At 38.8% G+C, this 72,089-nt stretch overlaps 1 protein-coding gene and 1 long non-coding RNA gene across 4 annotated transcripts in view; both read left to right on the top strand.

Annotated features, from left to right (window-relative positions):
• The first annotated feature begins 22,756 nt into the window (after nt 1-22,756).
• MGST1 (microsomal glutathione S-transferase 1) lies at nt 22,757-43,286 on the top strand. Of its 3 annotated transcripts, none has more exons than XM_049882562.1 (4): nt 22,757-22,865; nt 29,284-29,433; nt 32,107-32,201; nt 42,669-43,286. In XM_049882562.1, exons 2-4 carry the CDS (start codon nt 29,308-29,310, stop codon nt 42,913-42,915), a joined length of 468 nt encoding a protein of 155 aa, XP_049738519.1. In that variant the 5' UTR covers nt 22,757-22,865; nt 29,284-29,307; the 3' UTR covers nt 42,916-43,286. The 3 variants fall into 3 exon arrangements, with proteins under 3 accessions (XP_049738519.1, XP_049738521.1, XP_049738522.1); XM_049882564.1 differs by having other exon boundaries at nt 22,780-22,879; XM_049882565.1 differs by lacking the exon at nt 22,757-22,865 and adding an exon at nt 23,459-23,555.
• A 22,382-nt stretch (nt 43,287-65,668) lies between these two features.
• The window catches only part of LOC126075234 (uncharacterized), a 10,807-nt gene continuing 4,386 nt past the window's right edge, over nt 65,669-72,089 (top strand). The window contains exons 1-2 of the long non-coding RNA XR_007517136.1: nt 65,669-65,725; nt 65,861-65,944. This is a non-coding gene — a long non-coding RNA (uncharacterized LOC126075234). The remainder of the gene's footprint in view (nt 65,726-65,860; nt 65,945-72,089) is intronic.

Genomic DNA, 72,089 nt, shown 5'->3' on the forward strand with positions numbered 1-72,089 from the left:
GGCCAGGGCTTTTTTTTGTTGGAAGTTTTAAAATTACTTTTTCATTCTCTTCTTATTTAGTTGTTCTACCTCTGTTTGTGTTAGTTTAGGAAGGTAGTGTGTTTCTAGAAATTTATTCATTTTCTCTAGGTTTTCATTTTTGTTAGAGTATAATTTTTCTAACATTCTGCTATGATCCTTTTAATTTCATTTGGGTCTTTCTGATATCGCCCATCTCATTTTTTATTCAGGTTGTTGGCTTCCTCTCCTGTTTTTCTTTTGTCAGTTTGGCTAGTGGTTTACAGATTTTGTTAATCTTTCCAAAGAACCAGCTTTTGGTCTTGTTAACTCTTTCTTTTTTTAATTGTACTTTAGATAAAGGCTTACAGAACAAACTAGTTTCTCATTAAACAGTACACATATTGTTTTATGACTTTGGTTAACAACCCCATGACATGTCAACACTCTCCCTTCTCAACCTTGGGTTCTCTGTTACCACCTTTCCTGTCCTCTCCTGCCTTCTAGACCTTGCCCCTGTGCTGGTTTGCCCCTTGAGTCTCATTTTGTTCTATGGGCCTGTCCACTCTTTGGCTGAAGTGTAAACCTCAGGAGTGACCTCATTACTGAGCTAAAAGAGTATCTGGGGGCCATACTCTCAGGGTTCCTTCAGTCTCTGTCAGGCCAGCAAATCTGGTCTTTCTTTTTGTATTAGAATTTTTTTCTACATTTTTCTTCATCTCTACATTGTGACCCCTGTCAGAGCAGTCAGTCGTGGTAGCTGGGCACCATCTAGTTACTGGACTCAGTCTGGTGGAAGCCATGGTAGACGTGGTCCATTAGTCCTTTGGACTAATCTTTCTCTCGTGTCATTAATTTTCTTCATTGTTCCTTACTTTTAAAGGGATGAGACCAGTGGAGTATCCTACATGGCCACTCACAGGCTTTTAAGACCCCAGACGCTATTCACCACAGCAGAATGTAGAACATTTTCTTTATAAACTATGTTATGCCAGTTGAGCTAGATGTTCCCCGAGACTGTGGTCTCCACAGCCCTCAGCCCAGCAATTCAGTCCCTCAGGGAGTTTGGATGTGTCTATGGAGCTTTTAAGACCTTGCCTTGTACAAGTTATGCTGGCTTCCCCAGTATTATGTATTGTCTTACCCTTCTCCCAAAGTTTCCCCTTTTCTATTGCCTATTTAGTGTTTTTCCATCCCCATCCCTCAGCTTCCTTGTAACCATCAAAGATTGTTTCTTTTTGTGTGTAAACCTTTTCATGAGTTTTTAGAGTAGTGGCCTCATACAATATTTGTCCTTTTGTGATTGACTTATTTCACTCAGCATGATGCCCTCCAGATTTATCCGTGTTATGAGGTACTTCACAGACTCATCGTTGTTCTTTAACGTTACATAATACTCCGTTGTGTGTATGTGCCACAGTTTGTTTATCCATTTATCTTTTGATGGGCATCTAGGTTGTTTCCATCTTTTTGCTATTGTGAACAATGCTGCCATGAACATCGGTGTGCATATGTCTATTTGTTTGACGACTCTTATTTCTCTTGGATATATTCCTAGGAGTGGGATTGCTGGATTATATGGTATTTCTATTTCTATCTTTCTAAGGAAGCACCGTATCGTTTTCCAAAATGGTTGTATCATTTTGCATTCCCACCAGCAGTGCATAAGAGTTCCTATCTCCCTGCAGCCTCTCCAGATTTGTTATCTCCTGGTGTTTTGAGATGATATCTTATTACGGTTTTGATTTGCATTTCTCTAATGGCTAGTGATTGTGAGCATTTCCTCATGTGGCAGCTTGAATGTCCTCTTTGGTGAAGTGTGTCTTCATGTCCTTTGCTCATTTTTTAATTGGACTATTTGTCTTTTTGTTGTAAAGATATCAAATTTTCTTGTGGATTTTAGAGATTAGACCTTTGTCTGATTTGCAATAGCCAAAAAAGTTTTCCCAGTCTGTAGGTTCTATTTTTACTCTTTGAGTGAAGTCTTTTGATGAGCATAAGTATTTAATTTTTAAAAGATCCCAGTTTTCTGGAGTCTGTGTGTTGTTGGTTGTGGTTTGTATCCTGTTAATGCCATGTATTAGGGCCTCTAGCATTGATCATTTTTTTTTTTCTTCTATGAATTTCATAATTTTTGAGTTTATATTTAAGTCTTTGATCCATTTTATGTGAGTTTTTGTATATGGTGTGAGGTATGGGTCCTGTTTAATTTTTTTTGGCAGGTGGACATCTAGATTTGCCAGCACCATTTGCTAAAAAGACTATCTTTTCCCCGTTTGATGGCCTTTGGGCCCTTGTCCAAGATCAGGTCACCATAGGTGAATGGATTTACATCTGGGTTCTCAATTCTGTTCCATTGGTCAATGTATCTGTCATTTTACCAGTACCAGGCTGTTTTGACTACTGTAGCTGTATAGTAGGTTCTGAGGTCAGATAGCGGGAGTCCTCCTCCTTTATTCTTCCTCTTCAATAGAGCTTTACTTATCCAGGGCTTCTTCCCTTTCCATATAAAGTTAATGATGAGTTTTTCCACCTCTTTAAAGAATGTTGCTGGTAGTTGGATCAGGATTGCATTGTACTTGTAAATTGCATTGGGTAGAATTGTCCTTTTCACAATGTAGAGTCTATCCATGAGCATAGTATGTCTTTCCATTTATGTAGATGTCTTTTGGTTTCTTGCAGTAGTGTTTTGTAATTTTCTTTGTACAGGTCTTTTACATCCCTGGTTGGATTTATTCCTAAGTATTTCATTTTTTTAGGGGCTATTATAAATGATGTTTTTTCCTGGTTCCCTTTCATCATTCTCTTTATTGGTGTATAGGAATCCAACTGATTTTTGTGTTTATCTTGTATCCTGCTATCTGCTGAATCTTTGTATTAGTTCCAGTAGTTTCCTCATGGAGTCTTTTCGGTTTTCTATGTATAGTATCATATCATCTGCAAATAGGGACACTTAAACTTCTTCATTACCAATTTGGATGCTCTTTATTTCTTTTTCTTGCCTTATTGTTCTAGCTAGGACTTCCAGGACAATGTTAAATAGGAGTGGTGATAAAGGGCATGCTTGTTTTGTTTCTGCTCTCAAGGGGAGTGGTTTCAGCCTCTCTCCATTAAGAATGATGCTGGCATTGGTTTTCCATGGATTTTGCTTATTATATTGAGATATTTCCCTTCTATATGTATTTTATTGACAGTTTTTTTTTTTTTTTTAAATCAGGAATGGATGTTGGACATTGTTGAATGCCTTTGCTGTGTCAATTGAGATGATCATGTGATTATTTTCTTTACTTTTATTTATGTGGTGGATTTCATTGATTGATTTTCTAATATGGAACCATCTTCGTATACCTGGTATGAACCCTACTTGGTCGTGGTGTATTATTTTTTTGATATGATGCTGAATTCTATTGGCTAGAGTTTTGTTGAGAATTTTTGCATCTATATTCATGAGAGACATTGGTCTGTAATTTTCTTTTTTTGTGGTGTCTTTCCCTGGTCTTGGTATCAGGGTTACGCTAGCTTCATAGAATGAATTCAGAAGTATTGGTTCCTCTTCTATGTTCTGAAAAAGTTCCGAGTAGTACTGGTGTACACTCTTCTCTGAATGTTTCACAGGATTCTCCAGTGAAGCCATCTGGTCTAGGTCTTTTTTTTGTTGGGATTTTTTTTATTACCTTTTTGATCTCTTCTTTTTTATGGTTCTGTTCATATTTTCAACATCAACTTGTGTTAGTTTAGGTAGATAGTATGTTTCTAAAAATTTGTCCACTTCATCTATGTTTTCAAATTTGTTGGAGTATAGTTTTTCAAAATACTCTGTTATGATCCTTTTTATTTCAGTTGGGTCTGTTGCAATGTCCCCCATTTCATTTCTTATTTGAGTTATTTGTATCCTCTCCTGTTTTTCTTTTGTCAGTTTGGCCAGTAGTTTGTCCATTTTGTTGATCCTTTCAAAGAACTTACTTTTGGTTTTGTTGATAGTTTCTATTGCTTTTCTATTCTCTATTTCATTTATTTCTGCTCAGATCTTTATCATTACCTTTCTTCCAGTGGCTGTGGGCTTCTTTTGCTGTTCTCTTTCTCTTCGTTCATGTTGTGTAACTAATGTTTTGATTTTGTCCCTTACTTCTTTTTTGATGTGTGAATCTATTGCTATAAATTGATCTCTGAGTACTGCCTTGGCTATGTCTCAAAGGTTTTGGTACGGTGGGTTTTCATTCTCATTTGATGCTAGGAATTTTTTAATTACATTTCTAATTTCTTCTATTACCCTGTGGTTTTTAAACAGGGTGTTTTTCAGTTTCCCTGTAATGGTTTTTTTTTTTCCCTTGCTCTTCATGTTGTTATTTTCTACTTTGATGGCATTGTAGTCAGAGAAGATACATTGTAATATTTCAATTGTTGGATTTTGTTGAGGGTTGCTCTGTGGCCTAAGGTGTGGTCCATTTTGGAGAATGTTCCATGTGCGTTGGAAAAGAATGTGTACTTTGCAGCTGTTGGGTGGAGTGTTCTATATATCTTTATGAGGTCAAGTTGACTGATTGTGCTCTTTAGCTCTTCCGTATCTTTGATGAGTTTCTTTCTAGGTGTTCTGTCCTTTACCAAGAGTGGTGTGTTGAAGTCTCCTACTATTATTGTGAAACCGTCGATTTCTCTTTTCAGTGCTGTTAGAGTTTATTTTATGTATTTTGTAGCCCTGTCATTGGGTGGGTAGATGTTTATTATGGTTAAGACTTCATGATGGATCGTTACTTTAATCATTATATAGTGCCCTTCTTTGTCTTTTATGGTGAATTTTGTTTCAAAGTCTATTTTATCTGAGATTAGTATTGCCATTCCTGCTGTTTTTTGGTAGTTATTTGCTTGGTATTTTTTTTCCATCTTTTGATTTTTAATAAATTTACATCTTTGTTCCTAAGGTGCATCTCTTGTAGACAACATATTGATGGACCCTGTTTTTTTATCCATTCTGTCACCCTCTGGCTCTTTATGGGAGCATTTAGGCCTTTTACATTCACTGTAATTATTGATAGGTGTGAGTTCATTGCTATCATTTTTTAGTGCTTTTTCTGTGGTGCTAACTTTTTCTTTTTTCCTCTTACTCTCCTGTGCTGAATTCCTTTTGTTTGTAGATTTAAAAAAAAAATTCTTTTGTTTTTGTAGATTTTGTTTTTGCTGAGACTTTATGTTTTTCTTCTTTATTTTGGTGGGTAGATTTGCTAACTTTCTGCATGGTTACCTTGAAATTTACCCTTATCTTCCTAGGTTTCAACTAGTCTATTATTACTTGGTATCGCCTTGCCTTCCTTTCCATTAGAAAGTTCTATACCTACACTGTTTATTCCCTCTTTTATTGTTTTGATGTTGTTGTCATTTACAGATTAACCTCTCTGGTTCCCTGTTGTAATTCTTTTGGTTTCAGATAGTCCTTTCTCAAGTTCATGTCCTAGATTTTTATCTGACTGGTACTATCTTGCATCCTAGATTCAGGCTGTGGTCTGATGTTGTTTGTTCTGAAACTGAAGGGCTCTCTTTAATAATTCTTGTAAGTTTGGCTTGGTTTTTGCGTATTCCCTTAATTTCTGTTTTTCTCTAAATGTCCTAATTTCACCATCATATTTGAATGAGAGTTTTGCAGGATATGTTATTCTTGGTTGGCAATTTTTTTCTTTCAAGGTTTTATATATGGCATTCCACTGCCTTCTTGCCTGCATGGTTTCTGCTGAATAATCAGAGCTTAGTCTTATCATTTCTCCTCTGTATTTGACTTTTTGTTTTTCTTGAGTTGCTCTCAGGATTTTTTCTTAGTCTTTTTTTTTTTTGGTTTTAGCAAGTGTGATTATGATATGCCTTGGTGTTTTTCTTTTGGGGTCTATTCTATATCAGGTTCATTGAGTTTCTTGGATGGTCAGCTTTCATGATATTAGGTAAGTTTTCTGTCAACAATTCAATGATTCTGTGTTTACCATTTTCTCTCCCTGTTCTGGAACCCTGATCACTCATGAATTTTTGTTTTTGATTATATCCCACATCATTCTCACAGTTTTTTAATTTTTCTTCATTCTTTTTCCTGATTTTCCCTCAAACAGAGTTGTCTCCAAGTGTTTGTCTTCAATTTCACTGATCCTGTCTTCCATCATTTCAAACCTGTTCCTCAGCCTTTCTATGACACTGCACATTTCTGAAATCTTGTTGTTTATCTTTTGGATTCCTTAATTGTTGTTTTTGTATGATTTCTACTTGTGAATTTATTTTGGCATTTTGTTCCTGTATTATTTTCTGAATTCTTCCATTTTTTGTCTGTATTTTCCATGAATTTGTCTGCCTTTTCCATAAATTTGTCTATTTTTTCCTCATTTTTGTCTGCTTTTTGCTTCAACTTTTGGATAGCTCTGAATATTAGAGATTTGAATTCTGTGTCATGTAGTTCTACTGCCTTTTCTTCTACTGGAAAGTCATTTGGTGTTTTATTTTGGACACCTACTGGAACCATCCTGTCCTGCTTTTTTATGTTTTTATAGTGTCTGCTGTCTTTGGGACATTCAGTAATTTTCTTTGTGTCTTGATTGTACAGCTGTTTGTTTCATCCTGCTTTTTTGTTTTGTTTCATCCTGCTTTTTTGTTTTGTTTCATTATGTCTGAGCAGGCACGCCATGCTTTCTTTGTTCTTTGCTCATCTGTGGTCATGTTACTTTTCATCTCTGTGTCCAAGTGCAGGGTCAGTCACTCAGCTATGGTGCAGCAAGGCAGGTCCAGCTGAAGGGGACAAGCTGGGATATGTTGTTGTGCTATGTACTAGGGCCAATAGGCTGGGCTGGGAATCAGTGCTGGGCAGGTTCTGGTAGGCTGTGCCTTTGCTGCTTGGGGGTGTGATGTTCTATGCATGGTGTAGGTAGGGAGGAAGGAGGGGGGAGGTTGTGATGTGTGGAGGTAATAGGGGTATGGGAAAGAGGAGAGAGAAACAGGAGCCAAAAAGAAACAAAAAAGAGTGTTAAGGGAACTTGCTGTTGGAGTGGAGAGATAAGAAATCCAGCAATGGAGAAAAACAAAAAGGAAAAGAAAGAAAGAAAAAAAAACTAGATAAAAATTTGTTAAAAAAAGAAAAGAAAAGCCCCCAGGGGTCCTAACAGTGTGGCTGCCAACACTGAGGAAGTGGCTCCCAGGCTGGACAGTATAGCCTGGCTAGAGGAAGTATAGATGTCACACAGTGCCAGTTATTCAGGAGACAGGAAAAGAAGGTGAGTATAGAGAGACGAGAAATGAGAATGAAGAAAAACAGATAGGAAACAAGAAAGAATAAAGAAATGCCCCCAGGGGCTGTGCAGATTACGGAACTGTCTCCTAATCTGTGCAGTGCAGCCTGGCTAGAAGGGCCTCCCAAACCATGAAAAGAAAAAGAAGACAAACAACCAAAAAAAGCAAAACGAAGAAAAAAAAAAAATCAATGGTGATCCCACCTGTGTGGTGTCGCAGGCTGGGAGAGTGATTTCCCAGTCAAGTGGTGCTTCACAGCCTTTGAAGAAGAAGCAAAGATGGTACGTGGAGCCAGGTGTCCAAGAGAAAGTAGGGAGAGGTTGTGGGAGGCATGGAGAAAGCCAAGAGAAATAGAAAAATGGAAAAAAGCAATACCTCCAAAAGACAAATGGCACTCAGGGAACTGACCTGTGTGACCAGGGTGAATCCAAGGGTCCCAGGGCTGGAGCAGTTGCCTCCCAGACAAGAAACTGTGGCCGGCAGGAAGGAGAGGAGGCTGAATGGGGGGCAGAAGAAGGGTGGGGTTTAGGAAAATGCGTATCGCTGGTTACTGGGTGATGTCTTCTGCTGGAAACTTTGTGAAGCTGGTTTCCTGTAGTCCCTGTCTGCCGATCTCTGATGTGGGCAGGGTGGATCCAAATGGCATGGATGCTGCTCTTCCAGGCCTGTCAAGCCACCCCAACCAGCCAGGAAGCATAGAGGTAGAGCAGTGGGGAGAGAATGCGGTGTAGGAAAGTATGTATCGCTGGTTACTGAGTGCTCTGTCTCCTGCTGGGAGCTTCGTGAAACGGCTTTCCCATGCTCCCTGTCTGCTGATCTCTAACAGGAGTCTAAGATGGCGAATCCATGCTGCATTATCTGATAGGGGACCTTGCCACATATCTCTCATCACTCTCTGTTCTCTGTCAGTTTCTTATTCTATATGGTGTTTGGCTGAGTTCTTTATCTCTTCATTTGACACTTTGGGCTACAGGAATGACGTTTGTCTCTGTTTTACTTAGTCTTTCGGGTCTTTGCTGTGGAGGGATGCTGTGGTGGTACTGTCTTTGGAGCCATGTTGGCCAGAAGTCATTGTTAACTTTTTCAATTGTTTTTCTATTCTCTATTTCATTTAATTCTGCTCTAATTTTTATTATTTGCTTTCTTCTGCTGCCTGAGGGCTTCTTTTGCTGCTCTATTTGTTTGAGTTGTAGGGTTAATGCTTAGATTTTGGTCCTTTCTTTTTGGATGTGTGTGTTTATTCCTATAAATTGACCTCTGAGCACTGCTTTTGCTGTGTGCCAAAGGTTCTGATAGGATGTGTTTTCACCCTCTTTTGATTCTATGAATTTCTTTATTCTGTCTTTAATTTCTTCTCTAACCCAGTAGTTTTTGAGCAAGGTGTTATTCAGTTTCCATGTGTTTGATTTTTTTCCTTGATTTTCTGCTATCAATTTCTATTTTTATGGCTTTATGGTCAGAAAAGGTGCTTTGTAATATTTTGATGTTCTGGGTTCTATTAAGGCTTGCTTTATGGCCTAATATGTGGTCTATTCTGGAGAAAGTTCCATGCACATTGGAAAAGAATGTATACTTGGCTGCTGTTGGCTGGAGTGTTCTATATATGTCTATGAGGTCAAGTTGGTTGATTGTGGCATTTAGATCCTCCGTGTCTTTATTGAGCTTCTTTCTGGATGTTCTGTCCTTCACTGAAAGTGGTGTGTTGAAGTCTCCTACTGTTAATGTGGAGCTGTCTATCTCTCTTTTCAATGCTGTTAGAGTTTGTTTTATGTATTTTAGAGCCCTGCTGTTGGGTGTATAAATATTTGTTATGGTTATGTCCTCCTGGTGTACGGCCCTTTAATCATTATATAGTGTCCTTCCTCAATGTTTGTGGTGGATTTTACTTTAAAGTCTATTCTGTCAGAAATTAATATTGCCTCTCTTGCTCTTTTTTAATTGTTGTTTGCTTGATATATTTTTTTCTATCCTCTGGGTTTTTGTTGTCTTTAAGTCTAAGGTGTGTTTTTTGTAGGTAGCATATAGATTGATCGTGTTTTTTAATTCATTCTGCTTCCTGTCTCTCTATGGATTCTTGTTGCCTATTTGTCATTATGCTCTTCTCTAATCTTCTTAAGTTCCTCTATTGCTGTGTCTGTGTGATTCTTGGCTTGTTCTGCTTTTTGCCTGATCTACTTCCTGAAGAGTTCTGTATATTAATCTGTTGTATTCTCCTTCCAGTAATTCCAGGAAATTCTCTTCATCTGGATGATTTCTTGATTCTTTGTTTTGGGAGCTTGCTGAAGTCATCATGGTCTGTTTCTTTATGTGATTTGGTATTGACTGTTTTCTCCAAGCCACCAATAAGTTATTGTATTTATTTATTTTATGTTTGCTTAGTGTGTCCTAGCTTCTTGTTTTGTTTTGATATGCCCAAATAGGCTCCTCGTGGGAGCTAGCTTGATTATTGGTGCCTTTGAAGCTCTAACGTCCTGTTACCAGGTGGTTAGAGCTGTTACCAGGTATGTGAGCCCAGGAGTCCAGTTACTTTTCTTGTCTGGATTCAATTCAGGTGTCCAGGTAGTTGGTCACCAATTGTGTGGTGCAGGCTCTCACCTACAGTCCTAGGTGGGCAGGGGTGATTGGTGTAGGCACAGGTATCTGGCTGCAGTAAGGGGTCACATGCTGAGCAAGGCAGAGGGCTGACAGCCACTCCTTAGTGTCTGTGAGGAAAACATGTCCCTGTTCCCTAGAGCACATATGTGGGTGGGTTTTGTAGCTGAACTGTGGGCACCCAATTTTGTTGGCTGTAAGAACTAGGAAGCACCACTTATTTTTGGACTTCTGTCATGGGTGTCTATGTGTCATTTGTTGAGCCACCAGTCCTCAGGCCTCTGAGGTGGGTAGGTGAGGACCCTGCTTAATAGGCAGAGTCGTGTCAAATGTCATGAACCTACCTTTCCACCACGTAGCTGAAACAGTTGAAGTTAGACTTCAGGTATATACCCTGTTGTACTGTGCTAATAAGGGCCTACACTGTTGAAATGGGCTCACACTTGTCTATGCCGGGGCGAAAGTCATTGAAAGTCTGTAGACCCTTTATGCCTGTGCCTAGGCAAAGGAGCTCTACCTGCCCTGAGTTCTCAGTTTAGGTGGGCTGGCAGATTATTTTTTCCTGTTTGTTAATTTGTTTCCTCTCCAAAACTGGAGGGTGCATGATGGGTCCTACTTCTGGCCCAGGGGACACAGCACTCTCCGAAGCTGGCTCGGACCCAGTGCAGAGCGGGAAGGCGGCAGGTAAGTGGGAGAGAGGTTTTTCCCAAAGGGGTGTTTTTTGATCCGTGTGGTAGGTTAGATGCATATACTTATCTTTTGCTGGTTGAGCGCTGCTTTTCACTGATTCTGGAGGTGTGAGTTGACTGCTGCTTGGTCTCTCCTGATGTGGAAAACACATCCTGAACCCCACTGCTTGCCTCACTGCTGACACCAGTTGATCCTGGCCTGCAGGGTGCTGGTTCCCACTGGGTCAGGTCTTGCAACTCCTCGCTGCTTCTGAATCATCTCTCCTTCTCCCTGTTGCTCAGTCTGATTCCTCAGCTTTGCCTTTGATGTTCAGGGCTCCTAGATTGTCATATGTAATTGATTCAGTTGTTTATTTTTTGGGGTCTTTGTGGTAAGAGGGACCACAAGAAGCATCTTACTACTCCACCATCTTGGCCTCGCCTCCTCAAAGGTGTATTTAACAGGAATCTTAAAATTATAAATCATATTACAAGATAATGTAAACATACCATCCATAAAGGAGGTATTTATAATCTGTTATGAAAGTTCAGCATAGAATGAAATCACTTTTAATTGGGTAAAAGCATCAGAATTGTGGAGAAATAGGCACTTGGTTAGGTCATATTGATTTTAGAAAGATTGATGTGAGAGAGGAGATATTCTCAGATAAGACAATCAGAGGAGAGATATAGCAATGAAAGGGATTAGAGCATGTATGGGTTAATCATCTCCAGATTGAGGATTGAGCAACACATTTAGACTCTCCCTCTATTCTCTGCCTGGCCTGGAATATCATGTACAGTCAAGATATAAATAATTGACCTACTGGTCCTGTCAGAGATTGATTTGTGTCCCCCCAAAAATATGTGTCAACTTGGTTAGGCCATGATTCCCAGTATTGTGTGGGTGTCCTCCATTTTGTGATTGTAATTTTACATCCAGAGGATTAGGGTGGGATTGTAACACTACTCTTACTCAGGCCATCTCCCTGATCCAAGGTAAAGGGAGTTTCTCTGGGGTGTGGCCTGCACCACCTTTTATCTCTCAAGAGATAAAAGGAAAGGGAAAAAAGCAGAGAGTTGGGATCTCATACCATCAAGAAAGCAGCACCAGGAGCAGGATGTGTCCTTTGGACATGGGTCCCTGCGCCTGAGAAGCTCCTTGACCAAGGGAAGATTGAGGACAGGACCTTCTTCCAGACCTGACAGAGAGAGAAAACCTTCGCCTGAAGTCGATACCCTGAATTTGGACTTGTAACCTACTAGACTGTGAGAAAATAAATTTCTCTTTGTTAAAGCCATCCGCTTGTGGTATTTCTGTTATGGAAGCACTAGATAACTAAGACAGAATTTGGTACTGAGAGAGTGGGGTGCTGCTCTAGCAGATACCCAAAAATGTGGAAGAGGTTTTGAAACTGTGAATGGATAGAGTTGGGACAGAAGCAGAGGACCAGTGCAGCAGAGAACCTGCAGTGTCAGAGAGGTGGCAGTGACAGAGAACAAGCAGCAGCAGAGCCAGGAGACCAGTGCCAAACAGCACTGGAACCAACCCATGGAGAGAGCTGACTGCCTATGTGCAGGAGGCTTCCTGGCAGAGTGGGGTGCCTCTGGGCACTTATCGGTGGAGCTAGGCTTGCTGACCCACGGAGCACTTATCGGTGGAGCTACAGAGCTTTGGAACACTTGCCCCAGCAGGGAAGATGTGGGCACAAGGCCTGAGAAGGCAAGAGGCCAAGAAACCAGGAAACAGAAGCTGAAGAGACTACACAATAAGTTGAGCTGCCTCAGGCTCAAAAGGTATGGCCATGACCTCAGGGGTTTCAAAAGGTGGAGCCATGGCCTCTGGTGTTTCCAAGGGTGGAATTGCCACACAGATGGATTAGGAGAATTGTGAGCCTAAAGCAGAGGGAGCAGAGTTGCTGACCCAGTGGGCCTGGAAGCTGAAGCCCAGGGCCTAGGGGCCTCCGTTCAGAATCTGCAGTGTGGCCAACACCTAGAGTTTGGAGGGCAGGGCCATTGTGTAAGTTGTCTCAGAAAACAGAGGATTATTTTCAAAGCTTTGAGGGCTAATGTAATGTGTTCTGCTGACTTGCTTGGTACCTGTTACGCCTTCTTTTCCTCCCAGTTTCTCCCATTTGTAATGGAAATGTCTAGCTTGTGCCTGTTCTGCCATTGTACCCTTGGAAGCAGATAACTTGTATTCTGGATTTCACAGATGAAGAGGAATTCTTGGATTTTAGACTTGGAATTAAGACTTTTGCTATGATATGATGGGGTGAATATGTTTTGCATGTTACAAGGATGTGACTTTTTGGGGGCCAAAGGGTGGAATGTCATGGATTGAATTGTGTCCCCCCCAAAATATGTGTCAACTTGGTTAGGCCACGATTCCCAGTATTGTGTATGTGTCCTCCATTTTGTGATTGTAATTTTAGGTTGAGAGGATTGGGGTGGGATTGTAACACCACTCTTACTCAAGTCACCTCCCTGATCCAAGGTAAAGGGAGTTTCTTTGGGGTGTGGCCTGCACCACCTTTTATCTCTCAAGAGATAAAAGGAAAGGGAAAAAAGCAGAGAGTTGGGGACCTTATACCACCAAGAAAGCAGCACTAGGAACAGAGTGTGCCTTTTGGACAGGGAGTCCCTGCACCTGAGAAGCTCCTCGACCAGGGGAAGATTGAAGACAGGACCTTCCTCCAGAGCTGACAGAGAGAGAGAGCCTTCCCTAAAGCCGACGCCCTGGCTTTGGACTTGTAACCTACTAGGCTGTGAGAAAATAAATTTCTCTTTGTTAAAGCCATCCACTTGTGGTATTTCTGTTATGGCAGTGCTAGATAACTAAGACAGGCCCCATAAGCTATCAAAATATTTTGGCATTCCTAAATCATTGCCTACAAGGATTGTGGGTGGAGGGAAGCTCAATGGTGTTAACAGGAAGTGTCTCATCACTGTTAATGTGGAGCCCTTTATTTTAAGATCTCACTTGAAGTGGAAGCAACTCTTCCTATCAGAATGGAAGACTAAATTCACATTGTTCCTATTCCCTTAGAGTAAGGGAACAAAAGAATGTTAATCTACAGAGTTGACAGACACCAATAGCATCATCGCCTACAGCCAGTCGGCACGTAAAGATCATATTGAAAAGAAAAAGCTTTCCATAGAAGTCATATATAGACTACACTATCAGCAAGTGTTGAAGTAAAGATTAAGACTTCACAATAAGGGCTCCATAGCAAGAGGCAGCCAAGGTTTTGTTGGGCAAAGTAGAATACGGCATACAGGAGAAAAGTCCATTTTGAATCAAGTTATTGCCAAGTTATCAAGTTATTGAATGGAGACATTGCCAGTTCCTTCCCACAGAGGGACTGGAACTGTGATCAGAACCTGTTGCGTGTTTACTGTACGTTCGTTTAATCAATACATGGCTTTCCTCAAGAGTCCACTCCATTTTCAACTTGTACGTTGGAGCCTGGCTCAGCATCTCTTTTGATTTTCTGGAGGGAAATGAACTCCCTAAGACTTTAGAGAGAATTGGATACTTTACAATCACCGTATGGAAAAGGGAAATGAGGGTTACCTTACACACTGTGCCCAAAAACTTAATGAAAATCCCCACTAGCTACATCCACTCTCCCTCTGAAGTTCATGTTATTCTCCAGCCACCTCATTTCTTTCACAACCCTTTCTCCAACTATTCCTGCAGCCTTATTGGCTCAGGCTTGTCAACCCTCTGCTCCACTAACAGTCCCCTTTTCTTTTATTTCCTTTCTATCTTATATGTTGTTGTTAGTTGCTGTCGAGTCAACACCAACTCATGGTAACACCATGTACAACAGAAAGAAACATTGCCAGGTCCTGCATCATCTTCATAATCATTGGTATGCTTGAGTCCATTGTTGCAGCCACTGTGTATTTTCAGTGCCTTCCACCTAGGGGGCTCATCTTCCAGTACTATATGGGACAGTCGTCTGTTGTGATCCATAGTTTTCATTGCCTGATTTTCAGAGGAAGATTGCCAGGTATTTCTTCCTAGTTTGTCTTAGTCTAGAAGGTCCACTGAAACCTGTCCACCATGGGTGACCCCGCTGGTATTTGAAATACTGATGGCTTAGCTTCCAGCATCATAGCAGCACTCAAGCCAAAATCATAAGACAAATTGACAGATGTGTGGTTGTCTATCTTATATAAAACCAAAATAAACAAACCTGTTGACATCGAGTCAATTTCAACTCACGGCAACCCTATCAGACAAAATAGAACCGCCCCATAGGATTTCCAAGGAGTGGCTGGTGGATTTGAACAGCTGATCTTTTGGTAGCAGCTGACCTCTTAACCACTCTGCCACCAGGGCTCCCTATTTTATATAAAGCTATTTAAATTCCCTTTTAAGTAGTCATTTTTTCTTTCAGGGTACTATTAAATTGGAAATAAATTTTCCCTGGTACATATTTTATCATTTTACATATATATATATTAAGATTTATCATTTATTTTCAAAATGTCTGCTTAGTGATTCTCAACAAATTTTTCATGCTCTCTGTGCTGTACATGCATGTTACTTCAAAGGCGGTCCCAAGAGCCCAAGCAGCCACAAGACTACTGGGATGAGGACCCCGACCGGTAGCAGTAATCCCACCATGGGTGCTATCTTCATCTAATCCAATTGAATGGTGCACATGAGACATTTGCAGTGTTGAAAAAGTGAAAGCAGCTTATTACAGAAAGCAGATAGCAAACAACAGAAATAGATTTGTGGTTAGCTGGTCCCCCCTTGGGCTCGAGAGGCTGGAGGGGGATGGAGACTCCTCTATGTGTGCCCCACTTTGTCCATAAGAGAGGGATCCCAAAGTCTTGGTACCCGCCTGGTTTTTTACTCCAGGGGTCATGTGACTCACTGAGCTAGACACAGTTGCAAATTTTCTGGCAGCGTTCCCCTTCTTGGATCAATATTTATCTCCTCAGCCCTCTTGCTTATCTGGACAGAACCATCAGGCTTCAGGGTGAGCTGTGGTTTGTCCTGAAGCCTGAGGACACTCGCAAGGTGAGGAACAGATAGGACCAGGAATGGATTACTAAATAAGCAAGGTATACGAGAGCTTATTTGTGCTTATGTACTAATCTGTAGTACAAAATTTCACCTGTTTTCCACCATATCAAAGATTAATCAGGTTAATCCACCCCTGGGTAGGACTATGACTATTGGGCTACCTGAGGACTTACCTTCTGTTCCCTTCATAGAGAGAATCTTGAGTTTAATTAACACCTGTGGGTACTGTTGTAACTGGCCGCAGGTAGATCTTACCTTACTATCACAGTCAGGATTTTGACAAGAACTTGACCAGACCTGGTAAGAAGATCCATTCCATGTCCCAAATACTTTACTTTTACTGCAGTATGACGTGCCCAATAAGGCTAGATAGGTAGACCAGGTTGAAGTCATTGAGTTCCTTAAATTCCAGACAAAGTAGGGAGCCACTAAGGGTTACTAGTGGAGGTGGAACTTGATCCAAGCTGTCTTTGCAAAGTCCAAACAGGCAGTGCTGGGTAGGCTTCATTGTTGGGAAGAGAGGCTAATATTGGAGAATCCAGTTATGAATTTGTAGTAATATTTCTGTGGTCACTAGAAAGGTGTCCTCTGAAGGGAGTCTGAGATAAATCTCCAAGTTCTACCATAGCTTCAATGTACTACAGCTTCCCTTTGTTCTGGACAACTTGATAGTTTTCATTTGCTTTTTCACCTAGGCAGGGAGTACCCTGCAAAGCAGATGTGAGTAGTCTGATCAGTGGAAAGGCAGGACTCCCCTTTTTACTTAACAAATTGGAATTCTGATTTATAACTCAGTAATAATAAATATATTAGTACAAATTTATTCTGGAGAATCTGAACACTTGGCTGGGCCAATAAAACAAAAATCGAATGTTTAAAATATTTTAGTATTGTAATAGCAAATTAAATATTTAATATTTAAAGATAGAGACATCTATAAAACTAAGCATTTCCAGCCAACCCACCTATTAGTCAGCCATGATTCCCAATCTTCCCTTTATTTTTAATTGCCATCTGATATTTTAAGGTCATTTAATCTCTATTCTTTGGTTTTCTAATCTTTAAAAGGGAGATAATACTTGTCCTAAAGTGTTATTTTGAAGATCAAATGATCAGTACAGGAGAAGACATTTAGAAAAAAAAAAAAAGAAGTGTTATAAAAATATAAAGGAATAAAAGATCAGTTTTATAAACAGAAATTGTTTGGCCCTATGTTCCCGAATAGGTCATACTTGGCAGTTTTGAAAGGATGAAAAGTATTTAATTTATATAAAGTATATGTCCCTGCTCATCAATGTTTTCTAAATGTGCTCTACTTCGTAAATTTTGAGAAATATTGGGATTAGATGTGTGATATTTTTAGGACAAAAAATTGAATTGAGTATAAATTTGTAACTCCATAAAAGTTTTATTGAATGGGTGGAAAGGTCCAGCTGAGATGAACCAAATCAGATGTTCTCATTTCTTGGTAAGTTGTTCTTTGCTCATTTTAAAAACAATCCTTCTTAATACCATTTAGTAGTCCCAGTGCCTGAGTCTCCCTCTTCCAGGACATATGCCATTCCTTAACCTTGCTTGAGAAATTGTGCTGTTGCTACGACTGATGCATCTCTTCTAGAAAGAAACAAGCTTTCATTTCTAGGACTGTCAAATCAGGAGCTTTCACAAGAACACAGATTCACTCTATTATTGCACATCATAGAACTCATGCCTGTAGCTTGAAAATAGAAGTCTTTGGTGTAGGCATTTGCTTGTTTGACAGTTCTGTTCTAAAATCTGAAACTAGTGGTACCGTCAAGTGCTGTCTGACAATGGTGTACCAGAGCTTAGTCATGCAAAATAATTACTGTTCACGGTTCCTTAACTGAAGTCAATAGCTCTGTGCAAAACACAACATAATGCAGAGATCTAAAGTTACTAAATCAAAACTGAGAAAAAGGAGAGTTTTAAGCAGGTTTGGCAGGAAAAAATATAGATTCTACAGGATGTACCAAGTGATTTCTTTCAGCCCCCAGAAGGCTCTAATATTTCTATGAGAGGATCCATGATAGAAATGATGGTGACTTTTATTAGTATGTTCTGGTAATTGTTGCCAGTAAGCTTATATGATGTCAAAGAAGCAAAAGCAATTATAGAGATATTAGCAGATGGTGCACAGTGTTTGTTTTTCTGAACTGGAAATAGTATTTTCAGGTTTTCTTCTGTGAATTCAGTGTTACAAACCCTTAATACATCACCTACACTGAAGAGATTGATTAGATTAACTTACATGTATCTTAACTAAATTGTTGGCACTTGAGTGCCTGGACCTTTAATAGGGTCTGTGAGTCAGTGTGGTGGTGTATCACGAAGTGCCTGGAAAAGTCAGCATTAATCCTACAAATGAAGACTTAAGTCTTCATGTTGTTGAAACATTTGCCAGGGAATCCTGGAAAGATTAACTAATGCTATTTGACTGCTTGACTGAAAAAAAAAATCCTTTTTAACCTGTGGTAGACAATCACACTTAAGAATATTTCTCTGCTGTGACAAACAAACAAACATAGCCATCATTTCCCCAGAAGAGGTAGAAACATAGAAATAAAGTAGGATTTCACAAATTCCTCTATGACGTATTTACCTACATTTCCCTTCAACGCTTTCAATCCAGTATTACGGTAGAATTGATAGAGGTAAGTATGTGATTATTTTAGTCTTAATTAATTGCCACCTTTGGCTGAGTTGACGAATTTTTTAAATTACTTTGTTGTTGAGTTATAATTTGTACACAGTGAAATGTGCAGATTTTAAGTGTATAGTTCGATCAGTTTTGACAAATGTATACTACCATGTTACCGATACCTTGAACATTTCCATCACTCCAGAAAGTTCTCTTATGCTCATTTCCAGTCTATCACCATCATCACCTCACTAGAAAAAATCCCTGTTCTGATTTCTACTATCATAGATTAGTCTTGCTTGGTTTTGAACTTGATATAAATGAAATCATACTGTATGTAGTCTTTCGCATGTATTTTCCTTTGCTTAACATAATATTGAGATTCAGTTATGTTATTGAGTGTATCCCCATCCCATTGCCGTTGAGTCGATTCCGACTCAGAGAGACCTTACAGGACAGAACATAATTGCCCCATAGAGTTTCCAAGGAGCCCTGGTGGATTCGAACTGCCGACCTTTTGGTTAGCAGCCATAGCACATAACCATTATGCCACCGGGGTTTCCATTGAGTGCATCAGTTGCTTATTATTTGTTATTGTGATATACTATTTTTGTATGAATATACCATAATTTGTTTTTCCATTCTTCTGTTGGTGGACATTTAATTTCTTCCGGTTTTGGAAATTATGACTAAAACTGCTAAGAACACTCTTGAACAAACCTTTTTGTGGCCATATGTCCTCATTTCTCTTGGGTAAATACCTAGGAGTTAGAGTTGTTGGATAACAGGATGGGTATATGATTATCTTTATAAGAAACTACAGAGCAGTTTTCCTTGTGGTTGTTCCATGTTATACTTTCATAGACAATGTATGAGAGTTCCATTTACTCAACACTCTTGTCAATATTTGATTATGTTTGTCTTTTTAATTCTTGCCATCCTAATGTTTGTGAAGAAGCGTCTCACTGTGGTTTTAATTTGCATATCTCTGGAGATGAATGATATTGAGCACCTGTTCAAGTGCTTATTTTCCATTCATATATCTTCTTTTGTGATGTGGCTGTTCAAATCTTTTGCACCTTTTTCTATTTGTATATTTTTGTCTCTATTATTGTCAGAGGTGTTATGTATTTTGTATACAAGTTTTTTGTCAGATAAATGTATTGGTATTTTCTCCTAGTCTGTAGCTTGCCTATTCATTTTCTTAATGATGTCTTTTGATAAACAAAAGATTTAATTTCGATGAAGTATATTTTATCAATTTTTTTTCTTTTATAATCCTTTTTGTGTCATAAGACATCATTGCCTACCCCGAGGTCATGAAGATATTCTTCTATGTTTTCTCCCAGAAGTTTTATAATGTTAGCCTTTAGGTCTATGATCCACCTTGAATAAATTTTTATGTGTGAGCTAGAAGTCAAAGTTCATTTTTCCATGTGGCTACCCATTTGTGTCAGCTCCATTTGTTGAAAACTTTCCTTTCTCCATTGATAGCTTTGATTCCATTGTTGAAAATCAGTTGGCCAATTAAATGTGATTTTATTTCTGAATTCTATTCTCTTGTTTTTGTCTACTTGTCTATCCTTAACCCCCTTTCCGTACTCTCCTGATTAGCTTTGTGAATTTTATCATTTTCAAAGTCTCGTCCCTCTAATTTGACTAGAGGGACTAATTTTGCCTCTTACAGGTTTTGGGTTCAGGGTTTATTCCAAAAGCTAGCACAACTTCTAAGCTTCTCTGGATCTAAATGTGTCCATCTATAAAATAGGAAAAATAAAAACTCCTTTAAAAGGTTGTTGGGAGAAATAAGCAAATCTAGTACACTACAATTCTAAAGCAATATTTGTATGTTTAAAATACTGTTTATTTTTATTTTCCTTTTTGCTTTTTAATCTTAAGACTTTTTTTTTGTGGATGTTCGCTGAAATCCCAAGAAGGATCTTACACACTTAGTTTCAGATTATAGGAGCCTAGTCTATGAATTAAAAAAACAAACAAACACCTACAATAATTGAAAGGAGTAGTGGGCACCAGTTTTCTCCCACTTAGTTTAGTGGTAATGGCAATCCCTTCTGATATTTCTCCTTTGTCTGTCTAAAAAAGTGGGAACTACTAGATTTATAATACTTCTTTCTTCTAGGTCTTTCTGATTCTGTTTCTGCAATAGGCAGCTCCCTTTTCTTTATTGTGGCATCTACTCTGCTAACGACTTTTGCTGTCCCCACCCCAAATCAATGACCTTTTAAATGGTTTTAATATTTACTGGGGAGTTACTTGTCCTGAAGCTTGGATTGAATTTCCCTGAAAGATTTCTTTATAGGCTTAAAATGGTGGTGAGGAAGAGTTAAAAGTCTGGACTCTTCCCTTTACCTAAACCCAAACAAGCTGAATAATAACTCTTTTTCTCACTCAGCTCAGAGCATATAATAAAGATGAATAGAAAGTGTAACTTCTTTCCCCACCATTTTCTATTTACTGCTCTAGTTAACACCCTATTATCATTCTTACCTCTAAATGGAGGTCTTTTCTTCTACAAGCTTAGTGATTACTTTTTACTTTTTTGGTCTTTGTGCTTACCTGACTGAAAACTCTTGGAGGACAACTGATGGATGTTATCTACCTCCGTCAGATTTTAGAATCAAACCAAGTACTTTGCATAAACTAAATAAATGTTTATTGAATTAAGTGTATTACAGTCAGAGGCTAACATTGTACTGAGCACAGTGTCATTTTATTACGTACGGACAACAATTGTTCATGATTCATTGATAGCAGGAGCGCAGTAAAATTTATTCATTGATTAGTCGCTAGTGTAAATATACTTCATAACTAGAGCATCAGATGAGTCAGTGCCTCCTTTCTTTTCAAAAACATGTTAGAACTGTTCAACTGACAACATATGATAAAATTATTAAAATAATAGCTCTCCTGTATTTTTTCTGTAATGCTAACCTTAAGATTTGGGCTATATCACCTCATAATAAATGAAAAAGTCTTTTATATACTTGTTGTACTAAACTCTCTTGGAGAGAGTTCAGGATGGAATTATTCATCTAAAATTCTGTCCTATTCCAGTGAATGTTACAACCAGATTCTAGTGTACTTTAAAGAGAGTGGTGAATAAATATAGTTTTCAAAAGACACAGACATGAAAATGAAGTACTAATGTGTTCTGATGCTAGATTTTCCTATACTCCTACTGATATTCTTGTGTAGAAATTGTTCTCAGGCCTGTGATTAATTTCTGTTTTCTAAAGCAAACTGGATGTTCTTCCTTTTTTGGTAGAACATGGACTTTCCTATCAAATGCTAGACAGACAGCTAGTCCCAGGAGAATTCTTTAAAACCTAAAGAGAGAACATTAAGCCTTAGAAGGAAGTACAAATATTTTATTTACATGTCGTTGTTGTTGTTAGGTGCTGTGGAGTCGATTCCGACTCATAGCGACCCTATGCACAACAGAACAAAACACTGCCTGGTCCTTCACCATGCTCACAATCATTACGCTTGAGCCCATTGTTGTAGCCACTGTGTCAGCCCACCTCATTGAGGGTCTTCCTCTTTTCCGCTGACCCTGTACTCTGCCAAGCATGATGTCCTTCTCCGGGGACTGATCCCTCCTGACAACATGTCCAAAGTATGTAAGATGCAGTCTCGCCATCCTTGCTTCTAAGGAGCATTATGGTTGTACTTCTTCCAAGACATTAGCAGGTGGTAACGGTGTGAGAAGTATGGCCCTGAAAGAAGTTACATAGATTGCAATCATAAATCCTTATATATTTTAAGATAAACCCACGGTAGATAGACATAAATATTCTTGCAGGGACTAGGAAGCTTGGAAATATCCCTAATCTAGATGTTGATGTTACAATAACAATGCCTTTCTAAAACACTCCTATGAATGTCCCTGTAAAAACACACTAAGCTGATTGTGTAATGAAGGGATCCAGTATAATCTCCCTCAATTACATTTTGGACTCTGAATGCAAGGGGACAGAGTGACAGTTGTTTATTGTCACAAATTTGGCCGATGACATACGATCTTTACTAAACGTTACATTGTTTCCCGCCAGCCTTTTGCCCAGCCCTTGCCGCTAGTGCAGGGACGGTAAAGTTCAATGGAAGGCCAGTTCATCAATATCTAATTCGTATATTTTTCCTAGAGATTTAAATTGTCTATAAAGTTCGAAATTCAACATTAAGTTCGTTTGAATTGCTTCCAGCTGAGTAAAAGTTAACTTCCTTTCCCTTTCTTCGCCACTCCCAACACTGAAATGATCGAGGGTACAGAGTTCCGATACAAACCGCTAGCGTCCCCCTCCCCGTTGAATAGACCCAAAAAACCCGGTGCCGTCGAGTCGATTCCGACTCATAATAGAGAGGATGGCATTAAGGGAATGAGAGCTTCTAAAGGCTCCAAACAGCAAAATTCAAAGGGAACCGGTAGGCAGTGGTTACTCCGGGAGAGAAAAATCAGGCGATTTAGGGGAGGGGCTTGGAGTTCAGTTTAAGCGCCCCAGTGCAAATTAATAGGAAATTAACCGGAGAAGAGGCGGCGCCTGCGTCCCGCCCGCGCAGTAAAACTCAGTGCCCGCTCAACGCGCCTGCCCGGGACTGGTCTGCAGCTTTACTTCTCTTCGGATTCGCAGTACGTGCCCGGGGGTAGGCTGTGGGAGGAGAGGGTGTGGAGAAGGTGGCGGGCCCTAAGGGGAAAGGTTGGTGGAGGGTGTAAGGTTTGAGAGGGCTCCGCCAGCCTGAAAGTTCTTTGCTCCATTTAGCTGCTAAACATTTTCTTTGCAATCTATCACTTCTGAAAGGGAACTGTGTTCCTGTCCTCTTCTAGGTAAGGTTTCCCGTTTGCCAAACTCCAGGAATGAAACTTCAGGGGATACATGTTTTAGTGATGAGTTAATCATTTTTAATTTTCAAACCAAAGTAGCGTCCTGCTTGAAAGGGTCCCTTGAAACTTTTGGAGAGTAAAAGGTACTTGCAAATTGTGGTTTAAGCAGCTTACCTGAGTGGTGCAAATGGTTTATGTGCTCAGCGGAAAGACTGGAGGTTGTAGTCTGCCCAGAGACGCCAGGGAAGAAAGGCCTGGCAATCTCGAAAAATCAGCCACTGAAAACCCTATGAGGCACCGTTTTTCTGTGGCGCACATGGCGTCGCCAGGAGTCCGAATCTACTCCAGGGCAACTGATTTGGTTGTATTTTTGTTTGTTTTTCACCATAAGGGTGTAAAATCCTGCAGCACCTGTGATTTCATGGACATATCAGCCTTTGCACTCATTGAAAGGGAGGTTTGCATCTCTAGGTTCACTTTGATACACAAGAGAATCCGGTGAGTTTTAAAAATAATAATAATAACTGGTACATAATGAAGTGCAGGAGGATGGGAATTAGACCCTGAGATGTTATTATAGAGAGCTGAATGGAGAGCTAAAGGTTGAAGCTCCTTGGGAGGGTTCTCAGCCCACCCTCCCCCCCTCCCCAATCCATCGGAGAAGGAAGCCATGTGGGAGGAATAAAGGAGCAGGGAAGCTTTCTTTGGCAGTTAAGCTATTAGAAATGGTTGCTATCGCTGAGACTGGGGTGGTGAAGAGAGGGTACAAGTAAGTCTTCCAGTCTCCCTGCTTCCTTCTAAACAGTCCCAAGGCCTCTTGGTAGTCCCACCACCGGTTTTATTTTCTTCTCCTTACTTTCTGAGTGGGCTGTAATCAAACATTGCTGAACAGCACTTAAGCCAGTCAAGCCTGGAGTTCTTAGGGGCCTAGCCTGCCTGGAATGCCGGGCTGGGCACACCTTCTGTGTGTGCGGGAGGTGTGGTATGCCGGAAGTCAGGATGGTGCTGGGCTTTGGTGGCTTCTGCTGCTCCCCAGTTAGGAGGACATTGTGCGCAGACCATGTTTGGTAATTTTTTAAAATGGCAAATTGGTCCAAATTTGAGCTTTGTGACAGAGAAGAAAAATTTTTCGAAGAATTTGTTTTAGAGTGGAGTTTTTTCCCCCAAATCTTTGAGCCTGGGAAAGAGAGGGCCAGCACAGTTGCCTGAGAACAGCCTCACCCCACATCTTACCCCCCAGACAACCAGCATTTCCCTCCTCTGGGCTTGGAAGCCCCCTTTGCATGAGACTGCAGTTCCCACACATCCCTTAGGAAATTCTGGAACTGATAAACAGCAACATGGCCACTGAATCCTCCTTTTTCTTTATCTCAGGTATAGCATTCCGTTGGTTTCAAAAGACACAAACTTGCAGAGTCATGGCCTGTGGCTGTAGGCCCAGAATTGCCTTGTGTTTCACAATATTGTGTAGAAAGGCCACACACAGCTGAGAAATAAAGAACTTTGCTCTTTTTGGCCAAGAGCCTGTGAAGGGGAGGGGGGAGGGTTTCACAATTGAGAGCTTGGAAAAAAAAAAAAAAGCCCACACAAGAATGGGATTTCAGAGGAAAAGAGCTTCAGGAGGTGAAAACATCTAGAATTCTTAGCCTTATTAGTGGGTAGCCCACGAGTTAAACAGTGAGAAACCTGAATTCTGGTCCTGGTCCCTCCACTGTGAACTTGGGTGAAATTACTCACTGTACCTCTTTTGGCTTGTCTCCTTATATATAAAAAAGGTGAAGAAAAGTAATTACTTGCTCTTTCTACCATACAGTTTTCAGATGAAGTGTGATAAAGTATGTGAAAACTTTTTGAAAGCTCTAAACTTGTGTCCTCAGCACTTAGAACAGTGCCAAAGTAGGAGCTTATTTGTTTAACAAATGCTTGTATAGCACTTGGAAACTTTGGGTGGTGCAGATGGCTGCTGACTGAAAGGTTGGAGATTCAGGTCCACCTAGAAGCACCTCAGAAGAAGGGCCTAGTGATCTACATCCAAAAAAATCAGCCACTGAAAACCCTATGGAACACAGTTCTACTCTAACACACATGGGGTCCCCATGAATCAGCGTAACTGGTGATTCAGGACTTACCACATCTCAGTGGTTTTCTAAGCACTTTTCATATATCACTTATTTAATCCTTGTAAGAATCCTGTGAGGCAGGAATTACTACTAACCTCGTTTTGCAGGTAAGGTCACAGAGAAGTTAAATAACAGCTAATAAGTGGCAGAGCCGGGATCCACCCAGGCTGTCTAGTTCCAGACCTGTGCTCTCAAGCTCTCTGCTCTGCGTCATCCTTAAAGGCAGTTATGTTTGCATTAGGGCACTGAGCCTTGGTCTCTGGCATGACAGGTGGAGATATTCACTGCTATGCCAACCAATGAATTGATAATAAAATGAACAAAGCACTTTGCAACTACGGTTTATCATTTTAATCATTTATTTTCTGTGATTCGTAATCAGGTTCCCTGTTTTTCTCTGCTTCCTTTCCTAGAGTATTTCTGTCTCATTCCTAGAATACTCAGATCACTTAACATTTCACTTGCTTAATTATGATTGCTACCATACTGCTAGCCTCCCTCCTGGTGACCTCCCTGGTAAAAAGCTTTCAGTAATTGTGTATTTGCCTGCACTGCTCCAGCCATGATAATGGCTTGAATGTTGTGTAACAGGCTCATGGTGACTTACTGACAAATCAGCTTTGGAAGAAAAAAAGTCTGAACTGGCTTTGCCTTAATCCGTGCTATAAATGACTCCAATTCCTTAAAGCTCTCACTGTTACTACTTATTACCCAGCCCTCATGTGTGCTGGGAAGTGGAAGATATTGGTTAGGGGAGGCGGTTCATGGACTTGTAGGGTGTGGTATCAGAAGCTTGGTGTTGGCCCATCTCCCAAAACCACACACAGGGAGTTAAACCGCATCGTTGCTGTTTGAGAAACTTTCTTTGCGAGGCGCACTTTTTATTTGTTTTTCACATTTAAAGAAAAAGCTTCCTACTGCCCTTTCTCCCCAATGGCAGACATCTTTGTGTTCTTTTCCTACCTTCAGTTCTGGAAAGCTTTCGCTTTTTCTCTACACTTACAATATCTGTTTTCACTGAGGAAAAAAAAAAAAACCTGAACTTTTGTTCCATTGGTAAATAAATTTTATTCTGGGGAACGTAAGTAGAGACCTACATAGTCTTCTACTTTTAAAATTATCATTAAATAGCAACACTTTGTACTTGATAACATTTTCTTGATTTTTTAAATCAACATCTCTGCTGTTTTTCTTCGGATCTCTGCCTAGAGGCATAGAACTTAGAGATCCTTTACTAACCTAATTACTTAATATGAGTTCCTAAGGACAGTGCAGTTTATTCATGACTTTCACACCCTCAGTACTCAGAGGTGGTGCAGATGTATTAATTGTTAACTAAAACTATTATCTCGCACTGAGAAAGTACCTAACGTACTTTGCTTTCAAGGTTATTGACTGGTGGAGGTGAATTAAGTTATCATATGTATTTTGTTCTTTTCAACTAGAATATGTATAGAATATATAGTTTCAGTCTGCCTAAATCCAGAGTATATTTTTGCCTGAAGAAATAAAAATAGAGGTTTGGTTAGAAAGCTTTGGGTTTTTTTCATCTGCTAGATGGGAATGATAGCACCTGCCTGACTGTGTAAACAGAAGATGAAGAAAGAAGGTAACAGAGGAAGAGGTGCCCTGTGACGTGCCCGCAGTTTAGTCTGTGTTAGTTGAATCAGAATTAAGCAGTTTACAGTCTCTTGAAGGAGATGGTGCCAATGTGGTTAGTGCAAGGGCTTTGAAGTCAGAGAGACCTGGGTTTGTGTCTTCTTTTCTTCATCGGTAAAGTGGATGTATTTGTGAGGATTATATGATAGTTATAAGGATTATGTAAGGTAATATATATAAAGTACATGGCATACTTGGGTTCATAACAAACTTATAAAATCAAACACATATGTGTATGAATTGATTTTCATCACAATTGGCAGAAACATATAGACAACTGTATGACCAGCAGCAGTGTATAGAAAAATATGTGCACTTATGGATTATTTCTTGGTAAAGCAGAGGGTCAGTGAAAAGGAGGACGATCCTTAAAGAGGTGGATTGACGCAGAGGCTGCAAGAGTGGGCTCAAGCATAACAATGATTTTGCAGGACTGGGGAGTGTTTTGTTCTGTTGTACATAGGGTCGCTATGAGCCAGAACCTAACAACGGCACCTAACAACAACAACAGCAACATAGATTACTGGTAGATGGGTAGAATGATCAGAATTTGATAGATGTCACTCTGATAAGATCTCATGGAGGAGATGAGTTTTAAAGGCAGGACCTGACATCCTGTAGAAGAGAGAATATTTCACGCTAAGCAGGTTAAATAGTGTCTAAGTTAGAGTGTGAGAAAAGATGTGTGGTTATATGGAAGTGATATGGAAGAGATAGGAGAAGCAGATAAAAGGGCTTTGTGGCCAGGCATTATGCTAAGCATACTCCAGAGGTTATTTCAGTTGAACCCTGACAACAACCAGTCATTAAAAGCTATTACTATTCCCATCTTATAAATGAAGAAATTTAGTTTTACACAGCTGAAATCCCTCAAACGAGGTTAGACAAATTGTGGGATTTGATAATAGAACAAGAAACCCATTGCTGTGGAGTCGATTCCAACTCATAGCTAGTCTATAGGACAGTATAGGACACATAGGGTTTCCAACGAGTGGCTGGTGGATTCAAACTACAGACTTTGGGGTTAGCAACCAAGCTCTTAACCACTGGGGTCCAAATAGAACAAGTGGAGGTTGTAAAGAATGACATAGGATAGGGAGTTTAAATTTTAATTCTTATGCTAAATTCCTGCCCAAGTAGGAATCGACTTGATGGCAGTGGGATTGCTCTATGGGTTGCCTTCATTATCACTGTCGTGGCCTTAATTTGCCTCCTGAGCACATGCCAAATTAACCTTCCAACTCCAGATTCAGATAGTTACATTCAGTTTACTCTCAATAGCTTAAAAAAAAAAGTTGCTGTTGAATTGATTTTGACTAAAGGCTACTCCATGTGTTTCAGAGTGCAACTGTACTCCATAGAGTTTTCAATGGCTGTGATCTTTTAGAAGTACATCACCAGGTCTTTCTTCCAAGGTACCTTATGAGTGGATTTGAACTGCCAAACTTTCTGATAGTAGCCTAATGCTTAACCTTTTGTGCCACCAGGAACTCCTGATAGCTTTAAAAAAAAAAAAAAAAATTTTTTTTATGGATGTAAATAAGGAATGTAAAATAACCTGAAGAGTCATGTAAAGCTAATCTTCCTTGCCTTACCATTCTTTCTATGAAAGTACCACAAATACCAATTCCTTACTTGCATTTGCAAGCTTATTACTTTGATGTTTACATTATCCTGCTTCTTCACCTGTGTTGGTATTAATGATGATCATAATGATCATAATAAAGATATAATAAATTTTATCTAGAGTTGTTCATTGGCCAGGCATTGTGCTAAGCATATTCCATAGGTCATTTCAACTGAACCCTGACAACAACCCAATCATTAAAAGCTATCACTATTCCCATCTTATAAATGAAGAAATTTAGTCTTAAGGGGTGAAATCCCTCAACCAAATTTAGACAAATTTTGGGATTTGAATTCAAACCCTGGAGCCTGAGATCTTGAATATTACTGAAATGACAAAAAGGTATAAAGCTTTTTCTAAAGCAGGACATATCTTAGAACTTAGGCATTCTCAATATCACATCAATGGCACTACTGTGTACATAGTTTGATGTTTCTAAAGAGACCAATCCATGACATCTGGTCTTTTATGTCCAACCTTTTGTCTCATCTTGATGCAAAAATGATTTTAGTCTATCGTTAGAGCATTCTGTCCATTTATTTTTTGGTTGTATTACCCCCTACTGTTTCACTCAGTACTTGGTTAGGTGTTTCAAGCTTAATGATGTAGAACTAGAGAAACATAATTCTGATTATTTTGAAATCTTCAAAACTAAACCATCACTTTTTTTTGTTCTGCAAATAGCCCAAGATATTTATAAGAACGGTAAGGTTAAGGCTGCAATATAAGGACACCAAGTGACCATTGAGAGTTATACTGGGTATCCATCCCTGCCTGCTTTTTCACATTTTCCCCGTTTTGACTAAAATCTTTTTTTTAGGATTCCAGACCACAATTGAAAAAAATGGTTGACCTCACCCAGGTAGCCGAGAATGAAGCATTCATGGCCTTTGCCTCCTATGCAACAATTATTCTTTCAAAAATGATGTTTATGAGTACTGCCACTGCATTCCAGAGATTGACAAAAAAGGTAAGAAATTCAGAGGTAATGTTTTCTTTCAAGAGTTGAAATCCTGGAAAGCAATTTTCTTAATTTACTTCTTTTTTTTTTGGTTAAGCCCGGTAACACATTGTTTAATGCTGCAGTGAAATGTGCAGTCATTTGGTACAGATGGATCTGATGTGTTTATGGAACAGTTGCTAGTAAATGGTTTTTTCATTGTGGATTTTACCTTTTGTCATGCTGCTTAGTGATGGAGACCTTTGGAGTATCAAAGTTTCAAAGAAACATTCAATGGTTTTGGAGTCAATTAGAGTTAGAAAATAGTTATTTCAAGACAGTTAACTGGTGTTTTCAGCTCTCTTATAGGTCAAGGGTATGATTTTGGGGACAAAAAAAAGGCTGAAAATTAACGTTCATATTCATACAACAGAGCGTCTTATGATTGCGACAAACCATTTGAATTTTGTACACTTCCCGCTTGTTAAATGCTTAGTATTTCTTTAAAAAAAATTTATTTTTGTTGTTGAGAATATACAGAGAACATAAACCAGTTCAACAGTTTCTACATATACAATTCAATGACATCAAATACATTCTCTGAGTTGTGCAACCATTCTCACCCTCCTTTTCTGAATTGTTCCTCTTCCATTAACATAAGCTTACTGCCTTCTAAGCTTCCTGCCTAACACCTTGAGTTGCTGTTGTCATTCTGATTCCATACAGTTCCTTAAAAGGGCACAATGTTCAAGGCAGACATTCTTTATCAGTCAAGCTAAACTTTGCTTGGTTTAAAGATGATCTCAGGATTTTTTTGTTCAGTGTTTAAAGGTTATCTCAGGGCATCAGTTTTGGCGGGGGGGTCATCCAGCCTCAGTGGCTCCAGAAAATCTGGATTCCATAAGAACCTGAAATTCTGTTCCGCATTTCCCCCCTTTTGATCAATATTCTCCTATAGAATGCCTGATCAGAACATTCAGTAATGGTACCCAGGGGCCACTAAGTGGATAATATTTCTAATCTGTATTAGTAGAATGGTTACTTAAAAAAAATGGAGAAACGGGGAAAGTTCTAGAAAGGTTTTGTGCATAGATTCTGTATTCAAGTAGGATTTATGGCACAGTGAAGAGTAAAGCAAATTTAATGATTTTTATTGGTGCAACTTGAGTTTATTCAGCAACTTCTTCTTCTTGGAAACCACCTGTCCTGAGTTTTTGCTCTCCAGAGCTTTTCTTTCATTACACCTGGAAACAATAACTAGGAAATATTTTAGGGAAAATCACAGTCTTCATTACTTCCTTGGAAGTAATCCCTTCCCAAGGACATTTGCATTCTAATGGAGCACATACCCACATGTGTAAATGTCTAATGGGATCAACTCCTAATGGGACAATATGCTGAAACAACCAGCTACAAAGTGGCTGTCTACCATGAGGTCCTCACTGTACTCTAGAAACATAATGGCACCAATGAGGGCAGGAATATACCCTTTCTTAGAAAAATACAAAGGAATTCAAATTTGTGAAGTTCCAGTGATATGGGCCAGGGGCCATGGTGCTTTTTATATGTGGTAGATAACTATATCATTTTATGTAATCTTTACCAACATCATGTGAGATGAGGGTTATTCTGCCCTATTTTGCTGATGAGAAAATTGAAACTCAGACAAGTTAAGTAACTTAACCAAGGTTATACCAGTAAAGGGTGATGCTGAGATTCAAATCCATATTGGTTTGAAAACAATCTCATTACTTTCCATTGCAATACATTTATTTATTTATTCAAAATATATTAATTGAACTGCTAGTGTGTGGCAGGCATTTATTTAGGTGCTGGGAACATGGTGATGAACGAGACAGATCTGACCTAATGCTGGATCATATCTCTGCCCATCAGTTCTCCTCAACATCTTTGTCTCGAATAAATTCTCATATCACATAAAGAAAAATGTTGTTGTATTTATAAGCTTAAATTAAGGCTAATTTTATAGTTTGCATTTTTCTTTATTATAAATTATTAAACAGTGGAACATACTTATGCATATTTTAAATTTCAAAGGATGGGGAAATAATTTCAAACAGCATAATAATTGCCGGAAGGAATTCATAACCCTATGCCCTAGAATCTGTGCTTGTTGTTTACAGGAATGCAATTCAGCTTCTTACATTTCACTGTATTATTCAACTGAAGGTTTTATCCAGCTGGGGGAGCCAGAGGTTCACATATCCTAACGACATCCAAAATACCTTTTCTATGCGCCCCCCCCTTTTATGCTCCTCACCTGTTCTCTACTATCTTTGGCAAGTGAACTTACTACTTTCAGATGAATCAGTCAGTTAATACACTTAAGGGAAGGTGTGTCCATATAACTATGAAAAAAGATGCCAGTTCACTATTATAGTAATCAACGACAACTGAGGGTTATACTCTTCTTCCCATTTTTGCTTCCTTTACACTATTTTTATACTTTGGTTTTTATTTAAGTTTTTCTTCATGGTTGTCTTTGATTCTTTTATTTTGCATTGTTAATAAACACTCATGTGTAAACTATAGATGATCTCTCCCTCTGAGTTTGGTTTATTTCTCCAAATTTTCTTTCCCTAAGGGGCAACCTGAATGTCTGTATTTCTCCCATTAAAATGCAAATAACTCATTAGGTAGGATACCCCCATGTTCGTAACCTTTTCTTGGTATTTGGAATAGGTTTTTGTCAACCCAGAAGACTGCGCGCATTTTGGCAAAGGAGAAAATGCCAAGAAGTATCTTCGGACAGATGACCGAGTGGAACGTGTACGAAGGTAAACCACTGTCTCCTGAAGTCATTTACTTTTGCAAGAATTTTGAAGATGAAGAAAGTCAGTCATCTCACCTATCCCACAGATAATTTAGGGATCTGGAAGTCTCTTAAGTTTCACTGCGATTGCATATGTTGCCAACGTTACAATACTTTGTATTCTCATTGTTGGGGTTAATGACTTTATATAGGGATGCATCAAAATAATGGAAGGAGGGGGTACATTGGAAGCTAGCTTCTTGCAGGTTCATCATCTTTATCAGAAGTGAGACTATCTACTTTTGTAAAGGGTCGAAAAACTGAATAGGTTTGCACAGAATTCAAAATATGAAAGCTGACACTCTTTGGAAAAATAGGGAAATCAATTTCTCTCTCTCTCTCCTTTGAAGATATTATGGTTCATGTTTTGAGAATTCAATGAACAGTGAAAAGCAATAAGCAAGGATACCATCTCCACAGTCTCCAAACAATATAATTAATATACTTATTTTATAAGTATAGGTAAGATATTTATAAGTACATTGAATTCTAGTTCTGGAGGTGTATTTTTTAATCATTGTCATAGAAGGACACATAATTTGCAAAGTTTTCTTAAATTGAGATTTCATTAACCAGTGCTTTAGTCAAAGTTTTATACCATTTTCTTATTTAATATTTTCTAACGCTCATCCAAACTGATACAGTTTAGGCACGTTCCAAGCATAAGTAAAGTTGTATAAAAATAAGGGATCGGTGAAGAATTTTTATAGCCATACTTAAATGTAGAGGTATTTAGTTTTGTGATGAATTGTTTAGATAAGAAATATAAACGTTATATTTGGATATATGTCCTCAATTTGGTGAGTATGAATAAATAGAGACAGAGAAAAACTTTACCTCTGTAATTCAAGTATCAGATTTGGGTTATCCCCTTTTTTAAATAGTTTATTTTTTGTTGTCGTTGAGAATATATATAGCCGAGCATACACCAGTTCAACAGTTTCTACGTGCACCGTTTAGTGATGGTGATTACATTCTTCAAGTTGAGCAACCGTTCTCACCCTCCTTTCTTGCGTTGTACTTTCCCTATTAGCATAAACTTACTGCCCTATAAGTTTCTTTTCTAATCTTTCAAGTTGCTGTTGTCAGTTTAATCCATATAGATAGATCGTAAAAGAACACAGTGCTCAAGGCAGACATTCCTTTTGGTTAGCAGCCATAGCACTTAACTACTATGGCACCAGGGTTTCCCTTTACTAGTTAAGCTAAACTATTGTTTGGTTTTAAGAAAACTTCAGGGGATATTTTTGGTTTGTGGTTTAAAAGATTATCTCAGGGCAGTAGATTTGGGGGTTCATCTAGCCTCCATGGCTTCAGAAAGTCTGAATTCTACAAGAATTTGAAATTCTGTTTTGTATTTTCTCCCTTTTGATCAAAGACACTTCTACAGAATCTTTGATCAAAATGTTCAGTAATGGTAACCAGACATCATCCAGTTTTTCTGGTCTCATGGCAAGGAAGGCAGTTGTTCAAGGAGGCAATTAGCCACACATTCCATTTCTTTCTCTTATTCCTGATGTCCTTCTTACTCTGATCCAGGCAAATGGAGACCAATAGTTGAGACCATCTTGACTGGCCACTTATAAGCTTTCAAGACCACAGGCACTACATAACAAACTGGGAGACAGAACAGAAGCACTAATGGTGATATTAGGCCAATTAACTGGGATGTCCCATGAAATCATTACCCTAAACCACCAAACCAAGAAACCACATCTCATGAGGTGTTTGGGTGTATATAAGCAGCCTTAGCAACTACTCTTTTTTTTTTTTGTTATTGTAAATATATCTATTCCACAGTTTTTGTCAATTGCAGTTCAGTGACAGGTACAGTTTTTGCAGGTGTACACCTTATTGGGAAACCCTGGTGGCATAGTGGTTAAGTGCTACGCCTGCTAACAAAGAGGTTGGCAGTTTGAATTCATCAGGTGCTCCTTGGAAACTCTATGGGTCAGTTCTACTCTGTCCTATAGGGTCGCTTTGAGTTGGAATTGACTCGATGGCAATGGGTTTGGTATTTTGGTTTTTTACACCTTGTTGACAGAAATTACATTAATCAGCTGTGTAACCTTTACCCTTAATCAGTGTGAATTTACCATCACCATAAACTGAAACCAGTACTCCATAAGCAATAACTTCCCATCCACCTCTCCCTCCAGCCCCTGGTAATCACTAATAAATTTTGGTCTCTACATTTGCATATTCTTGTCTTTTTGTATAAGTGAGGTCATACAAAGTTTCTCCTTTTGTGATTGACTTCTTTCACTCAGCATAATGGTTTCAAGCTCCATCCATGTTGTAGCATGTATCAAGACTTCATTTCTCTTACTGGCTGAGTAGTATTCCATTGTATGTTCGTACCACATATTGTTTATCCTTTCATCTGTTGATGGACGTTTAGGTTGTTTCCACCTTTTGGCTATTGTGAATAGTGCTACAATGAACATTGGTGTACAAAGTCTGTTCAAGTTGCTCCTTTCAAGTCTTTTGGATATATTTCTGGCAGTGGAATTGCTGGGTCATATGGTAGTTCTATTTTTAGTTATATATATATAATTTGTTATCCCTTTTTGGATTACATGTGAAAGTCTGAAGCACCTCCCAAGATTTCTGCAGATTCCCTAATGATTTACAGCCTTAGGACTAACTCTGGATCTGGATTCCTGCATTTGTACATATTTTTCATATTCCTCATTTTATGAACCTGGATACAAACTTAGCCATTCCTCAATCTCCACTACAAATCAAGTAAAAAAAAAAAAAATGGGTAAAATAGATGACTAAGTTGAGGTGGGAATGAGTGCAGAGGAACTTATAGTATGGTAACAAACATTTCAAGTTGTGTATTAGACCTCTGTGCTCTTACTGTGCCATTTCTTGTCCCCACTCCAGAAGTTTATACTATACCTTCTTCACCTCAAGGAGGGCCAAGCATTACACCATTTTTGCTGGCTCCCCTTTAGCCCTATGCTGGACCAAAATTAAACCCACTTTCTCGCTCATTCAAAACAGTTTTATCTCAAGTTATTTAACAAGCGAGGATGCTTTTCTTCTAAGAAGTCTGTGCTAGATATTTAGAAAATAATTTTAATGTCTGATCCACTTAGGTTATGTACTTGTTTATTCAGCAGTCCTACTGAGTAAATCAGGTTTTACCAGAGCTTCCAGACTAAGGCAGAATGGGAAGAAAAGCCTGATGACTACTTCTACAAATCATCCAGTGGAAACCTTATGGATCACAAGGGTCCCATCCAGTTGTGCATGGTGTCACCACGAGTTAGGGGCTGACTCAGTAGTAGCTAAAGCAGCAACTGAGTAAATCAGCCAATCTTGAACTGGGTTGCGCCAAGAATAACCAAAAACCAAACCCATTGCCGTTGAGTCAATTCTGACTCATAGCGACTCCATAGGACAGAGTAGAACTGCCTCATAGTTTCCAAGGAGCGCCTGGCAGATTCGAACTGCTGACCTTTTGGTTAGCAGCCATAGCACTTAGCCACTATGCCATCAGGGTTTCTGTGCCAAGAATATGAAGATGAAAGGGCTTTGGGACAAAGAGTCATTGTGAAAATTTCAACAGGTACCAGAAGAATGACAAATGCGTTATGAGAAAGTATAAAAATTAGAAAAGGTGAGAGAAGCTTTGTGAAGTTACCAAAACCGCTAAAGAGACATTAAGCAGTTTAAAGCTTTGTCTTGTCCTTGCTGACCTTCCCTTCTAGAACAGACAGCCACATGCATGATGCTAATCATAAGCCAGTAAGACTGGAAGGATGATCCAGGTACCTAAGTCTCGAGCGTGAAAGCTTTATAAAAGATATTTTATTTTCAAAGTCCAGAATTATGCTCCCCATCCTTTATGCCCCCTCTCCCTGCATCCATGGTATTGTACTTCTAGAAGAGAAAGCCATTATCTAAGATGATCTTTTAGTCAGGCAAGCAACAAATAAATTTTAGTGAAATGACCCCTAGTTCTGAAAAGGGTCAGTGTCCTTGAGGAGGTACAGCAACTGTGTGCACAGTGCCCCCTGGTGATCAGACACTGGCTTTTCAGTGAGGCAAGAGAAGGAGTATTGAAGAAGATAAATGTTTTCTTTCTGATGGTATTTTTGAGACCTTTTATCAGCCCCAAATATTTTTTGAGACCTCATTGACCCAACTCAAAAGTTCCTAATAAAAGCCTACTTTTAGAGATGCTTTTCAGAGAAAGAGTTTCCAGAGTCTTCCATTTTTAACCTGGACTTTTTCCTCTCTTCAACTTGTAATTGTAAAGCTGTTATTATTAGCGTATTCCAACCGTAGAAAGTGAAGGGGCTACAAATGAAATGAAAGGTATGCTTTCAGATATGTGTTATTGGGTAAATTAATAAATACACATGACATATTAAAAATATAATATTTATTGAGGTGTCAAGATAAGTGACTTTAAGTATTTGAGTCTGAACAGACAGAGATCAGTGATGGTTGGAGAGCACTTTACATATTTATTTACTTAATCCATTCTTACCTTATTCTGAAGAGGATCAAAACCACATACGTTCAATGTTGTAGTTGTTAGGTGCCGTTGATTCAGTTCCGACTCATAGCGACCCTACGCACAACAGAACGAAACACTGCCTGGTCCGCCATCCTTACAATCATTGTTATGCTTGAGCTCATTGTTGAGGCCACTGTGTCAATCCATCTTGCTGAGGGTCTTCCTCTTTTCCGCTGACCCTGTACTCTGCCAAGCATGATGTCCTTCTCCAGGGACTGATCTCTCCTGTCAACATGTCCAAAGTATGTAAGATGCAGGCTCACCATCCTTCTAAGGTTGTACTGCTTCCAAGACCTATGTGTTCGTTGTTTTGGCAGTACATGGTATATCCAATATTCTTCACCAACACCACAGTTCAAAGGCGTCAATTCTTTGGCCTTCGTTATTCATTGCCCAGCTTTCACATGTATATGATGCCATTGAAAATACCATGGCTTGGGTCAGGCATACATTATTCTTCAAGGTGACATCTTTGCTCCTCAACACTTTAAAGAGGTCCTTTGCAGCAGGTTTACCCAACACAATGTGTCTTTGGATTTCTTGACTGCTGCTTCCATGGCTGTTGATTGTGGATCCAAGTAAAATGAAATCCTTAACAACTTCAGTCTTTTCTCTGTTTATCATGATGTTGCTCATTGGTCCAGTTGTGAGGATTTTTGTTTTCTTTATGTTGAGGTGCAATCCATACTGAAGGCTGTGGTCTTTCATCTTCATTAGTTAGTGCTTCAAGTCCTTTTTACTTTCAGCAAGCAAGGTTGTCTCATCTGCATAACACAGGTTGTTAACGAGTCTTCCTCCAATCCTGATGCCCTGTTCTTCTTCATATAGTCCAGCTTCTCGGATTATTGAATAGGTATGGTGAAAGGATACAACCCTGACGTACACCTTTCCTGACTTTAAACCACGCAGTATCCCCTTGTTCTGTCCGAACAACTGCTTCTTGATCTATGTAAAGTTTCCTCATGAGCACAATTAAGTGTTCTGGAATTCCCATTCTTCACAGTGTTACCCATAATTTGTTATGATCCACATAGTTGACTGTCTTTGCACAGTCAAGAAAACACAGATAAACATCCTTCTGGTATTCTCTGCTTTCAGCCAGGATCCCTTTGACATCAGCAATGATATCCTTGGTTCCACGTCCTCTTCTAAAACCAGCCTGAATTTCTGGCAGTTGCCTGTAGATACACTGCTGCAGCTGTTTTTGAATGATCTTCAGCAAAATTTTGCTTGTGTGTGATATTAATGATATTGTTTATAAATTTCCACATTTTGTTGGATCACCTTTCTCGGGAATAGGCATAAATATGGATCTCTTCCAGTCAGTTGGCCAGGAAGCTGTGTTCCATATTTCTTGGCACAGATGAGTGAGCACCTCCAGTGCTGCATCCATTTGTTGAAACATCTCAATTGATACCCCATCAATTCCTGGAGCCTTATTTTTTGCCAATGCCTTCAAAGCAGCTTGGACTTCTTCCTTCAGTACCGTCGGTTCCTGATCATATGCTACCGCTTGAAATGGTTGAACATGGACTAATTCTTTTTGGAATAATGACTGTGTGTATTCCTTCCATTTTCTTTTGATGCTTCCTGCATCGTTTAATATTTACCCCATAGAATCCTTCACTATTGCAACTTGAGGCTTGAATTTTTTCCTCAGTTCTTTCAGCTTGAGAAACATTGAGTGTGTTCTTCCCTTTTGGTTTTCTGTCTCCAGCTCTTTGCACATGTCATTATAATACTTTACTTTGTCCTCTTGAGCTGCCCTTCGAAATCTTCAGCTCTTTTACTTCATCATTTCTTCCTTTTTCTTTAGCTGCTCGACGTTCGTGAGCAAGTTTCAGAGTCCTCTCTAACATACATTTTGGTCTTTTCTTTCTTTCTTGTCTTTTCAACGACCCCTTGCTTTCTTCATGTATGATGTCCTTGATGTCATTCCACAACTCGTCTGGTCTTTGGTCACTAGTATTCAATGTGTCAAATCTATTCTTGAGATGGTCTCTAAATTCAGGTGAGATATACTCAAGGCCATATTTTGGCTCTCGTGGACTTGCTCTGATTTTCTTCAGTTTCAGCTTGAACTTGCGTAAGAGCAATTGATGGTCTGTTCCTCAGTTAGCCCCTGGCCTTGTTCTGACTGATGATATTGAGCTTTTCCATCATCCCTTTCCACAGATGTAGTTGATTTGATTTCTGTGTGTTCCATCTGGTGAGGTCCATGTGTATACTCACTGTTTATGTCAGTGGAAGAAGGTATTTGCAATGAAGAGGTCATTGGTCTTAAAAAATTCTGTCATACCATCTCCAGCATTGTTTCTTTCACCAAGGCCATATTTTCCAACTACGAATCCTTCTTCTTTGTTTCCAACTTTCGCATTCTAATCGTCAGTAATTATCAATGCATCCTGATTGCGTGTTTGATCAATTTCAGACTGCAGCAGCTGATAAAAATCTTCTATTTGTTCATCTTTAGCATTAGTGGTTGGTGCATAAATTTGAATAATGGCCGTATTAACTGGGCTTCCTTGTAGGCGTATGGATATTATCCTATCACTGACAGCGTTGTACTTCAGGACAGATCTTGATATGTTCTTTTTGACAATGAATGCAACCCCATTCCTCTTCAAGTCATCATTCCCAGCATAGTAGACACTATGATTATCCAATTCAAAATGGTCAATACCAGTCCATTTCAGCTTGTTAATGCCTAGGGTATTGATGTTTATGTATTCCATTTCATTTTTCACAATTTCCAGTTTTCCTAGATTCCTACTTGGTACATTCCAGGTTCCGATCATTAATGGATGTTTGCAGCTGTTTCTTCTCATTTTGAGTCATGTCACATCAGCAAATGAAGGTCACGAAAGTTTTGCTCCATCTACATCATTAAGGTCGACTCTACTTTGAGAGGAAACCCTGGTGGCATAGTGGTTAAGTGCTACAGCTGTGAACCTAAAGGTCAGGATCCACCAGGCGCTCCTTGGAAACTCTGGGGGGCAGTTCTACTCTGTCCTACAGGGTCGCTATAAGTCGGAATCGATTCAACGGCACTGGGTTTGGTTTTTTTTTTTGTTCTGCTTTGAGGAGGCAGCTCTTCCCCAGTCATCTTTTGAGTGCCTTCCAACCCGGGGGGCTCATCTTCCAGGACTATATCAGACAGTGTTCCAGTGCTATTCATAAGGTTTTCACTGGCTAATGCTTTTCAGAAGCAGACTGCCAGGCCCTTCTTCCTAGTCTTAGTGTGGAAGCTCAGCTGTCAATTTGTCATACTGTGGGGGCGTGCATGTTGCTGTGATGCTGGAACCTATGCCACCAGTATTCAGATACCAGCAGGGTCATATGTTCAATACAAAAAGGTAAAAAGAGTAACGCAGTCAGGGCAGCTCGAGAAATAAAACCCAAAAGAAAGGAAGTAATCCATGGGTTTGGTGTTAGGGCCAGGAGACGTTTAGAATACACTGCCTGCAAAGGTAGAGACTGCCCCTTCACTGAACGTGCTCAGTGGAATCTAGATGACACTCAGTGGGGACTCTGTAAAGGGACTGAAGCATGGGCAAGGGGTGGAACTAGATAACTTCCCTTCTGGTCCCAATGCATGAACAAAGTTTATTGAGAGATTATTTTGTGTGGATCACTGTCAGTTCTTCTATTGTGAGGCAATAAAAGAGCTTTAAGGTTGGGTTTCTGCCCCTGAGAGGTTTATAACTTTTACCTGAGAATAAAACCAGCAAGCATGTTGTAATTAGAGAATGATATAACCAGTATCCCATTAGACGTTAAGTTGTGGGGTAGAGGATATAAGTAACCTTGGGTATTTGGGAATATTTCATGAAGAAAGTACTTGAAGGCTATTAGGATTTGGAATGAGGAAGATGGGGGGAGCGATCATGTCAATTTGGGGAAATTCCTGGGAGTTTAGACACACTGCTGTATGCTTTGAGTTCAGAGGAGCTGAGGCGAAGATAAGGGAGTCAGGAAAAGTCTGTTGTGAAGCTCGTTTTGTAGTTGGCCACCCCTTGACAATTCTCAAAGGTGTGTAGTAACTCCAGTCCAGGTCAAGTAGATTCTGAGATTCAAGTGCTTCTGGTTTGAGGGAGTGAGGTGTGATTGTAGCATCATGAGCACAGAGCAGGTCTGGTGGGAAGGTTAATCACACAGGAAATTTGTACAAAGGGCCATCTGTCCAAAGGAAATAGGATAAACCAAAAAACAAAACCTGTTGCTATTGAGTCAATTCTGACTCATAGCAACCCTATAGGACAGTGTAGAACTGCCTCATAGAGTTTCCAAGGAGCACCTGGTGGATTCAAACTGCCAACCTTTTGTTTAGCAGCTGTAGCTCTTAACCAGTACATCACCAGGGTTTTCAGGAGATAGAACAGGAACATGGAATTGTGGTAGAGAGAGGAATACAGACCCAGGTATAGTATGGTCACACATGAAGACTGAGATCCATCTGGGAATACATTTTGGTAGCTGTCTGGAAATGGCAGTAATGTGAAGGGAGCTACCACTCTCGAATGGTAGTTCTTTATTTAAACCCTTTCAAACATTTACTCTTCTAGGTTGCCAACAACAGCCCAACCCTGTGCCATCCAGTTAATTCTGACTAATAGGGACCCTACAGGACAGAGTAGAACTGCCCCATAGAGTGTCCAAGATTATAAATCTCTGCAGAAGCAGACTGCCTCATCTTTCTCGCGAGGAACAGCTCGTGGGTTCAAACCACTGACCTTTTGGTTAGCAGCTGAGCTCTTTAACCACTGTGCCACCAGGGCCCCTTTCATCTAAGTTACTGCCACCTATTTTACATTTTTATGTTGTCGTCTTTGTCATGCAACCTGAGGGTAATCCAAGGAAAATAAGAGAAAGGAAGGTCAGGAAGGATAATGGTGATCATTGAGCAGACAATATGTAATAATTATATTTTTTGCTTAAAGAGAAGAAAGTAACATAAACAAATATTTTTTTTAATTTGGAAATACATATCAGTAGCTGATATACTCTATCAGTATCTCCATTTCTAGGCTAGATTAAGTATTTTTTAATTTCGTAGATTTAAATTGTGACGTCAGATTTTAAAATTAAGTGCTTTTAAAATCTTGAAGTCGTAAATAGATACGTCTTGTATTCAGAATCATAGCTAGCAAAACCAAGGGTGCCAGATATTGAAGGAAAAATTGTGTCTAAGCCATGCTTTTGGCCTTGTTCTAGCTGTTGTATAAAGGCATAATTTAGGAAATGCCTTTCTATCTCCCTTTAATGCCTGTAATTTTTGTGCATACTTTTTACTTTTGCAACATCACCGTTCTAATTCCTTTTGGGCTTTGAGGACAGGTTTTCTAGTTATTGTGTTATCTGGATGTTGAGAGCATGATGTTCTTCGGAGGAAATTGATAAATCAGCTCTTGGCAACTTAATGATTGGGGTAAAAGGGCAAAGATTCTCCCAATAATCATTTCATAGACCAGCAGATGTGAGAGAAGAGTCTTAGGAAAATCAGAACCAAAAGGCTTTTCTTTTGGGAAGAAGAGTTCTTTATGAGAAGAATCTCGAATTGCTAATGTATGAGCCTCAGAAGGAAAACAAAAAGTACTTCATTTCTACAAAAATGAAGGCAGTTTTATTATATAGATGCATGCTTGATATTCTAGAAACTGTAAAATGACTTCTCTCTTATATGCTGAGATACAGTAAAAAGAAACAAAAATAATGAGAAGTTCTAAATAAAAGCCAAGTGGGTAAGGAAACGAGCCAATTTGAGAGTAATAAAAGGAATCTTACGTTGCAAATTAAAGATCCAGTAACACTTAGGTTTAGTTTTGGAGAAGGAAGGATGAGTACATTTCTACTGATTTTGAAATTAGCATCTATAATAGACACCTTTTCCCACAGAGCCCACCTGAACGACCTTGAAAATATTGTGCCGTTTCTTGGCATCGGCCTCCTGTATTCCTTGAGTGGTCCAGATGTCTCTACAGCCCTCCTGCACTTCAGGCTCTTTGTCGGATCGCGGATCTACCACACAATTGCATACTTGACACCACTTCCCCAGCCAAATCGAGCTTTGGCTTTTTTTGTGGGATATGGAGTTACATTTTCCATGGCGTATAATTTGCTGAAGAATAGATTGTACCTGTAAGGAGAGTCATAAAACTCAACATCCAGTTGGCTTTTGTTAAGAATTCTGTACTTCCAGTTTATGATGAATACTTTCTTAGGTTTTAGGGGGGTGGCAAGGATTTAAGAATTGGACAAAACTCATTTTGAATATTAGCATCCACAGTGTCCTTCATTCGTTTTATGTTTGCACTAGAAATCTAACATAATGATTCTTAAATCTTTTGCCTTATTTTTAAAGAACTTTGTTATACATGTTGATTATGGTGTAGTTTGTAACTTTCGCTTGACACTTCATATTTTTACTCTATGAAAAGAACAATTACATGTGTGCTAAACTTATATTTCTATATTGTTGAAATGGGCACATGAAATAAAGAATTTAAATGATAATTTTGTTTGGTTCTCTGTTTCCCAATTTTTTATTTTCAAAAATTTCAAACCTACAGAAAAGTTGAAAAAAAGTACACTGAATTCCTGTGTCACCTTTACCTAGATTCACCAGTTGTTAACATTTTTGCACATTTATTTCACTCTTTTTTTTTCCTGAACCATTTAAAGGTAAGTTGCAATCATGACATTTCACTCTTAAATACTTCATCAAGTATCTCCTATGAACAAGATAATCTTCAGATAACTATAATACCATTATTACACCCAAGAAATTTAGCTTTAATACAATAATATTATCTATCATATAGTTATATTTAAATTTCGTCAATTTTCCCGATAATGTCCTATATAACTTCTTTATTTTTGATCTAGGAATCAAATAAAGATGACACATTGCCTTTTGTTGTCATTTCTATTTTATTTTCATCAAAATGGAACAGTTCCTCCACTTTTATTTTTGTATTTTATGATGTTGGTGGTTTTTAAAGGGTACAGGCAAGTTGTTTAATAGAATGACCCTCAATCTGGACTCGTTTGGCCTATCATCCTCTCATTCTTAGATTCAAGTAAACATTTTTGGTAATGTTGTGTCCTTCATGTTATAACACATTATATAATAGGCACATGATGTCAATTGGCCCTATTTTATTTAGTCAGCTTAGATAGTGTCAATGAGATTTGCCCATTGTAAAGGTACCTTTTTTACCTTTGTAATCAATCGTATGTGGAGTGATAAAATGATACCATATGCATATCCTGTTCTCTCACAAATGCTCACCTAGTGATTTTAGCGTTCTGTGATGGTTCTTTCTGAATCAAGCACTGCATTGGTAGTTGCAAGATGGTGATTTCTAAGTCTGTTACCAAGAAGCCAAACCAAACTGGTTGCAGCCAAGTCAGTTCCAATTCATCGACCCTATAGGACAGAATAGGACTGCCCCATAGGGTTCCAAGGCTGTAAATCTTTACGGGAGCAGGGTGGCACACCACCGGTTTTTCAGTTAGCAGCTGAGTACATAACCACTGCACCACCAGGGCTCCTCCCTAATTCTATTACCCTCTTGTAATATATAATATATAATATATAATATATAAAAACAAAATATGTATAATTACCCTCCTGTAATAGAATTGGCTGGTGTTCTGTGTAAAGTAGAGCTTCCTCCTTTTTTCTCTCCTGTCTGTTTCTTGGAAACCCTGATGGTGTAGTGGTTAAGTGCTACGGCTGCTAACCAAAGGGTTGGCAGTTCGAATCCACCAGGCACTCCTTGGAAACTCTATGGGGCAGTTCTACTCTGTCCTATAGGGTCGCTATGAGTTGGAATCGACTGGACGGCACTGGGTTTTTGGTTGGTCTTTTTCTTTCTTTTTTGGGCATAGGGGGAGGGGAGTATTACTATGGGCTTATTTATTCAAAGAGTAATAATCCATTATCACTATAATTTTGATGCTCAAATTGTCCTAAGTTTGGCCAGTGGGGCACCTCTTCAAACCAGCGTCTGAGGCCTTTTGTTATGTACTCCTGGGTCTTTGAGTCTTTTCTTTCAATCTTTCAGGCCCCAGACCTGGAATCAGTTGTTTCTCCAAGTAGCTTTTTAGTGGAGAATCTTATTTAATGACTAAGATCTGAGTGTTAGATATGCTAGTTAATACTTTGGTGTCATTTCTAAGAAGGAGCCCTGGTGGTGCAGTGGTTAAGCGCTCTGCTGTGAATCAAAAGGTTGGGGGTTTGAACCTACCAGCTGCTCCTGTAAAGATTACAGGTTTGGAAATCCTGTGGGGCAGTTTTACTCTGTCCTATAAGCACTGTGAGTCAGAATCGACTCAATGGCAATGGTTTTTTTTGTCTCGCAGGGAGAACTCTGGTTTTCAGTAACATCAACACATTTACTCAGCCCTGTCCTATAATACACACACAGTAATCACAGAATTGCCACCCTGTGACTACTAACAACAACAAGCCTACTTAATAAAGTTCAAGATCTCCTTGTAGTATTTTCTGTCCTTAGACTATAACTAACTTACAGTGTCTAGTTAGGAGACTGTTCAAAAATTATTAGTTGCCTTCAAGTTTATTCCAACTCATGGTGACCCCATGTGTGCACAATAGAACTGCTCCATAAGGTTTTCAAGGCTGTGACCTTTAGGAAGCAGATCTCCGGGCCTGTCTTCCAAGGAACCTCTGGATGGGTTTGAAAAGCCAACCTTTCAGCTCGTAGTGGAGTGCGTAACCGTTTGCACCTATACTAATTCCCTTGCATGTATGTTGTCATATGATCAATTTGACATCCCATTAGGCTAGTTTGGTTTTTTTTTTTTTTTACTGTATTAAGGCTGCAACAATTTAAAAGGATGTTGCCACAATTTAGAAAAAGACTAGAAAAAATATTGCTAATGTAATCTTTACTTTTTCATTACTAACTGTGGTTTCAAGCCTGGTTTTAAGGAACTGAGTGTTTAAGAATTTATCTGTTTACAGCTGAAGTAAAAAAAAAAAGGAAATGTCATTGGCAACCTCCTGTCCTCAGTTTGATATGATTGAAAAGTCTGTTTTTTTAATGACCAATTCAATAAATGCAATTCTCTTACTGATAGGTTAGTTCTCATTTTGTTTCTATATAAAAATATAAATATAAATTCATAAAATACATATAAATATACATACCTATAAAAACTAGAAGTCCATACAAATTTAGCTTTTTTATCTTAAGTGGAATAATATGCAATTAAATCTTTATAATAAGGGATGAACTTTAAAAATATCAATCTTTTTCTGATACATGCCAACCAATTTATATTAAGTGTTAGTTTTCCTTTATATGTCTTGATTAGTCTTAATTTTAAATACATATTTCTTAAATAGTGCTTTTGGTAGCTTTTGTAATTGTTCATTTAGGTTCACCACCCAATAGAAAAGTCACTTTGTAATATTTTAAGTTTTATAATTTGAACAACTCCTAAGTGAGTAAACAAAGCCTATTGGATAAGAGATTATGAGTTCTGTACAAATTGCTCTGTGCTTCTTTTCCTGAGATTAAAATCAGCTTTGTATGTCATGTATCTTGACTTCAGGAAAGCTTTGTGGTGTCTTGGTCATTTAGTGCTGCCGTAACAGAAATACCACAAGTGGATGGCTTTAACAAAGAGAAATTTATTTCTTCACAGTAAACTAGGCTAAAAGTCCAAATTCAGGGTGTCAGCTTCAGGGAAAGGCTTTCTCTCTCTGTCGGCTCTGGAGGAAGATTCTTGTCCTCAATCTTCCCCTGGTTGAGGAGCTTTTCAGGCGCAGGGACCCTGGGTCCAAAGGATATGCTCTGCGCCTGGTGCTGCTCTCTTGGTGGTATGAGATCCCCAACTTTCTGCTTGCTTCCCTTTCCATTTATCTCTTGCGAGAGGAAAGGTGGTACAGGCCACCCCCAGGGAAACTCCCTTTACCTTGGATCAGGGAGGTGACCTGAGTAAGGCTGGTGTTACAATCCCACCCTTATCTTCTCAACATAAAATTGCAATCATAAAATGGAGGACAACCACAGAATACTGGGAATCATGGCCTAACCAAGTTGATAAACACGTTTTTGAGGGGACATAATTCAGTCCATGACATGGTGTAATTAATGGAAAAGACCAAGAACTCAGAATCGAAAAGTCCAAAGTTCAAGGATTCCATCTGCATGCATACAAATACTCATACACACACACACAAACTCTCTGTCTCTCCCTGCTCTCCAGATTGGATCAATAGATTTATTTTTGCCCTATCTGATCTGTAGTTTTCTCAAACTTTTGTAAGATTTCATAGAAAAAAATTATTGTGCTTTAGGTGAAACTTTACAGCTCAAGTTAATTTCTCATACAAAAATTTATACATACATTGTTTTGTGACCTGTTTGCAATCCCCACAATGTGACAGCACACTCCCCCTTTCTACCTTGGGTTTCCCCGTATCCATTCAACTAGCTCCTGTCACTTTCTGCCCTCCCATTCCGCCTCCAGACAGGAGCCACCCATTTAGTCTCTTGTATCTACTTGAACTAGATAGCACACTCCTCAGGGGTATTATTTAATGTTTTATACTCCAGTCTAAACTTTGTCTGAAGAGTCGGCTTCAGGAATGGTCTCAGTTCTGGATTAATAGAGAGTTGGATGGGCACGTCTTCTGAGGTTCTTCTAATGATCTCAGTCAGATCATTAAGTCTGGTATTTTTACCTGAATTTGAGTTCTGCACTTTTCCTCTGCTCCGTCAGGGACTCTCTGTCGTGTTCCCTGTCAGTGCGGTCCTTGATGGTAGCCTGGCACCATCTGGTTCTTCTGGTCTCAGGCTGTTGGAGTCTCTGGTTTATGTGGCCCTTTTGTCTTTTGGGCTAATATTTTCCTTGTGTCTTTGGTGTTCTTCATTTTCCTATGCTTCAGGTGGATTGGGACCAATTGATGCATCTTAGATGGCTGCTCGCATATTTTGTAAGATTTTTGTGCAGCATATGAAAAAAATGCATTCTACGTAGTAAAATGTTCTCCATATGTAAATTGTTTGAGTAACCCGTCAATCGTTCAATTAGTTGAGTATTTTCTGGCTTTGGGTGAGATATTTGCTTAACCATCATCACTTTCACAGTTTTCTTAAAAATTTAGACTGCCTTGGTAATAGTTCTCAGAGTTGTAGCAAAGTGGATTGTGGTTACTGTAATACTTATTCATCCAGCTACTAATATTTGACATTCACTATTAGGCAATTATTGGGAAGAAAGAACATTTAATTTTTATATTCTCAGAAGTATACGAAGTTTGTGTATGCACAGAACTCATTTAAGAAAAAATGAAAAAGTCTAGGGATTACCTAGTTCAGTTTCCAAATTTGAATAAACATTGTAAAAACAATTCAGTATAGTTTTGAACTATATTTTCACTCACAAGACAAGCTTTAGATGTTGAAGATGTATTAATGAAACTGCTTTTATAGAAGAGGATGGATGAAGGGGAAGAATAATTACTTGCTTAGTCTCTCCTGCTGCAAGGAATCCTCAATCCCCCACATGACAGAACTGGCTCTAGAGCGAAGTCTGTGTAATAAGTGACTTTAATCTGGAATGGGGCACACACACAGTAGAGATTGCACAGGTTGCATTGACACTGTTACCTATGAGGGGTATAATGGGCATGTTCTTATTTCTGCCCCTTGTTTAGAACTCGGAAAGGTTAGGATTGTATTTATGTTTGTATCTACATTTTCATTCATGTACGCAGACAACACATGTATTCACACACGCACACACACACACACACACACCGCATACGCCACCATCACCAATACTAACAATTATGGATGCTTAGTACTTAGCTAACACTGCTATTTCTTCAAACTTCACTATTTCCCTTTATTCATACCTTGTTCTCTCCTCATCTACCCCAAACAATTCTATCAGAAGTAAGTTAAGATCCTTCTGCAGAAATCAGAAGATATTTATCTCTAATTGTTAGAGAGGCATCATCTAGCACAGGGCTAGAAGTTTTGGAAAAAGGGTGCAGTGACTCTCAAATGAGGGTGGAGAGTGGGGTGGGTTTTATTCAAAATCTCTGCAGCAAGAATAAACATGTATATATATGTACGTATGTATAATATGCTCACTATATATATATATACACACACAAATAAGTTATATATACATATATATAATCTACCCCCAAGTGTCTGTCAGTTTGTCATACTGTGAGGGCTTGCACCTTGCTGTGATGCTAGAAGCTATGCCACCAATATTCAAATACCAGCAGGGTCACTCATGGAGGACAGGTTTCAGCTGAAATTCCAGAATAAGACAGACTAGGAAGAAGGACCCAGTGGTCTACTTCTGAAAAGAATTAGCCAGTGAAAACCTTATGAATAGCAGTGAAACATTGTCTGATATAGTGCTGGAAAATGAGCCCCTCAGGTTGGAAAACACTCAAAATATGACTGGGGAGGATCTGCCTCCTCAAGAGTCGATCATAATGATGTGGATGGAGTCAAGCTTTCAGTACCTTCATTTGCTGATGTGGCATAACTCAAAATACAGCTGTAAACATCCATTAATAAAAGGATCTAGAAGAATTGGAAATCACCAAAAATGAAATGGAACGCATAAACATTGATATTCTAGGCATTAGTGAATTGAAATGGACTGGTGTTGGCCATTTTGAATCAGACAATCAGATGGTCTGCTATGCCAGGAGTGACAAATTGAAGAGGAATGGCGTTGCATTCATCATCAAAAAGAACATTTCAAAATTTATCCTGAAGTACAACACTGTCAGTGATAGGATAATATCCATTTGCCTACAAGGAAGACCAGTCAATATGATGATTATTCAAATTTACACACCAATCACTAAGGACAAAGATGAAAAAAATGAAGATTTTTACCAACTTCTGCAGTCTGAAATTGATCAAACATGCAATCAGGATGCATTGATAATTACTGGTGATGGGAATGTGAAAGTTGGAAGGATTAATAGTTAGAAAATATGGCCTTGGTGATAGAAATGATGCTGGAGACCACATGATAGAATTTTGCAAGACTAATGACTTCTTTATTGCAAATACCTCTTTTCATCAACATAAACGGGAGCTATACACGTGGACCTCACCAAATGGAATACGCAGGAATCAAATCAACTACATCTGTGGAAAGAGATGATGGAAAAGCTCAATATCATGAATCAGAACAAGGCCAGGGGCTGACTGTGAAACAGGCTATCAATTGCTCATATGCAAGTTCCAGTTGAAACTGAAAAAAATTACAAAAAGTCCACGAGAGCCAAAGTCCAAACTTGAGCATATTCCACCTGAATTTAGGGACCATCTCAAGAATTTTTTTTTTTTTTTAAGAATAGATTTGACACACTGAAAACTAATGATCAAAGGGCAGACAAGTTGTGGAATGACAAGGACATCATACATGAAGAAAGCAAGAGGTCATTAAAAAGACAGGAAAGAGGGAAAAGACCAAAATGGATGTTAGAAGAGACTCTGAAACTTGCTCTTGGTTGTTGAGTAGCTAAAGTAAACCACAAAAATGATGAAGTAAAAGAGCTGAACAGATGATTTCAAAGGCCGCTCAAGAAGACAAAGTAAAGTATTCTAATGATATGTGCAAAGACCTGGAGATAGAAAACCAAAAGGGAAGAACACACTTGGCATTTCTCAAGCTGAAAGAACTGAGGAAAAATTCAAGCATTGACTTGTAATATTGAAGGATTCTACAGGGAAAACATTAAATGACACAGGAAGCATCAAAAGAAGATGGAAGGGAGTGGGGCCAAGATGGCGGACTAGGTGGACGCTACCGCGGATGCCTCTTGCAACAAAGTCTCGGAAAAACAAGTGAATCGATCACATACATAACAATCTACGAACTCTGAACAAAAAACACAGATTTAGAGACGGAGAACGAACAAATATGGGGAGACAGCGATTGTTTTCTGAGTCAGGAGCCAGCGCACCAGCGGATTTTCTGGAAAAACTAGTTTCCCAGTGATGGCTCGGGGACAGCAGTCCATATCAAACCACATAAAGAAGCAGACCATGACAGCTTCTACAACCCCCCAAACAAAAGAATCAAAATCTTTCCCAAATGAAGATACAATCCTGGAATTATCAGATACAGAATATAAAAAACTAATTTACAGAATGCTTAAAGACATCATAAATGAAATTAGGCTAACTGCAGAAAAAGCCAAGGAACACACTGATAAAACTGTTGAAGAACTCAAAAAGATTATTCAAGAACATAGTGGAAAAATTAATAAGTTGCAAGAATCCATAGAGAGACAGCATGTAGAAATCCAAAAGATTAACAATAAAATTACAGAATTAGACAATGCAATAGGAAGTCAGAGGAGCAGACTCGAGCAATTAGAATGTAGACTGGGACATCTGGAGGACCAGGGAATCAACACCAACATAGCTGAAAAAAAATCAGATAAAAGAATTGAAAAAAATGAAGAAACCCTAAGAATCATGTGGGACTCTATCAAGAAGGATAACTTGCGAGTGATTGGGGTCCCAGAACAGGGAGGGGGGACAGAAAACACAGAGAAAATAGTTGAAGAACTCCTGACACAAAACTTCCCTGACATCATGAAAGACGAAAGGATATCTATCCAAGATGCTCATCGAACCCCATTTAAGATTGATCCAAAAAGAAAAACACCAAGACATATTATCATCAAACTCGCCAAAACCAAAGATGAAGAGAAAATTTTAAAAGCAGCCAGGGAGAAAAGAAAGGTTTCCTTCAAGGGAGAATCAATAAGAATAAGTTCAGACTACTCAGCAGAAACCATGCAGGCAAGAAGGGAATGGGACGACGTATACAGAGCACTGAAGGAGAAAAACTGCCAACCAAGGGTCATATATCCAGCAAAACTCTCTCTGAAATATGAAGGCGAAATTAAGATATTTACAGAAAAACACAAGTTTAGAGAATTTGCAAAAACCAAACCAAGGCTACAAGAAATGCTAAAGGAGATTGGTCAGATAACCAATAATATCAGGTACCAGCACAATACAAGGTCACAAAACAGAACGTCCTGATATCAACTCAAATAGGGAAAGCACAAAAACAAACAAACAAAGATTAATTCTAAAAAATAAATAAATAAACAAAATAATACACATAACAGGGAATCATGGAAATCAATAGATAAAAGATCACAATAATCAAAAAGAGGGAATAAATATAGGACGCATTGAACTGCCAGATGGAGAGTGATACAAGGCGATATAGAATGATACAAGTTAGGTTTTTACTTAGAAAAATAGGGGTAAATAATAAGGTAACCACAAAAAGGAATATCAACTCCATAACTCAAGAAAAAAGCCAAGAAAAACATAACGACTCAACTAACATAAAGTTAAACATTATGAAAATGAGGATCTCACAATCTACTAAGAAAAACGTCTCAGCACAAAAAACTGTGGAAAAATGAAATGGCCAACAACACACATGAAAAGGCATCAAAATGACAGCACTAAAAACTTATTTATCTATAATTACACTGAATGTAAATGGACTAAATGCACCAATAAAGAGACAGAGAGTCACGGACTGGATAAAGAAACACGATCCATCTATATGCTGCCTACAAGAGACACACCTTAGACCTAGAGACACAAACAAACTAAAACTCAAAGGATGGAAAAAAATATATCAAGCAAACAATAAGCAAAAAAGAAGAGGAGTAGCAATATTAATTTCTGACAAAATAGACTTTAGACTTAAATCCACCACAAAGGATAAAGAAGGACACTATATAATGATAAAAGGGACAATTGATCAGGAAGACATAACCATATTAAATATTTATGCACCCAATGACAGGGCTGCAAGGTACATAAATCAAATTTTAACAGAATTGAAAAGTGAGATAGACACCTCCACATTTATAGTAGGAGACTTCAACACACCAGTTTCAGAGAAGGACAGGACATCCAGTAAGAAGCTCAATAGAGACACGGAAGACCTACTTAAAACAATCAACCAACTTGACCTCATTGACTTATACAGAACTCTCCACCCAACTGCTGCAAAATATACTTTTTTTTCTAGTGCACATGGAACATTCTCTAGAATAGACCACATATTAGGTCATAAAACAAATCTTTGCAGAATCCAAAACATCGAAATATTACAAAGCATCTTCTCAGACCACAAGGCAATGAAACTAGAAATCAATAACAGAAAAACTAGGGAAAAGAAATCAACTACTTGGAAAATGAACAATACCCTCCTGAAAAAAAGACTGGGTTATAGAAGACATCAAGGAGGGAATCAGGAAATTCTTAGAAAGCAACGAGAATGAAAATACTTCCTATCAAAACCTCTGGGACACAGCAAAAGCAGTGCTCAGAGGCCAACTTATATCCATTAATGCACACATACAAAAAGAAGAAAGAGCCAAAATCAGAGAACTGTCCCGACAACTTGAACAAATAGAAAGTGAGCAACAAAAGAACCCATCAGGCACCAGAAGAAAACAAATAATAAAAATTGGAGCTGAACTAAATGAATTAGAGAACAGAAAAACAATCGAAAGAATTAACAAAGCCAAAAGCTGGTTCTTTGAAAAAATTAACAAAATTGATAAACCATTGGCTAGACTAAAGAAAAACAGGAAAGGAAACAAATAACCCAAATAAGAAACGAGAAGGACCACATCACAACAGAGCCAAATGAAATTAAAAGAATCTTTTCAGATTATTACAAAAAATTGTACTCTAACAAATTTTGAAAACCTAGAAGAAATGGATAAATTCTTAGAAAAACACTACCTACCTAAACTAACACATTCAGAAGTAGAACAACTAAATAGACCCATAACAAAAAAAGAGATTGAAACGGTAATCAAAAAACTTCCAACAAAAAAAAGCCCTGGCCCAGACGGCTTCACTGCAGAGTTCTACCAAACCTTCAGAGAAGACTTAACACCACTACTACTAAAGGTATTTCAAAGCATAGAAAAAGACTGAATACTACCCAACTCATTCTATGAAGCTACCATCTCCCTGATACCAAAACCAGGTAAAGACATTACAAAAAAAGAAAATTATAGACCTATATCCCTCATGAACATAGATGCAAAAATCCTCAACAAAATTCTAGCAAATAGAATCCAACAACACATCAAAAAAATAATTCACCCTGATCAAGTGGGATTTATACCAGGTATGCAAGGCTGGTTTAATATCAGAAAAACCATTAATGTAATCCATCACATAAATAAAACAGAAGATAAAAACCACATGATCTTATCAATAGATGCAGAAAAAGCATTTGACAAAGTTCAACACCCATTTATGATAAAAACTCTTACCAAAATAGGAATTGAAGGAAAATTCCTCAACATAATAAAGGGCATCTATGGAAAGCCAACAGCCAATATCACTCTAAATGGAGAGAACCTGAAAGCATTTCCCTTGAGAACAGGAACCAGACAAGGATGCCCTTTATCACCGCTCTTATTCAACATCGTACTTGAAGTCCTAGCCAGGGCAGTTAGGCTAGACAAAGAAATAAAGCGTATCCGGATTGGCAAGGAGGAAGTAAAGCTATCACTATTCGCAGATGACATGATCGTATACACGGCAAACCCTAAGGAATCCTCCAGAAAACTACTGAAACTAATAGAAGAGTTTGGCAGAGTCTCAGGTTATAAAATAAACATACAAAAATCACTTGGATTCCTCTACATCAACAAAAAGAACACCGAAGAGGAAATAACCAAATCAATACCATTCACAGTAGCCCCCAAGAAGATAAAATACTTAGGAATAAATCTTACCAAGGATGTAAAAGACCTATACAAAGAAAACTACAAAGCTCTACTACAAGAAATTCAAAAGGACATACTTAAGTGGAAAAACATACCCTGCTCATGGATAGGAAGACTTAACATAGTAAAAATGTCTATTCTACCAAAAGCCATCTATACATATAACACACTCCCGATCCAAATTCCAATGTCATATTTTAAGGGGATAGAGAAACAAATCACTAATTTCATATGGAAGGGAAAGAACCCCCGGATAAGCAAAGCATTACTGAAAAAGAAGAAGAAAGTGGGAGGCCTCACTCTACCTGATTTCAGAACCTATTATACAGCTACAGTAGTCAAAACAGCCTGGTACTGGTACAACAACAGGCACACAGACCAATGGAACAGACTTGAGAACCCAGATATAAATCCATCCACGTATGAGCAGCTGATATTTGACAAAGGACCAGTGTCAGTCAATTGGGGAAAAGATAGTCTTTTTAACAAATGGTGCTGGCATAACTGGGTGTCCATTTGCAAAAGAATGAAACAGGACCCATACCTCACACCATGCACAAAAACTAACTCCAAGTAGATCAAAGACCTAAACATAAAGACTAAAACGATAAAGATCATGGAAGAAAAAATAGGGACAACCCTAGGAGCCCTAATACAGGGCATAAACAGAATACAAAACATTATCAAAAATGATGAAGAGAAACCAGATAACTGGGAGCTCCTAAAAATCAAACACCTATGCTCATCTAAAGACTTCACCAAATGAGTAAAAAGACCACCTACAGACTGGGAAAGAATATTCAGCTATGACATCTCAGACCAGCACCTGATCTCTAAAATCTACATGATTCTGTCAAAACTCAACCATAAAAAGACAAACAACCCAATCAAGAAGTGGGCAAAGGATATGAACACACATTTCACTAAAGAAGATATTCAGGCAGCCAACAGATACATGAGAAAATGCTCCCGATCATTAGCCATTAGAGAAATGCAAATTAAAACTACGGTGAGATTCCATCTCACACCAACTAGACTGGCATTAATCCAAAAAACACAAAATAATAAATGTTGGAGAGGCTGCGGAGAGATTGGAACTCTTATACACTGCTGGTGGGAATGTAAAATGGTACAACCACTTTGGAAATCTATCTGGCGTTATCTTAAACAGTTAGAAATAGAACTACCATACAACCCAGAAATCCCACTCCTCGGAATATACCCTAGAGATACAAGAGCCTTCACACAAACAGATATATGCACACCCATGTTTGTTGCAGCTCTGTTTACAATAGCAAAAAGCTGGAAGCAACCAAGATGTCCGTCAACGGATGAATGGGTAAATAAATTGTGGTATATTCACACAATGGAATACTACGCATCGATAAAGAACAGTGACGAATCTCTGAAACATTTCATAACATGGAGGAATCTGGAAGGCATTATGCTGAGCGAAATGAGTCAGAGGCAAAAGGACAAATATTGTATAAGACCACTATTATAAGATCTTGAGAAATAGAAAAAACTGAGAAGAACACATATTTTGTGGTTACGAGGGGGGAGGGAGGGAGGGAGGGAGAGGGTTTTTTATTGATCAATCAGTAGATAAGAACTGCTTTGGGTGAAGGGAAAGACAACACTCAATACAAGGAAGGTCAGCCCAGTTGGACTGGACTAAAAGCAAAGAGGTTTCCGGGATAAAATGAATGCTTCAAAGGTCAACGGACCAGGGGCTGGGGTCTGGGGAACTTGGTTTGAGGGGACTTCTAAGTCAATTGGCAAAATAATTCTATTATGAAAGCATTCTGCATCCCACTTTGAAATGTGGCGTCTGGGGTCCTAAATGCTAACAAGCCGCCATCTAAGATACATCAATTGGTCTCAACCCACCTGGAGCAAAGGAAAATGAAGAACACCAAGGTCACACGACAACTAAGAACCCAAGAGACAGAAAGGGCCACATGAACCAGAGACCTACATCATCCTGAGACCAGAAGAACTAGTTGGTGCCCGGCCACAATCGATGACTGCCCTGTCAGGGAGTACAACAGAGAACCCCTGAGGGAGCAGGAGATCAGTGGGATACAGACCCCAAATTCTCATAAAAAGACCATACCTAATGGTCTGACTGCGACTAGAGGAATCCCGGTGGCAATGCTCCCCAGACCTTCTGTTGGCACAGGACAGGAACCATCACCGAAGACAACTCATCAGACATGAAAGGGACTGGTGAGCGGGGGGGAGAGAGATGCTGATGAAGAGAGAGCTAATTAAATCAGGTGGACACTGGAGAGTGTTTTGGCAACTCTTGACTGGAGGGGGGATGGGAAGATAGAGAGAGAGGGAAGACGGCAAAATTGGCACGAAACGAGAGACTGAAAGGGCTGACTGAATGGGGGAGAGCAAGTGGGAGAAGGGAGTAAGATGTATGTAAACTTATATGTGACAGACTGATTGGAATGGTAAATGTTCACTTGAAGCTTAATAAAAGTTAATTAAAAAAAAAAAAAAGATGGAAGGAATACACAGTCACTATACCAAAAAGAACTGGTCAATGTTCAACCATTTCAAAAGTTTGCATATGATCAGGAGCCAATGGTACTGAAGGAAGAAGCCCAAGCAAGGCTGAAGACATTGGCAAAAAATAAGACTCCGGGAATTGACGAAATACCAGTTGAGATGTTTTAGCAAACGGATACAGCACTGAAAGTGCTCACTTGTCTATACCAAGAAATTTGGAAGACAGCTACCTGGCCAATCGACTGGAAGAGACCCATATTTATGCCTATTCACAGGAAAGGTGATCCAACTGAGTGTTGACATTTTCAAAATATATGGTTAATATCACACACAAGTAAAATTTTGCTAAAGATCATTCAAAAGCAGCTACAGCTGTATATTGATAGGGAACTGCCAGAACCGCATCTTAATTTATGTACAGGATTCTCTTGAGCACAATTAAGTGTTCTGAAATTTCCATTCTTCACAATGTTATCCATAATTTGTTATGATCCACACAATTGAATGCCTTTGTATAGCCACTAAAACACAGGTAAACATCTTTCTGGTATTCTCTGCTTTCAGCCAGGATTCATCTGACATCAGCAATGAAATCCATGGTTCCACGTTCTCTTCTGAACCTGGTTTGAATTTCTGGCAGTTCCCTGTCAATGTACTGCTGCAACTGCTTTTGAATGATCTTTAGCAAAATTTTACTTGTGTATGATATTAATGATGTTGTTTGATAATTTCCGTATTTGGTTGGAACACCTTTCTTTGGAATAGGCATAAATATGGATCTCTTCCAGTCAGTTGGACAGGTAAGTGTCTTCCAAATTTCTTGGCATAGACGAGTGAGTGCTTCCAGCCATGCTTCCATTTGTTGAAACATGTCAGTTGGCATTCCATCAGTTCCTGGAGCCTTGTTTTTCGTCAATGTTGTCAGTGCAGCTTGGACTTCTTCCTTCAGTGCGATCGGTTCTTGATCATATGCTACCTCCTGAAATGATCGAATGTCAACTAATTCTTTTCGGTACAGGGATTTTGTGTATTCCTTCCATCCAGTTTTGATGCTTCCTGTACCATTCAGTATTTTGCCCACAGACTCCTTCACTATTGCAACTTGAAACTTGAATTTTTTCTTCAGTTCTTTCAGCTTGAGGAATGCTGAGTGTGTTCTCTTTTGGTGTTCTAACTCCAGGTCTTTGCACATGTCTTTATAATACTTTACTTTGTCTTCTCAAACTGCCCTTTAAAATCTTCTGTTCAGCTCTTTTACTTCATCATTTCTTTTGTTTGCTTTAGCTACTCAATGTTCAAAAGCAAATTTCAGAGTCTCTTTCGACGTCCATTTTGGTCTTTTCTTTCTTTCCTGTCTTTTTAATGACCTTTTATTTTCTTCAGGTAAGATGTCCTTGATGTCATTCTACAACTCTTCTGGTCTTCAGTCATTAGTGTTTAATGTGTCAAATCTATTCTTGAGATGGTCTCTAAATTCAGGTGGTATATATTCAAGGTCATATTTTGGCTCTTGTGTACTTGTTCTGATTTTTTTCAGTTTCAACTTGAGGTCGCATATGAGCAATTGATGGTCCATTCCGCAGTTGGCCCTGGCCTTGTTCTAACTGATGATGCCAAGCTTTTCTATCATCTCTTTCCACAGATCTAGCCATTTTATTCTTGTGTATTCCATCTGGTGAGGTCTACGTGTGTAGTCGCCATCAATGTTGGTGAAAAAAGGTATTTGGAATGAAGAAGTTATTGGTCTTGCCAAATTCTATCATGCGATCTCTGGCATCATTTCTGTCACCGAGGCCATATTTCCAACTACTGATCCTTCTTTGTTTCCAGCGTTCACATTCCAATCACCAGTAATTATCAATGCATCCTAATTGCATGTTTGATCAATTTCAGACTGCCAAAGTTGGTAAAAATCTTCAATTTCTTCATCTTTGGCCTTAGTGGTTGGTGTGTAAATTTGAATAATAGCCGTATTAAATGGTCTTTCTTGTGGGTGAATGGATATTATCCTATCACTGATAGCATGGTACTTCAGGATAGATTTGAAAGGTTCTTTCTGATGAGAATGTAATGCCATTCCTCTTCATTCCCAGCATAGTAGACCATATGATTGTCTGATTCAAAATGGCCAATACCAGTCCATTTTAGCTCACTAACACCTAGGATATTGATCTTCATGTGTTCCATTTCATTTTTGGTGATTTCCAGATTTCTTAGATTCATACTTTGTACATTCCATGTTCTGATTTTTAGTGGATATTTCATTCTCATTTTGAGTTGTGTCACATCAGCAAATCAAGGTCCGGAAAGCTTGACTCCATCATGTCATTAAGATTGACTCTGTTGGAGGAGGTAGCTCTTCCCCAGTCACCTTTTGAGTGCCTTCCAACCTGAGAGGCTCATCTTTCAACACTGTATCAGACAATATTCAGCTGCTATTCATAAAGTTTTTACTGGCTAATTTTTTTCAGAATTAGACTGTCAGGTCCTTCTTCCTAGTCTGTCTTAGTCTGGAAACTCAGCTGAAACCTGTCCACCATGGGTGATCCTGCTGCTATTTGAATACGGGTGGCGTATCTTCTAGCATCACAGTAAGGTACAAACCCCCACAGTATGGCAAACTAACAGACACATGGGGGTAAAGGGCATTAGAGTAAAATAATCTGATACAGCCATTTCAAGATAGTGATGATCTTATGAAGGGGACAAGAGTACTCAGATTCATTGGCTACAGCTCCACATTTATCTCCACACTTGGAGAAGCTGTGCAAAAGGGTCTGCAATGCCAAGTCTCAGTGCCACAAGCCTCTCTCCACTGTGGGTATTTAAACAGGAACAGTAGAGATTTATCTTTGTTTTCTTCTTTTTCTCTGTTTCCTTGGCTATTCAATCTCTCTTCTGACTGAAACATTCTTCCTTTGGCCATATTAAAACACAAAGAGGCCACCCCTTGAGTCTTAATAACCAGGGAGCTAGTGACTTGGTATACCTATGCAGTGTTTAGTTAGGAGATTAACTATCAAAAGTACATCTACAGCAAAACACGTAAGCACTGCTAACAGCTACCTTCCTGATCTAACATTCAATGATTCCAAAGCCAGAGGTTTCTCCAGGCAGTGTAGAGAAGGGCATGAAGTTTCTGGTGCCCAAAGCATTAAACTTCAATGCAGAGAGACCCAACTCTATGGATTCTTGCATAGTTCTATGAACCATTCACCCAAGGGTTCTACTGTATAAACACAGACACGCACACACAAAGTTATTTTATTTTTTGAGGTGAGTGGATGCATCACATTGTCTTTTCATGGAGGCAGATATTGGGAAGTGAGGCAGTTTGCCTTGGGAGTCTCCACAATCTGTTTAGAAACAGCAGCACAAAAATCCTATGATCATCTCCCCCCTGCCAGCCTGAAATGTCAGCCCTGTGGGAAGCTGATAGGTGTTCCTGCTATCAACAGAAGCAGCACCTCTACATTCGTATCTTTGAGAGTACTTTATTCACTATATATTCTATGTAAACTGTGGGATTTGACAAGGAGGAGTTGTCGAAGGCATACTACTGGAAAGGAGCTGTGTTGGGTTGAATTTGGTACCAATCTCTCATACTTGACAGCTCAAGTACAAGATTGTCGATGAGCTATAGGACCTGTGAGCCTCCTCAGTCAGCAAGCGCAGGCTCTAAGTCACATTTAATTCAGAAAGCCCTGACAGCTCTGCATAAACTTTGAGCCGGAAAATGGAGAGATAGGGGCTGTGCGCAAGAGTAGGCCATTTAAGTTATTTCCTTTTACTGGAATTTTGGAAAATATGTACCAGGACAATATAGGCTATGATACACCACGCAGATACCTGCATCAACAACTTAAAGAAAATAATCTACACTTTAGGCCAGGGTGACATGACTTTTAATAGTTTAAAAACTAAAAGAAAAATCCATGAAGAACTGGAAGCTGCCTAAAATTTTTCATCATTCAGCCTAGATTATACATATCTATTGCTATATGTCTGTATAAATAAGACCACCCAAAAAATGGAAAAAAAAAAAAAACAGGCTTGAAGTAGTTTGATATAGTGACTAGAATCCTGGATTTGACCAATATCTGAGTCTTGACTGAGACTTTCCGGCTGCCTGACATACAGACCAATGTATCTAACGTCTATAAACCCTATATTTAATTCTAAATTCCCTGAATGGTGCAAATGCTTAACGTGTTTGGCTACAGACCCAAAGGTTGGTGGTTTGAGTTCACCCAGAGGCACCTTGGAAGAATGACCCAGTGATCTGCTTCTGAAAAATCAACCATTGAAAACCCTATGTTACATAGTTCTGTTCTGACACACATGGGATCTCCATGACTCAGAATCAACTCTGTGGCACTGGTTTTGGTTGTTTAAATTCTAAAATGGGAAAATTATCACTTTATCTATGTATTGATAATCTGTTGCCACAATAATTGTGTGTAGCAAACTACCCCACAGCTCAGGGGCTTAGGACAATAAACATTTATTTAGCAAATGATTCTGCAGGGTTTAGTTGATCTTGGCTGAGTTTGTTTATGTGTCTGCTGTAAGCTACAGGTTGGCCAGGCAGTTCTGCTGTGTATGTGTCTGGGCTGTCTCACATATCTGGGAATTGATTGGAGCTGGGCTGATTCAGAATGACCTCAACTAGAATTACTGGAGCAATTCAACTCTACTCTATCTGTCTCGTCTTCCATTATAACCAAACCAAACCCACTGTTGTTGATTCCGACTCATAGAGACCCTATAGGACAGAGTAGAACTATTCCCATAGGATTTCCAAGGCTGTAAATCTTTACAGAAGCAGACTGCCATGTCTTTCTCCCACAGAGCGGCTGGTGAGTTCGACTCACCTTTTGGTTAGCAGTCAAGCACTTTAACCACTGCACCACCAGGGCTCCATCCTCTAGTATAGGGGTCAGCAAACTTGGCTTGTGGACCAAATGCAGCCCATGGTCTGTTTTATAAATAACATCTTGTTGGAACACAGATGCACTCATTTGTTTACATATTTTTATATATAAGTTATTGTTTGTTGAAAATATACACAGCAAAATGTACACCAGTTCAACAATTTCTACATGTACAATTCAATGACATCAATTACATTCTTCGAGTTGTGCAACCATTCTCATCCTCCTTTTCCTAAGTATTCACCCACTGTTGACATAAACTCACTGCCCCCCAAGCTTCCTATCCAAACTTTCAAGTTGCTGTTGTCAATTTGCTTCCATATAGATAGTTCTTTAAAAGAGCACAATGGTCAAGGCAGATGTTCTTTACTCATTAAGCTAAACTTGTTTGGTTTCAAGAAGACTTTGCTTACTTAGGGAAACGCTGGTGGTGTAGTGGTTAAGAGCTATGGTTGCTAACCAAAAGGTCAGCGGTTTGAATCTACTAGGTGCTCCTTGGAAACCCTGTGGGGTAGTTCTACTCCATTCTTTAGGGTTACTATGAGTTGGAATTGACTTGAAAGCAATGGGTTTGGTTTTTTCCTGGTTTTTGTTTACTTTTGTCCTGCGTCTGCTTTGGCGATACAATAACAGAGTTGAGTAGGTGCAATAGAGACCGCATGGCCCACAAAACCAAAAATATTTACTATCTGGTCTTTTTTAAAGAAAATGTTTGTTGACTCTTGCTCCAGTGGAGTAGCCTGCAAGTGTTATCATGGCCATAACAAAGGAGGGAGAAAGGAAGTGAAAATGTGCAAGAGCCCTTTTAAGACTGCATATATCATATCCACCAACATGCCATTGGCCAAAGCGAGTCACATGATTGACTTCAGAATTCAAGTGCTGGGAAATATATTCAAACTCATCAGTGAGAGGAACTGCATAGTCACATGACACATGGGTATAGATGCACCAGAGGTGTTATGGATTGAATTGTGTCCTCCAAAAATGTGTGCTGTAAATCCTAATACCTACATCTGTGGTTATAATCTCATTTGGGAGTAGGGCTTTCTTTGTTATGTTAATGAGACAGTATTGGCATAACTCCTGTCTTAAATAAATCTCTTCTGAGATTTAAAAGAGCAGATTAAGCAAGCAGCAAGGAAGCAGAGATGGGGGAAGACAGATGCCTTATGACATGAGATCTCCAAGAAACCAGAAACAGAAGCTGACAAGAGACAAAGACTTTCTGCCAGAGCCAATAGAGATAGAAAGCCTTCCTCTACAGCCAGCACCCTGAATGTGAACTTTGGACCTCCTAAACTGTGAGAAAATAAATTTCTGTTTGTTAAAGCCACTCACCTGTGGTATTTCTATTACAGCAGCGCTAGATAACTAAGGCAAAGAGGAGTGAAGAATTTAGGCAGTTTATGCAATCAGTCTACCACATCTGCCCATCTCACGATGCTGTTATGAGGCTTAGTTCATACACATGTAAAAACATTTTATAAACTCTAAAGCATTATGCAATTAAAATGGCTTTTTTTCCTAACGTCTCATACTTTTATTAGGCTAATGGTATCTACGATATACTCAATATAACAACGATAGTTATAACTAACTAAAAAATGCAATATTGAGTGTGTAAACTTGGCCTTCCTCCTCTCCTTTGCAATGTGCTGCCTTAGGGAGACAGATGGGACAAGGAACAAATATTTGGATAGCCTTATCGCCTCTGTAATCAAGTTGGTTCCCAGACTGTGCCCAGTCTGTTATCTTGAAATCATCATTTGCGCCCTGCCCTCAACCAAGTGTTTCATCAAAATTCATCAATTTCTGACTATTGGAGTATTGAATGTAGACCAGAGAATATTACTAACACAAACATGAAATTTTTGTATTATTATTTGCTGAAATAACTGTGTATTATCTTTCTATGTGTTGTATTCATCAAGAAAAAAAGCTGTGCTTGATCCTTATCTGAGATTCCAAAATATCAATTTGAAAACTAATGGAATGTAATTTATTTTTTTGTTTATAACTAATCTTTCATGACAGCATAGTTAGAGGTGAGATCCAAGAATTGGTTTAATCACACTTGTGCCACTAAGTTGTTTGTCACTAACAAGTCACCTACTCTTGCTCTCTCCATTTCTTCACATTTAAAATGAGGAGACTGAACTAAAAAAATGTTTGAAATACCCCCTGACTCTTTGTTCTAGAAGTAGGTGTTTGTCTACTTTTTTTTTTAAAGGATAAAATATGAAAAGTAAATGTGGGAATAATTATAATAGAAAGCTTATAGCCTCTATTAATGAGGTCGATGCTGAATTTGTGAGTTAACTAGCATTTGGTGGGTTTAATATCTTGCAATAATAGTCTTTAAATTAATTTTCTCTGAATCACCAATGTGATGTCACTGATACCAATTTAAAAAATTAAAGATATTGAGTTACTCCCATTTTAGGTTTTCCTTCCATTAGTTTTTCTTCAGACACTTGAATATGCTATCACTTGAGTACACCATTCACTAATACTGATGATTGAGAGTGGGATAAACAAGTCGTATGCCCAGAAGAAAATGAGATAGTGTTCCTTGGCATTATCCACTGTGGGTTTCCAGAACCTTGAGTCTAAGAGGTAGGTTCTACCTAGCCCAAATGTCTATACATAAAATAGCAGGAAATGTTTCATTTATTTTCTTATGCAAAAAATATTTACTGAGGGCTTTGTATGTGCCAGGCACTGTTCTGGGTGCTTGTATACGTTGATGAATAGACAGACCAAGATCCCTGCTTGGTACAATTTGCATTCCAGTGGGGGATTCTTTAACTTAGGGCTTATAAAGAAAACAAAAGGATGTATTGAAATATCTGAACCTATACTATAATGAGAACTATCTATGCAAGGGATCAGATCTAGCCCATGGACCAAATTTGGCCCACTGCCTGTTTTTATGTGGTCTTATATATTTTTATAAGCTAAAAGTGGTTTTTACTGATGAATATTTGCAATTAATATGATGATTAAGAACACTAACTTTGAACCCCAATTAAGAAAAATGTTATTGCCCCCAAAAGAATTTCATTCTTCTTACTCATAGACTTGTACTACACAAAAATTGTACTCAATTATTGTTATACTTTGCATATCATCAATGAAAAGATATGGGAACTTGTTTTCTCTTGTTTTATGAATACTTACACGATATACTCGATTTTGCCTCTTGGGTCACAAAGTCTAAAATAATTTCTATCTGGCCCTTTACAGAAAAAAATTACAAACCCATAATCCACATAATTGAATCAAAAGGATTCTGAAATTTCTCTAGTTCCTTTTCATTAGCTAGTAAGTGCCAGACCTTTAATCAATATGACAAAGAAAACCGCTTAGTTTCAATACTGATCTTTGTACATTTGAAGTTATGTAACAATTTGAAATTGTCTACTTTTGTTCCAAATTATTATGTCCTATATAGTACGAGAAAGAGCCCTGGTGGTACAGTGGTTAAGCGCTCTGCTGCTAACCATAAACGTTTGGGGGTTCCAGTTCTCCATGTGCTCCTCAGGAGAAGATGTGATGACCTGCTTCTATAAAGAGTACAACCCTGGGAACTCATTGGGACAGTTTTACCCTGTCCTATAGGGTTCTTATGGAGCCCTGGTGGGACAATGGTTAAGAGCTTCACTGCTAACCAAAAGGTCAGTAGTTTGAATCCACCCACCAGCTGCTCCTTGGAAACTCTGTGGGGCAGTTCTACTGTCCTGTAGGGTCGTTATGAGTCAGAATCCACTCAATGGCGATGGTTTTTTTTTTTTTTTTTTTTTTTTAAATAGGGTCACCATGAGCTGGAACCTACTCAATGGCAATGGGTATATGGCATGGTTTATGCAGCAATATTTGGTGATTTCCTGCTCAAGGTATGGTCTTTAAATGACTGAGATAGTGTTAACTGTTATGAAAGCATAGCTTCTCACCTGCATGTTTAAGTCCATATGTGTTCTTTCTAGCAGTGGAATTTTCTTCCGAGAGCAATACTATTGATGTTATCATCATGGAAATTGAAATTTTAATGCCCCTTTTGCTGGAAAAGCCTCTTTTGCTTGGAGTAGATATATACAAATCATGACACTTCTAGTGTAACACTGTTAAATCACATACTTCTCGGAAACAGTAGTCAAAACCATTAATGTTGAATCACTTCATACCCAATGCCAAGTAGTTTATACTAACAGAATAGCATGAGCTATGGCCAAATGAAAATTGAATGGAAAACTCAGAAACAGCTGATGAGATCTAGTTTAACATCTTTGTTTCTTCCTGGGACATTTATGCTCATGGTGGTGATTTTATACTGCATACATAGAATATAGTTATGGTTATTGCTTTTAAAATCACTCCTGGTTTCTTTGATGGATTTAAATTTATTACTGTTTTATAATGAAACAGCATATTGTTCCACTAAGAGCATCATGACTTCCCATTGTTCTGCCACACAAATTTTAAATCTGCTAATTCAAAAGTCACGCCAAAACCCTCACTCAAAATGAAAACAATTATTATTATGTTTAGAATCCTAAATTAAAGTTTTAAAATGTATTTCCAAATATGAACTAGAAAAATTATGTCGAGTCCCACTTTGAGGAATCTCTCTCAAAGATATATTAAACAAAAACATAAAAAAAACTTTTGAACAAGGCTGTTCACTGAAGCACCTTTTGTAATAGCTAATTACTACAAAACAACTCAAATATTTACCATAGGGAATGGCTGCACAAACTATGATGCATTCACACAATGGATTGTTATGTAGCCGTAAAAAAGAATGAGAAAAATCTCTCTATGTTATTATGGAGTAATCTTCAGGATATAAGGACACACATACATATGTATATGTATTATATATGTGTTTGCACTTAAATTTTAAGAATCAAAGAAAAGACAAATGATAAAGTTAAAAAAAAAAATACCTATAGAGGAAACGAAGGAATAGTGCAGGGGACAGGGTTAGAATAGGGATAGAAACTATTCCTTTTTTTTTAACTGTATCTTGTTATGAAGATGTGATTTTGAAATCACGTAAATCTTTTAAATAGTAATAAAACAAAATTAAATACAAAAAGTAATTCCTAAACCTTGAAAGCAAAATGAAACAAAGAAACTTCAATGTTTCATCTAGTAAGGTAGAGGATCTATCCTAAGTGACTTTAAAGTGTAACAATTTGATTATATATCCTTAGTGGGAAAAAAGAACATTAAAAAAAAAAATTCAGTAGTGGTCTTTGTTTGTAGTAGTGTCGATACGTCCATATTATTGGAGACTATTATGTTTGTGAAAAAAATGAGCAATTATATTGGTCTCATTGAAAACTGGGATTTGGGGCATGGCAAAAACGAGGTACAGATATGAAATCAATGAGGTTAAGTAAAAAAAATCCTGCATTCCTGAATTCAAATTGAAGTATTAGTTTGAATGCTAATGTGTTTTATCTAAGACAAAACAAAGTTAAATATATTTTATAGCCATGTCCACTTAAAAGAAGTAGCATCTAGATTCAGGAAATAGAAATTGAACTTGGTGTATAATTTGTCACATCAGAAAATCAGAGATCTATTCAAGACTACTAGTGTCACACCAAAAGGACTCAGGGTCCTAAGTGAATAAGCTCCCATCCCAAAGACAAGACAATTTGAGTATCAATAAGCACAATAATTAAAATGGATTATGAGGCATCAAAGACATTTAAATCCATAAGTTCATAAGATACAAACATACACACACATACATGTACATTTTGTCTTCTTTGAAGGATGCTAGAGATTTTATTCTTTTTGAAACTATTAAAGAAAGAAAAAGTATTTATCTTAATTCTTTTATATAAATTGTACCTCTGCATAACCAAGTATCTGATGAGGAGGAAATGTCTCTTTGTAAAAGCATATCAGCTAACAATTGAAGAAATAATTTGCCTTTACAGCACCTAATGAATTAATGGACCTAAGCAGTGATCATTAATAGCTGCTAACATCACACACACACACACACACACACACGCACACAAGACAAGCAAGGATTATTTATTCCTGAAGAAAATACTCAACACTACCTGCATGAAAAAGCCAATGTGAATCTCCAGAAGCCTCTAATTTGGAATAAAAATTTGTATGAAATACGAAGGACAAAAAAATACCATGAGGGTGAAATCAAAAAAACTCAAACTGAGAAAAACTCAGGACAAGCCACCCATTTCTTCAATGAAAACTTGGAGGGACAGACAGTGATAGACAGAGAAAGATCAAGAGAAAACCTAAAGATTGAAAAAAAAAAAAAAACAGATTTATCATTTAATTTCAATGTATGAATGTTATTTGGATTCTCATTCAAGAAACAAAGTAAAAAAAAAACTGTCAGCAATTGGGGAAATTTGGTTGAATATTTGATATTAAAGAATTATTTTAACAATTTTAGGTATGATAATGATATTGAATACATTTCATAAAAAAGTCTCTGCCTTTTAGAATTACTCTTGATATGTTTACAGATGATATGATGCTCGAGATATCTTCAGAATTCAGGAGTGGTTTAAAGAGGGGCAAGGGGGTATCAGCACAGATGAAACAAGGTTGGTCGTGAGTTGTTAACTGCTGAAGCTCAGTGATAGGTGGATAGGAGAATATTATACTCACCTCTCTACTTTTATTTTTGTTTGTAATGTTCCAAAACAAAAAGTTAAAACATAGAGAGCAGAGATGAGCAAATTCTTGGATCCTAGAGTTAGAGCTTACCAACATCAAAATGAATCAGATGCTGGCTATTGAACTAATAGTTTTTAAATATTTTGTACTCTATTACTTTGTTGTCAATTGCCTTTGAGTCAATTCCGACTCATGGCAAACGCATGTGCAGGATAGAACTGAGTTTTCAAGGCTGTGACCTTTCAGAAGCAGATCGCTAGTCTTTACTCCCAATGAGCCACTGGGTGGATTCGAACCGCCAACCTTTCAGTTATAACCATGCCACCCAAGGCCTTCTTTGTACTCTCTAGAGGAAGCCTATATATAAGCCTGAGGAGCTTTTAGTTGGGTTTGTGATTAGAATTTTTATATACAGTAAAAATACATTTCTTTCCAAATATGTGTTTCTTCCTTATCTTTTGCATTAGGATATTGCCATGTGGGGCCAATATCCTAATATATCAGACTCTGTTATGTCTGTACATATAAAATGGTGATAATATTGTTGATATATGTTCACAAATGATATAATGTCTCCCTTAAACCACACAATCTTCTGTCATTAACATTATGTGGTGAGACATTATCACCCCAGGGAAGAGCAGAGTAGGTTCTTTCTAGGACCAAGAAGGTCACAAGTAGGAAAGAATGCGGGTGTAACATAGGGAGATTCCTCATAGAAGAGGAATGGGCAGCAGAAACCCTTTTGTTAGGGAAAGGAAGTAGGTTCAGGAGACTGAATCTAGGGATATTCCTGGGGTCCCTAGAGGGAATCTACCCCCCAGGACCTCCATGGAGACCCCAGTGCAGGCTGTGCCCACTTCTCATAGGGAATTTTGGGAGAAGGCCATCTCACATGGTGCCCCAGTACAAAATGAGGTGGATCAAAGTGTAGTAATGTCGGTGCTATGTAGTTGAGAGGGAGATGTCCAGAGATAGGATCCCTAAGTCTCTCTTGGCCAACTTCCATGGGGTTTTAGTACCCAGGAGTTCCAACACATTCCCGTTGTGGTGCAGAAGCTTCCTGATGGTTGAGAGCCAGTGGATCTATCATTGGTGTGGCATTTAAAATTAACTTTACCCAAAGAATTTGGTCTTCGTCCTTGGTTTCTGAGAGATAACCTCCAAAACCTTGTCATTTCCCTAGTGACTGAGTGTCTTTTATGAGGCCTCCAGACCACACCTCAGAGTTTATACTAATGAGATAAATTAAATGGGGGCTAGTCAAGCCAGAAAAAGCACCATGCGATATCAGCTGATCTGGGAGGGAAATGATTCAGTCACTCATGCCTGTGCAATGAGGCCCCAAAAAGGTTCTGGTCATGGCTCTATGGGCTTTCTGACTGGTGAAAGACATTGATATATATGTGGGAAGGTAATGCGTTCTTTGGAACATAGAAATTTTGTGTTGGGAACCCTCCCAGAGCTCACTGTATGTGTTGCTTCTTTGTGCTGATCCTGGTTTATATCCTTTATACTACAGCTGCTGTCATAAGTATAGCATTTTCTGACTTCTGTGAGTTGTTCTAAGGAATTATTGAACCCAAGGAAGTAGGGGAAACCAGCATTTAAGAAGTGAGGGGAGCCCTGGGGACCCCTGAGCTTACCACTGGTATCCTGAAGAAGCAGTGAGAAAACCTCAAATTTGTAGCCAGCAGGTCAGAAATGAGAATGCCCTGGGGACTCCCAAGCTTGTGACTGGTGACTGAGGTCTTGAGTAGGCTTGGCAGGCTGGAGGACTCTGCCCTTTTCCTTGTGAGGTCTGACCTAGCTCTGGTGATTAGGGTCAGGAGAGAAGTGCTGCATGTACAGCTGGTCAGAACAGAGGGTAACAGAACTAATAATAAAATGATTTGGATTTTCCACGTATGTGGTGTTGGGTAAGTGAGAAGTGGCATTTGATTTTTCCCAGTAATAGGGATCTCTGTAGTGAGCAGTGAGGTGACTTTGTAGCACAGACTATAGGTGGAGTGGAAAATAGAGGTAGAGACTGAAAAAAAGACCCTAGGGATTGGGTGGGAAGGAGGAGTTAATATCAGGCACTAAATGTGCTGAAAGAGTAGCCCATGAAGTTCCCCAGCTGTGGACTTGTTGGAGCCCTGGTGGTGCAGTGGTTAAGAGCTTGGCTGTTAACCAAAATGTTGGCAGTTTGAATCCACCAGCCACTCCTTGGAAACCCTATGGGGCAGTTCTACTCTGTCCTATAGGGTTGCTATGAGTCAGAATCGACTCGATGGCAACGGATTTAGTTTTGGGTTAGGTGGACTTGTTAGAATGGGGTTAGATAGGACAGAAACTGAGATCAGATCCCCAGAGAAACTGGTTACACTCAATCTGGGAAGCAAAAGTCAGGAGAGAAATACAATACTGACCTCAGAGACCACTTCCTCAGTATAAACCACCTCTTGTGCCCAAATAGCATTTTGGGAAGGAGGAGAACCTTGAGGTGAGAAACTGTTCTAATAAATAGTTTGAGCTGCAACCTGAGTTGAACAATTGACTATTGTGATCAAAGAGACATTGAGTGGGCATGAATGGGAAAGTTTAAGAGTTTTCCTGTGCGATTAGTGGAGGGGGTAGTTAAGTAGGTTGAAGGGAAGATTTTAAGAACAGATTGCATCAGTTAGATACTCTTTTCAAATCTACATTTTGGCATATGAATCGTAGTATATAAATTTTGAAATTGCTACACATAGAAATAGCAAAAATCAGTAGTTACAGACTTTCAGTATTTTTCTCACAATAAAATCCACTATGATTTTTACCAGCTAATTTAGACCTAATTTAATTTGTTTGCACATCTGTCTGCCTGTGAAAGACTCAGCCTGTGACAGTGAAAATCTGACACAATTTTATCTATTTCAGCTTCGGTCCCACCATCAAAGCCCAGAAGCAGCCCGTCTCTTTTCCAAGGGCCTTGTTTCTCAGTCTAGGTGGCTGGCTTTGATTTGACTTTGGCATCTTACTATGAGGCTCACAAGTAACTCTCATTAAGAGCTGCGCTGATGCTAATTCATAGATCAGCAAGTTTGGAGGGCTGTGCTTAATACATTCAGATTATTTTGGGGTTTTGCGTCTTGTCTTCCTCTCAAGGGCCAGGTCTGATTTATAGCCAACTTGAAACAGAGTATTGAAGTAATTGCCCATAAAATGAGGGTCTTCTGTCTGCACCCTCTGCTCAGCACACTTGCCTGAAGGATCTGCCCCCTGCATTTCCTTTTCTTCGTTTGGCTACACAGCGACTTGTCTAGCTGTGGGTTCTTGTGGCCAGGGTGCTCAGCTCTATTTCGAGCTCTGTACTTCTCTCCAGCCTCTGCTTGCCTTCAAATG

Source organism: Elephas maximus, chromosome 4 (genome assembly GCF_024166365.1).
Source record: "Elephas maximus indicus isolate mEleMax1 chromosome 4, mEleMax1 primary haplotype, whole genome shotgun sequence".
Taxonomy (NCBI): domain Eukaryota; kingdom Metazoa; phylum Chordata; class Mammalia; order Proboscidea; family Elephantidae; genus Elephas; species Elephas maximus.

Coding starts and splice junctions, on each gene's coding strand:
- MGST1 (XM_049882562.1), top strand. CDS start 29,308: ATGGTTGACCTCACCCAGGTAGCCGAGAATGAAGCATTCATGGCCTTT. Junction 29,434..32,106: donor TCCAGAGATTGACAAAAAAG/GTAAGAAATTCA, acceptor TATTTGGAATAG/GTTTTTGTCAACCCAGAAGA. Junction 32,202..42,668: donor CGAGTGGAACGTGTACGAAG/GTAAACCACTGT, acceptor CTTTTCCCACAG/AGCCCACCTGAACGACCTTG.